The sequence below is a fragment of the Nicotiana sylvestris genome, chromosome 1 (assembly GCF_000393655.2).
Source record: "Nicotiana sylvestris chromosome 1, ASM39365v2, whole genome shotgun sequence".
Taxonomy (NCBI): Eukaryota; Viridiplantae; Streptophyta; class Magnoliopsida; order Solanales; family Solanaceae; genus Nicotiana; species Nicotiana sylvestris.
The window spans coordinates 92,303,875-92,375,963 of record NC_091057.1 but is presented as its reverse complement, the minus strand read 5'-3'; the positions used below and the strand labels follow the sequence as shown (position 1 = coordinate 92,375,963).

Here is a 72,089-nt window from a genome sequence, read left to right as displayed (position 1 = left end):
AATGTGACGATGGGTCATTAAGAACAATCAGAGGCCTCAATCTCACTTATGTCACTAATGCCTTCGAGAAGATTAGTATGACAAAAAATATCAGCATCGTGATAAATTGGTGATACTACACCAACACCCGGTAGCAATTGCCATTGTTTTAGTATAAGAGAATTCTATGGGTTCATATCCTTTTTTTTTCTTTTTAAGGGTGTGTTTGGTATAATGGAAAATGGTTTCCGTGGAAAATATTTTCTTGGAAAAAATGTAGTAATTTTATTCATTTTTCGGTGTTTGGTACGCAAATTAAGGAAAATGACTTCTCAAGAGTATTCATAAATAATTTAGATATAATAAACATAAAGTTATAAACTTTCAAACCAACAACCTTCCGGACCCACAAATTTCATAAACTTTCGAACCGCTAAAAAAAAATTTTGGTGGGGGAGGAGGGAGGGGGAGGGGCAGGAAAAAAACAGAAAAAAATTTGTGCGGGTGGGGGGTTGGGGTGGGGGGTCGGTGGTGCAGAAAAACGAAAAAACAGAAATTTGAAATTGCAAAAAAAAAGGTAAAAAAAAATATTTTTTTTTGCGAGAGGGGTGTGTGGGGTGGAGGGGTAGTAGGGTGAATGGTAACGGAAAAACTGAAAAACTGAAATTAAAAAAAAAACATTTTTTTGAGAGAGGGGAGGTTGAGAAGGAGTTTTGGAAAATGTTTTCCCTTCTCTTGATAAGGAAAATATTTTTCTCCAATTGGAGGAAAATGAGCTGATAAAGAAAATATTTTCCAAAACATTTAAGCCAACCAAACATGAAAAAATTGGAAAATATTTTCCGGAAAATATTTTTCTTCATACCAAACACACCCTAAATCTTTATATGTCACGGCCCTAAACCCGAACCCGGTCGTGATGGCGCCTCTCGTGAAGACAAGGTCAGTCGACACATTCCCAATTCATTTTTAAGCAGTTAAGATAATGCAAGTACGTCTTAAACATAATAAATATCCCAAATAGATAATGTGAAACAGTACAATTGCGGAAAAAAAAACCAATACAGCCCGACATCGGGGTGTCACTAGTCATGAGCATCTATCAATATACTACAAGTCTGAAGCGTCTACAAAGCTATTACAGAATCACTAACAAGAGAAAGGAAATGGGATAAAGGGGGAGAAGCACGGGGCTGTGGACGCCGAGCAGCTACCTCGTGAACTCCGAAATCTGCCGGGAGCTCTCAACCCTTGCAAGCAGGATCAGCAGCGTCTGAATCTGCACACAGGGTGCAGGGAGTAAAGTGAGTACTCCAACTCAGTGAGTAATAATCATAAATAAAGACTGAGAAATATAAAATCACGTAAGGTACATTACAGGCTATAATGAAGCAGTAAAAGCCAGTAAAAATAATGAATTAGTAAAGATATGTAAAGTCATTTTAGTTCAGTTTAAACTTCATGAAATGCCTTTTTAACAGTTAAGTAAGTAAATGACAGGCAACTAGGAAAGATAAACACATAAAGGATCGCCCCTCGAGCAATATCATAGAACAACACCAGCCCCTCGGGCTATATCTCACATCACAATGGGTACCCGCACTCACTGGGGGGTGCTGACTCCTGGAGGGGCCCCTTAAAGCCCAAGCGCAATATCCAGCCATCTCGTGGCATCATCACTAGGCTCTCGGCCTCATATCAACAAGCCACCTCGTGGCAAACAAATCTCAGGCCCTCGACCCCATAATCATAATCAAGTGTTTCCTCACAATATAGGCCCTCGGCCTTACTCAGTCAAAAACCTCACAAGCCACTCCGGCAATAGTAAAACATGATGCTCAGCCCAAAATATCATTTAAAACATCATTTAAGTGTTAAAGCAGAGTAAACATGGCTGAGTTATGAAAACAGTAGAATATAGCATGACTGAGTTCAAGTATAAAGTCAAAACAGTGAGGAAATATCAATAAAAATCCTCTAAAGGTTGAAATAGTTGGCACGAGGCCCAAATATGGCATTCAGCCCAAAACATGATAATAACAAACAGTTTTCAATCAAATACGCGGTAAAACAATCATTCGGGATGGACTAAGTCACAATTCCCAATAGTGCCCGGCCCCACGCTCGTCATCTAGCATGTGCATCACCTCAATATAGCACAACGATGTGCGATCCGAGATTTTATACCCTGAAGATAACATTTACAATCATTACTCACCTCAATCCGATCCAAACTCTAGCCCGCAACGCCTTTGCCCCTCGAATCGGCCTCCACTCGCTTCGAATCTATCCAAAAAACAGAATCACGACGTCAAAATATGCTAACGGAACGAAGTCCAAGTGAAAATAATCAGTGTATAGCATAAATTCCGAAATTACAAAAACCCGACCCCCGAGCCCACGTCTTAGAATTTGATAAAATTCATATCAATAGATTCCTTATCTCTCCACGAGTTCATACATATCAAAAGTATCAAAATCCGACCACAAATGGTCCCTCAAATCCTCAAGTTTAGGTCTCCAATACAAAACCCTAGTTTTCCCAATTTTTAACCCTTAAATTCCATTAATTACAACTCTAATCCGTAAAATAATACCATAGGGACGAGTTTTAGGTCCAAAATCCTTACCTCAATGAAGTTCCCTTGAAATCATTCTTCAAATCGCCCAAAAAGCTCCAAAAACCAACTTAAAAATGGTGGAATAGCTCAAAAGAATGAATTTATATGTTCTGGCCCAGACATTTCGCATCTACGACCCCCACTACCGCTTCTGTGATACCGCTTTTGCGATCTAAGACACCACTTCTGCGGTTTTCACTTATTCCCCAGCTTCCGCATCTGCGATACACCTTCCGCACCTACGCCATCGCAGGTGCAGCTCCAGCCTTCCTAGCCCCTTTCTGCTTCTGCGACTCCTAAATCGCTTCTGCGAGACCGCACCTGCAGTCCCCTAGCCGCAGGTGCGGTTGTGACAGCAAATTCCACACTTCAGCTGCCAAACCAAATTTCCAAACTCTCCGTCAACCATCTGAAATCACCTCGAGGCCCTCGGGACCTCAACTAAAAACACAAACATATCCCATAACCTTATTCAAACTCGTACTAAACTTCAAAACACCCCAAACAACATTGAATCAACCAAAACACATCGGATTCAAGCCTAAGTTTTCAAAATCTTCCGAATTATGCTTTTGATCAAAAGGTATACCAAACCACGTCCGAATGACCTGAACATTTGCATACATCCCAAATAACCCAATGGAACTACTTCAACTCCTGGAATTTCATTCCGACCCCTATATCAAAATCTCACCTACCAACCGAAAAACGCCCAAAAATCCAATTTCGCCAATTCAAGCCTAAATCTACTCTGGACCTCCAAAACACATTCCGATCGCGCTCCTAAGTCTCAAATCACCTCCTGAAGCTATCTGAACCATCGGAACTCACATCTGAGCCCTCTAACGCATAAGTCAACATCCGATTGGCTTTTCTAACTTAAGCTTCCTCAAAAGAGACTAAGTGTCTCAAACCTTACCAAATCTTTTTCCGAACCCGAGCCAACCAACCCGATCACACATAGAACCGATAAACAAAGCAATAAGAAGCAAAAATGGGGTAACTAGAGCGGTAACTCATGAGACGACTGGCCGGATCGTCACATTATAATAGTCTCGGAGTTCACATAAAATCTTAAAAAGTATGTCTTTGTTTAAGACTTAAACTCTAAGCAACAAAATTCTTGATTTTATTTCTAAAGCTACATAGAGCCACACCAACATTGTTCGTTTAAGCCAAAACTATTCAACAAACAACGACAGTCATTGATGGACTCGATCAAATTTACACACGGATTAAAGCAAACAACAACACCTTAATAAATTAATAAGATTCTCACAAACATCATAAACAACGGACACAAGAGTCCGATCACGATTCAATTATTAACAGTGAATACGCTTAATATTGTCAAGTAAATTTGATCAACTATTACTGTAACATTTATTCTACGCAGATTTTCTATCCAATTTTTTCAGTCACAGTCTAAGAATCAAATAAATCTTATGATCTGATACCAATAAAAAATAAATCGTGGAGCGAGAATAACGAATTGTGTACGTATTTGACGCAGTGGAGATCATTGAACTCACCACCAAAAAATTACTCCAAGTCGGACTTCGATTCACTAGGAAACGAAGTTTATTCTTCACGAGCTAAATGTCTCATCATCTTTTGTGTGTATTTAGAGATAATCCGAAGAGGGAGGAGTGATTTTTCTTTTCTGAACCTCTTTTTATTAACCGTAATTATGGTAACCTCCTTAAAATCTATATCTTATAAATAGGTATTGGACATGGTCAGCCCACATAAAGCGACCTACGATCCAATATTCAATAATTACACTTTTTGACATATAATTACATGCATTTAGTGATAATCCACATTCAAATATTAGTATTTGCATAAAAAATTACGGATTTCAAACTTGTGGCACTGCTTAACTCTTCTGTCTTGACTGCGCTGTACGAAGCCTCTCCTGAATTACCTTCACCTTCTCTAAATTATCATGCACTAAGTCTGTCCCCAGTAGCCTAGCCTCACCCGGCTCTAACCAACCAACTAGAGATCTACATCGCCTCCCATACAAAGCCTCATATGGAGCCATCTGAATACTCTACTGGTAGCTGTTGTTATAAGCAAACTCTGCAAGCGGTAGAAACTGATCCCATGACCCTCTGAAATCAATAACACAAGCACGTAACATGTCCTCCAATATCTGAATAGTGCGCTCGGACTGCCCGTCCGTCTGAGGGTGAAAAGTCGTGCTCAACTCAACCTGAGTACCCAACTTTTGCTGCACCGACCTCCAAAACTGCAAAGTGAACTGAGTGCCTCTATCTGAAATGGTGGAAACTGGGACATCATGCAAACAAACAATCTCCCGGATATAGATCTCTGCCAACCGCTCTGAAGAATAGGTAGTACACACAGGAATGAAGTGCGCGGACTTGGTCAGCCGATCCACAATCACCCAAATAGCATCGAACTTCCTCAAAGTCCATGGTGATCCGCTCCCACTTTCACTCTGGAATATCCATCCGCTGAAACAAGCCACCCAGTCTCTGATGCTCATATTTTACCTGCTGACAATTGAGACACCGAGCTACAAATTCCACAATATCCTTCTTCATTCTTTTCCACCAATAATGTTGTCTCAGATCTTGATACATCTTTGCGGCACCCGGATAAATGGAATACTGCGAGCTATGGGCCTCCTCCAGAATCAACTCCCGAAGCACATCTATATTAGGCACAAAAATCCGGCCATGCATCCTCAACACTCCATCATCACCAATAGTCACATCTCTGGTATCATCGTGCTGAACTCTGTCCTTAAGGAAAAGCAAATGAGGATCATCATATTGGCGCTCTCCAATGCGATCATATAAGGAAAACCGAGAAACCACACAAACCAATACCCGACTGGGCTCCGAAATACCTAATCTCACGAACCGATTGGCTAAGGCCTGAACATCCACTGCAAGAGGCCTCTCACTAACTGGAATATATGCCAAACTCCCCATACTCACCGTCTTTCGGCTCAAAGCATCGGCCACCACATTTGCCTTTTCCCAGATGGTAAAATATAGTAATATCATAATCCTTTAGCAACTCCAACCACCTCCGCTGCCTTAAATTAAGATCCTTCTGCTTGAACAAGTGCTGGAGGCCACGCTGATCAGTAAACACCTCACAAGACACACCATACAAGTAATGCCTCCAAATCTTCAACACGTGAACAATGACAGCCAACTCCAAATCATGAACGGGGTAGTTCTTCTCATGGGGCTTCAACTGACGAGAAGCATAAGCAATAACTCTACCCTCTTGCATCAATACACAACCAATACCAACTCTCGAAACATCATAATACACAGTATATGAACTTGAAGTTGATGGCAAAACTAACACTGGAGTTGTGGTCAAGGCTGTCTTAAGATTCTGAAAGCTCTCCTCACACTCATCCGACCATACAAATGAAGCACCCTTCTGAGTCAACTTGGTCAAGGGCGATGTGATAGATGAGAAACCCTGAACAAACCGGCGATAATAGCCTGCCAAACCAAGAAAGTTGCGAATCTCTGTGGTTGAGGACGGTCTGGGCCAACTCTAAACTGCTCTATCTTCTTCGGATAAACCTGAATACCCTTGCTGGACACCACGTGCCCCAATAAAGCCACTGAACTAAGCTTAAGACAGCTTTCAGGACCTGATATAGTCATTATGAGTTCTTGGTGATGTCTTTTGGGCTGACCAATGCCCCAGCAGCGTTCATGCATTTGATGAACATCGTGTTTTGGCCTGATCTCGGCTCATTCGTCATAGTCTTCATTGATGATATTCTGGTGTATTCGTGTAGTCAGGAGGAGCACGCGGAGCATTTGAGAGTTGTGTTGTAGAGATTGAGGGAGGAGAAACTTTATGAAAAATTCTCCAAGTGTGAGTTTTTACTTGTTCATAACTGCTATCGGCAAACTTGGACTCGTGCTCATTCTGCACATTTATTAGGGTGATTAAGCAAAAATTAAGACTCATTTGACTCGAAGGCAAAATTCACACACTTTTTCTTTTCCCTTTTTTTTTCAAAAAATAAAATCCGGTTTTGCAAACACAGCCTTTCAGCACCTCGAAGACGAAGATTTTAAGGCTGTGTTGGCTAATCGGTGAAAACCTTGAAAAATGACCACAGGCAGCTGTTTTTGCAAAAACAGCCTTCTGGCGCCCTTTTAGGGCCATTCGGCTATTTCTGACAAGAATGGAATCACCCTAACTATTTTCAAATAAAAAGTAAATTCTTTTGTTCTTTCGGATTATTTTTGCAAAAAGGAAGTTGGACCTGATGGGGGTTGCCTACGTATCTTACACCCTGTGAGAATCAAACTGGCGTAGTTCGGGCAAATAAAACGAACTATTTTCGAAAACAAAACTCCTTTCTCATTCATTTTTTTTTCAAAAATTCGGCAGAGTTTCAGCGCTATTTGGACACTGGTTTTTCTTTAAACAGGTGATTCACTCTCTTAACCCTCTACACTGCTATTTCTTTCCCAAATTCTCTCCTTTCATTCCAAAGTCGGTCAACATGCAAATCCGAAGCAAATAAATACGCAAGTAGCAAGTAAGATGCATCAGGATGGTCTTCTTATTTCGAGTGCACCTGTCCTAGACAGACCCAACCCCTGTGTTGAGTCTCCAAAGTCAAAATGCACATGATGCAAACAAATGTTCCTACTAGGGATCCGGCATGAGGTACTGTTATACTAGGTTTAAAAACCTAGGTTTATTTGTTCTAGACCTGGCTTACCCGAGCGGACAACTCGAGCCGAGGGGGGGGCGTACAAGTAACCAAAAGATCATCCGGCTTTGCAACTTGTCCGAACCTCGTTTTTTTTGGTATTTGACACTAACAGAAATAAGTCACGACCAACGTGCACTCCTTAAGAGAGAGAAGAGAGGGATTTCATAGCAGTTTATATATACAGTTCAGATAATATTAAAGCGGTAAAAGCAATATTTAGCACATTAGGCCTGAACATGTAATAAAATCAGATAATAAACAAAGCCAGATATAACAATTATTATAAGCTCGAATTCTGAACCCTGAACCAAAAGTTCTGGGTTCTTCTCTCCAGCAGAGTCGCCAGAGCTGTCACACCTCCTTTTTACCTACACCCTCAAGGGCATAAGGGAGTTTTTCCAATTAAAGGACAATCGAAACGGGATTTATTATTAAAAGATTCAGAGTCGCCACCTGGGATAATTATAGTGTCCCAAGTCACCGGTTCAAATCCCAAGTCGAGGAAAAGGGTTGACTCTATATTACAGTCTGCGAACCAGAAATTTGGGTAAGGAATTCTGTTAACCCGGGAGAAGGTGTTAGGCATTCCCGAGTTCCGTGGTTCTAGCACGGTCGCTCAATTGTTATTATTGGCCTAATTATCTGATTTTAAACATGTTTAATCCTATGTGCAATTTTAACTTTTTAACCGCTTCTATTCATTTTTAAAGGAAGATTGCAATGTCATTTAAAATATGTTTCGAACCACGTCACATAAATGCACCCGCGGTCCATGATATATTTTATCTAATTTTGTTGAGACTTGGATTTGGGTCACATAAATGCGCACCCGAGTTTAGGAAGATAAATTATTAAGTAGCGCACCTAAAGCAACTACGTGTTTGCAACTTTGCAAGGGCCATGAAATTTACTAGACGACGCTCTTCAAGTTCTAGGGTAAATAAGATTAACTAAAGCGATGACCATGTAATTTGAGATTATTATCCGGCACGGTGCACCTCGTTTCTAATTTTAAAAGGGAGCTTAAACTAAAATTTGAAGGCCATGACTGTATTTTGCTTAATACGGCATCCCTCAAATAATTGAAGGGTTCTTCTTACTTGAACATTAAAAGGACTGAATTCCATTTTATATGGCACCCAAACTAATTAATAGGGAAATGTTCTAAAGCGAGACAAGGCCGATTATTTAGGAAAGAAGAACACGTTTTGGGTCATCAACCCCATTTTCCTGAAGCCTTTCATGCGGGGTCCAAGATGAGCCCCATTCTGGACTCAGAACGTACCATGGATTCGAGGAAGGATATTCCTTTGCTGGGCCCATTTTAAGCCCAGATTTCAGAGCCCAATCGTTGGTACAAGCTCATTCAAAAATGCAAAATTCAATCACAACTAATGAAACATGCCATTGAGCTAACATGATACTTCTGCATTTTTGTACAAATTGAATCCTAAATAAACTATCTGAGCATTCTGAAATTCGGATACCAGTTTTAACTAAAAACATGCTCGTATGCCAATCAAAGTAAATCAATGCAGGCTCTTAAAAAAAATCTCAACCATTTTTTTTCCTCACATGCGTTTTATACTAACTACTACTTGAGAAAAACCTTAACTTCGATAAAACTCTCCTCAATGCCATCAGAACCCCAAAAAAATCAACATATAAAGTACTTGGACTTCAAGATCACACTCAGATTCTCAACCACGCAGACTTGTTCTTTAGTAAGTGAGTACAGAAAGACGAAACAGAATCAGCAAATACCAGACAAGGGTCCAATTACAAATTTTCAAGGCAAGCCTCAAAGTTCACAGCATGGCCTTGTTTTAAACATGATATAACAGGAAGATTAGACCAACAAATCAGGTGGAATAAGGCAAATGAAGAAAGAAACAGCTAATAAGAAGGGAGGCCTTCATTTCAAGATCACATCCACCACCTTTACATGCCTAGAGTTAAAGATATGTACCTGGAATTCGAAAACAACACGGAGGATGAGGAGACAGCAGCAGAACAATAGCAAGAATAGTGGCCAACAACAGTTTTCAATCAGTTTCCAACCCAGAAAAGTGAAATACCAGCCCAGAAAACAGTTTCAATCCAAACACATGAGCAAACAGACCTTAACCTGACTTGATTTCAACTTATTTCAACTATCAGCTAACCAGAAATTGTTTCAGCCTTAAGGAAACTTTAGAAATCACCAATCACTCAATGGAACAGTGTTACTCCTTAGATTTCTTAGAATGTTCTCCTTTTTTTTTTCTAAGCTCTTAGGCTTGTCCCTTTTTAAAGACTAGGATCAACTCCCTTTCATTCACCTCTTTTTTTCTTTCCAGCCTGTCTATCCCTTACTATGTGTACCCCTTTTCTTTTTATCATCCCCCTATGTTATCTACTTTTCACCTCCTAAAAGCATTTAACTATTAAGAAAGTATTTCCTCCCATCACCCCCTCTGATTTTTCCACTCAAAGAAAAACCAAGACAGAAGTGTCAGTTACCCCATTACATCCCAATTTCATTATTTTATTCCCCTAGTTATGGGCAACATGGTTTTCTAAATTAAAAAGTGCCCTGACAGCCCATGCTGTCATGTTACCCTCAGTCCAACCTTTCAAATTAAAGCCCCCTTGAATCTCTACCTTAAGTTTCGATTGATTGTAACTCAATTCAAAACGAATATGAATTAAAAAACCTACTGATTCAGGTAGCAAAACTCAAAACTAACAATGAACCCCTGAAGCTGAGAATATACGGATCGGAAAATAAAACAACCAACGTCAAATAACTTGAAGAGAACAACTAACTACAAACATGAATTAGCTACAAGAAAACGGACTAATGGACGAAACTATTTAATCGATTCAACAGTTTATAACATATGCTATTCAACCAAGCAAACTGGACCAAGAAAAGGGTCCGAAAGAGGAGGAAGAAAATAATTGACAAAAGACGAATTACAACAAAAATTAATCAGAAGACAACAAACGAAAAAGAATAAATGGAAAGAAATACCTTGGAATTTCAGAACATTCGAATCCGTCCTACTCGAAGCTTCAACTTGATTTTGAAGCCGAAATGGACCTTAATCGAGTGTTCTCGACTGAGAACACACGACTAAGGTCGATTACGACCTTAGTTTTTTTACTGTGTATCGATCCCCTGGCTTGGTTCTTTTAGGGTTTGTCCAATCGATTTCAAATTCGAAGGAATCCAACTTGATTCGAAGGAAAATGGTGTTGGATTAGGGACGAAGGAGGTCTAGTGGTGGTATGGTCTTAATTTGGGACTGATTGGGTAGGTTTTGAGGTCTTGTCTTCGATCTAAGATTTGAAGCAGTCGACCATGATTCGAGGGTGATGGTTAGAGGGGTTAGGTTGGGGAGGTCGAGGGGAAGCTGGGGTGTGAATTTGGTGGTCATTGGAGTACCGGCCGTCGGGTTTTGGGCGGTGGGGCAGGCCGGCGGCGGCTAGGGTTTTTCGGTCTCTGAAGAGACGATTGGAACGGGGGGGGGGATTTGGGAATGGAGATGGGTTTAAGGGTATGAGGGTGTGACATATTAAATCAAATACTTAATCTGGACCGTTGGATGGATGGAAAACAACGGTCCCGATTGAGTCGCTTAACAAAACGGGGCCGTTTGGTTTAGGGCTGGGGACTGGGTCGGGTTGCACCGGGTACAGGGGTGTTTGAATTGGGCTGTAAGGATTTAGACCTTGGAGATTTAATTTAATTTCGACCCAATTCCTATTTCCTTTTCTTTTATTAATTATTTTCTTCCTAAATTGTCTAAAAAAAAATTAAAACCAAAATCCCAACTCAAATTATAAAACCAAAATTGACTTAAAATACTAATCCACTTCAAATAATATTTATCACAAGTAATTATATACTAAAATAAAACAATCACACAATTTGACATTAAACACTTTAAAAATGTAAAGTATGTTATTTTTTGTGCATTTTTCATTTTTTTGTAAAAATAACATTTTACTAAATTAACCAAAAATGTAAAATCAAATCCTAAGTGCAGATGCTATATTTGGGTATTTTTAATTTAAAATTAAATATGCAAACAATCAAGAAAATTGCACAGTAATTCTTAGAATAACACATAATTAAAGAAAAGGCCTAATTTGAGAATTCTTTTGGAGTAATTCATGTGAGGCAAAAATCACGTGCTCACAATATCAAACAAACATCCCGGCAAGGGAACAATAATATCAAACAAACATCCCGGCAAGGGAACAATGGTGATAGTAACATATGAAGCGCAATAAACCACAACGGAGTCATAACAATTATAATACAAGATTCACAGGCATGCTTGATACCAACGTATAGATACCCGTCACCATGCCTATACGTCGTACTCCACAATTAACATGTAGCAATTAAGACACAACTCCTAATCCCTCAAGCTAAGGTTAGACCAAACACTTACCTCACTTTGCAGCCAATTCAAAATTTCAACAAGCCTTTGCCTCGTGAATTCGTGCCTAAAATTCTCAAATCTAGTCATAAACAATTTGATTCAATCAATAAAAATTATAGGAATCAATTCTATATGAAATTCTACATTTTTCTTTAAAAATCCGAAATTGCACTAAAAATTTACCCATGGGGCCCATGTCTCGGAACCTGACAAAAATTATGGAATATGAAACCTCATCCAACCACGAGTCCAACCATACCAATTTTACCAAAATCCGACATCAACTCGACCCTCAAATCTTCAAATTAAACCAAGAGGGTTTTCAAAATTTTCTCAACTAAAATCACCAATTAAATGCCAAAACTAGTAATAGATTTGGGTAATCTAACCAAAATTAAGTTAAGAACACTTACCCCGTTGTTTTCTCTGAAAATCTCCCGAAAATCGCCTCTCCCCGAGCTCCAATTTGGTAAAAATGGAAAATGGACGAAGTCCCATTTTCAGAAGTTACATTCTGTCCAGAAATTTTTCGGGTTACTGTTCACGCGTGATACTGTTCACAGATAATGTTCACAGATACTATACACTTCTACTATATACGGATACTGTTTACGGATACTGTATGCTGATACTGTATACGGATACTGTTCACGCATGTGCGGTCATTGTTCACACGTGCGAAAAATGTAGAAGCTGCCCAGAAAATTTCAGTAGCTAAATTCAAGTCCGAATTGATCCGTTAACCTTCTGAAATCCACCCCAGGTCCTTGGGACCTCAACAAAATATACCAACAAGTTCTAAAAACATCATACGAACTTAGTCGAAACCTCAAATCACATCAAATAATGCTAAAACCGTGAATCACACCCCAATTCAAGCCTAATGAAACTAAGAACGTCCAACTTCTATATTCGATGCAAAAACCTATCAAATCAAGTCTGATTGACTTCAAATTTTGCACACAAGTCATAAATGACATAACAAAGTTATGAAAATTTTCAGAACTGGATTCCGAGCCCGATATCAAAAAGTCAAATCTCTTGTCAAACTTAAGAAATCTTTAACCTTAGATTTTTAAGTTTCGTTAAATGGCGATAATTTGATCTAAGGACCTCCAAATTCGAGTTCGGGCATATGACCAAGTCCCAAATCATGATACGGAACTACCAGAATGGTCAAAACTTTTATCCGGGTTCGTTTGCCCAAAATATTGACCGAAGTCAACTCAGTTGAGTTTTAAAGCTCTAGTTCACGATTTAATCCATTTTTCACATAAGAACCTTCCGGAAAATTATACGGACTGCGCACGCAAGTTGAGGATTTATTGATAGCGCTTTTCAAGGTCTTAAAATACTGAGATAATTATTTAAATTAAAGATGACATTTTGGGTCATCACACTTATGAGAACAAGTGTAAAGCAGTGTGTGTTATGAGAATTAATACCAGGCAAACACTATTATCCTTAGCCCCACAGTGGGCGCCAAACTGTTTACCTTAAAAATTGGATAACAACTAAACTTATAATGTGGTTTTAAGGATACGTGTTTTCACCTAATACCAATTGATGAATATGAAGATTAATAATGAAAATTGATAATAAGATAAAGTAAATCAGTGCTTGAATGGAATTCAACCCTCGAGCTTGAATACCCTCGAACTGATTGGTGCAAGAACATTTAAAAATATAACAAGCTGATGAACAAGAATATGAGCTAAAGAGAAAGTGTTATATTGCTTTGATATGTGTGAATCCAAGTACCTTACAAATGATTGGAACTCCTCTTTATATAGTAGATGAATTCTGATTATGGTATAACTCTAATTACAGAAGGAAATCCCATGATTAGCTAATTAACTGTCCTTGATTTGATCCGTTCCGAGATCTCTGCCATGATCTTTGACCGGTAACAGATATCTCGCCTTTCTGTTATTATGCTACGATGTTTGTCTTATTCGGTCTCAATCACTACCGGTCTCGATCTTGACAGGTACCTCGAATCTTTGAACTCAGTACCTTGTCCTCGTGCCTCGATTAGATCTATTACGGATCGATCTTCGATCCTTCACACCGGTCTCGATAAATCAGTAAAATCGGGCTCACCCGATTTTAACCGTATACAATCATAAATTTTAAAAGTTTTTTTTTTTTTTAAAATTAACTCATCTAAATTGAAAGAGAGGGAGTAGTACTATAATATTTACACGTCTATCACATGTTTTATTTCTCATTAAAAACCTTAAATTGCTTTGCTTCAAATATGTTTTACACAGACAAAGGAAAAATCTGGCGGCATCAATCACTTTTGATTTTGAACTTTCATGTAGAGTACTATTTTGGCAACTGAAGTTGCAACCCAAAGTTTGAAATAATACTGCAGCTTTGTTTCTCCGGCTGATTTTATGAGTGCTATATTGCTCTATCATATTAGAACCAGACACACTTGCCTTCACAACAAGCTCTGCGCTTTCAACATTTACTTCAGCACAATCTCAGTCCAATGCAGACAACAGCAGCCCACAAACCGCCCCTTTCAATGCCTACAGCACCACCAAGAACCAGAAATCTCTGGGTTTCATCAAAAGGGCTTCTCCAAAATCACCCAACAAATTGTTGGAAGGGCAGTTCATGCAGTTTGTCTAAAGGAAGAACCCCATTTGAGCATTTTCCATTACAACACTTTGATCGGTATGTATTCGAAATTTGGGAACATTGAAGGTGCTCGTCACGTGTTCGATTTAATGCCCGAGAGAAATGGGGCGTCTTGGAATAATATGATATCTGGGTATGTTAGGATGGGTCTTTACTTGGATGCTGTAATTCTTTTTGTTGAAATGTGGGGTTTTGGAATTCAACCAAATGGGTATTTTATAGCTAGCTTGTTGACTGCATTCAGTAGATTGGAAAATATGGTTTTGGAAGGATTTCAAATTCATGGATTGGTTATGAAATATGGTTTGTTGAATGATGTTTTTGTGGGAACTTCTTTTCTCCATTTTTATGGTGTATATGGACTACCTTGTAGTGCTAAAACACTGTTTGAGGAAATGCCTGAAAGGAATGTTGTTACTTGGACTTCCTTGATGGTTGCATATTCAGATAATGGTTACCCAGAGGTGGTGATAGATCTGTACCGAAGAATGAGACATGAAGAGGTGTCTGGTAATGAAAACACATGTACTGCTGTTATTAGTTCTTGCATAGCTCTTGATGATGATTTTTTGGGTCATCAAATGCTAGGTCAGGTTGTAAAGTCTGGATTCCAAGACAATGTTTCTGTATCAAATTCTCTTATTTCGATGTTTGGTAGTTCTGGTTGCATTGAAGATACCTCTTATATCTTTGAGGCCATGATTGACCGTGACACTATATCATGGAATTCGATTATTTCAGCACTAGCGTATAACCAATTGTACGAGAAAGTGTTCAGCTCCTTTTCTGAAATGCGTCATGTTCATGATGATGTCAATTCAACTACACTTTCTGCATTGTTGTCTGTTTGTGGAACTATTGATTGTCTAAACTTAGGCAGAGGTGTTCATGGTTTGTCGTTGAAATCGGGATGGGATTCTAATATTTGTGTGTGTAATACTCTTCTCTCCATGTATTTGGAGGCTTCGAGGCCCAAAGATGCTGAAAGTTTGTTCTTTGCCATGCCAGCAAAGGATGTGATTTCGTGGAACTCCATGATGGCTGGTTATGTTTTAACAGGTAAGTACTTCAAAGCTTTGGAAGTGTTCGCTGAACTGCTTCACTTGCAAAGAACAGTTAACTATGTGACTTTCGCTAGTGCTTTGGCTGCGTGTTCAGATGGTCAATTGCTTGATGAAGGAAAAACTGTTCATGCTCTTGTAATTGTTCATGGGCTCCATAACAATTTAATAGTTGGCAATGCATTAGTCACCATGTATGGGAAGTGTAGTATGATGTGGGAGGCTAAAAAGGTATTTCAAAAAATGCCTGACAAGGAATTAGTCACTTGGAATGCATTAATTGGTGGCTATGCAGATAATAAGGACACACTTGAGGCAGTGAGAAATTTTAAGTCAATGAGAGAGGAAGAGAATTCTCCAAATTACATTACTTTGATTAATGTTCTTGGTTCTTGCTCAACTGAAACTGATCTGCTGAACTATGGCAAGCCGTTGCATGGACATATAATTCTGACTGGTTTTGAGACAAATGAATACGTCAGGAACTCTCTCATCACTATGTATGCGGACTGTGGCGATCTCGATTCAAGTAATCTTATCTTTGATGCACTACTAAATAAGACATCAGTGACCTGGAATGCTATGCTTGCTGCCAATGCTCGTCTTGGTCTCTGGGAGGAAGCGTTGAAACTTCTTCTGCAGATGCAAAGGGAAAAACTGGAGTTTGACCAATTCAGCCTCTCTGCTGCACTTTCAGCCGCAGCAAACTTGGCATCCTTGGAAGAGGGTCAACAGATTCACTGTTTAGCTACTAAACTTGGGTTTGACTCAAATTCGTTTGTTGGAAATGCTACAATGGATATGTATGGGAAATGTGGTGAAATGAATGATGTTCTGAAAATATTCCCCGAACCAAATATGCGTGCAAGATTATCTTGGAATGTATTAATATCTGTTTTTGCCAGACATGGATTGTTCCAGAAAGCTAGAGATACTTTTCACGATATGGTAAAGCAAGGTTCAAAGCCAGACCATGTGACTTTTGTCTCTCTTCTATCAGCCTGTAGTCATGGTGGTCTAGTAGATGACGGTCTGAGATATTTTGCTTCTATGACTTCTGAATTTGGAGTCCTGGCTGGCATAGAGCACTGTGTTTGCGTAGTAGACCTTCTTGGAAGATCTGGAAGGTTCCCTGAAGCCATTGCTTTTATTAAAGAAATGCCAGTGCCACCAAACGACTTTGTTTGGAGAAGCTTGTTGGCAGCATGCAGGATGCATGGAAATACAGAACTAGGAAAGGTAGCAGCCGAAAATCTTCTAAAATCTAACCCATCGGATGACTCAGCTTATGTTCTTTATTCAAATATGTGTGCAACTTCGGGGAGATGGCAGGACGTTCAGAATGTGAGAGCTGAAATGGAATTGCATAAAGTGAAAAAGCAGCTTGCTTGCAGTTGGGTCAAGTTAAAGAACCAAATATGCACCTTTGGGATCGGAGACTTGTCTCACCCGAAGTCAGAGAAAATATACAGGAAGTTGACAGAACTGAGAAAAAAGATTCAGGAGGCCGGTTATATTGCTGATATAAGCTTTGCATTGCATGACACGGATGAAGAACAGAAAGAGCACAATTTATGGATGCATAGTGAAAGACTTGCACTAGCATACGGTTTGATTAGTACTCCTGAAGGTTCAACTCTTCGAATATTTAAGAACCTTAGAGTCTGTGGCGATTGCCATTCAGTTTTCAAGTTCGTAAGCAGCATTATTAGGAGGGAAATCATATTGAGGGATCCTTATCGGTTTCACCATTTTAGTGGTGGCCAATGTTCTTGTGGCGATTACTGGTGATAATGGTGTTGGTAATCTGTGATAAATTTTAAGGATTTGACTGGTATTGTTGACTGGGCACTCTACTTAGCTCTTGGAAGGGAGCACCAGCCCGATTGTGTCGAGCAGGAAATGAACTTTCATGGCAATTTCTGTATATTCCTTTTTATTCTTGCTAGAGACTGTCCCTGAAACTGTGAAAGAAATTTCCTCCTATATCTATAAGAACCTGTGAAGATGGTTTCTATGAGGAGAAATGATGGGATTTTGGAGAACCGCACAGAGAATCATTCTGCTATATGACAACTTTTAATACTTCAATCTATACAAAAGATTATGTCCGCCCAATGTTGACACCAAATGAATGAATATAAAATGTATACGTCTCTTTACAAACATTTTTGTTTAACCATGGTTAAGTAATATGTATTTTATTTTAATTTGTAACTTTTGAGGTTAAAATGTTTGATTTGGCGCAAATACAAGGTGCAAATTACTTTCTGGTGCTATAGTGTAAGTCAGCATCACATATCAAAATTCCACTTTTCTTTATCGTACCAAATTGTATGTTTGAATTAGGGTAGGGCTAGAAATCCAACACATTCCTAAATGACAAGTTGTGCCTTGTTAGTTGTTAGCAATGGCCTCTTAAAAAGAAGGGAAAAAGCTCCAATTAAGCTATAGAAATAGACCAGTATGATCTTCTGATTTTGGATTTCTCCTCTGCACACACAACATTGAATTCTAAATAGGAGTAGATTTTATCATCCACGATATGAGTCAAGTTTTTGTACCTAACTTTTTTTTGAATAATTTGAAGGGTAGCATATTTCATTATAAAATTTCGTGGGGTTTATTCAAAGTAAAATAAAAATTTGACATTTTAGCCATTGCATGAGCAAAATCTGTCCTAAACAGTCCCTGTTCAAAAGTTGAAGATTGTAAGACCACAGTATCACATAGGCTTTTGCTCAAAGCAAATTCGCTTCAAAGCTTTCGTGGCTGGACTCTATTCTCTTTAACTGCGGTTTTATGATTGCTCCATCTCTTTAAAAATATGGTCACGTGTATTTATCCTCCAAAAGTTATGTATTTTTGGAGGATCCGATACAGGTGCGGCAACTTTTTTTAGGGTCCGAGCAAGAGAGTTGTTGCTTGAACAGGGAACACAAAACGTCTCTCATTGAAGTCTTATAGTAGTGAATATCTAATGAAGATCCAAGCAATGAAATTTCCGCATAGACATGAACATCAGCTATTCAGCATAATGCTAAAGCTAGTGGATGAGAATATACACTGTCTTGAGAGGAAAAAAAAGCTCAAAAAATCAAGATCACAACGTTTTTACCATCCATAAAGATTACACCTCCAAGACATACAGAAAGTCTAGCTTATTCCACAAAAGCATAAAGCCAATAGATATCTACATAAGGATTGCTTCTGTTATTATAACAAAAGGATTGTTTCTTCTGTTATTATAACCAAAACTGATATATCAAGCATTCAAGCTTATTCCGGTAATTCGGTTACTGAATCTCACTCTGTCATCCTTACTTGCTTAGAATTGCTATTTAATTACAACAACAACAACAACAACAACAACAACAACAACCCAGTATAATCCCACGTATGGGGTCTGGAGAGGGTAGTGTGTACGCATACCTTACCCCTGCCCCGGAGGATAGAGAGGTTGTTTCCGAAAGACCCTCAGCACAAGGAGATGAAAAAGAGGCAATAGAACAATAACAACCATATATGTCAAGAAGACAATGCCAGCAACCTAAGAATCAGAAAAATAAATGGAAAAAGCAATATCAATAATCAAAATAATGGGAAGGTACTAGGCAATCGGAGCAGAAAACAATACAAACACAACAAGTACCACTAATAATCTAAAGCAATACACTACAAACTAGCCTAACACCCTCAACAGGGAAGAAAAATGCTCAACTACCTACTAATCTACGACCCTAATGCTCGCGCTCCAAGCCTGCCTATCTAAGATTATGTCCTCGGTGAGCTAGAGTTGCGCCATGTCTTGCCTGATCACCTCTCCCCAATATTTCTTAGGTCGCCCTCTATCTCTTCTCACACTTGACAAAGCCAACCGCTCGCACCTCCTAACCGGAGCGTCAAGGCTTCTCCTCTGCACGTGCCCGAACCATCTAAGCCTCGTCTCCCGCATTTTTTCATCTATGTGCGCCACCCTCACCTTAGCCAGAATATCTTCATTCCTAATCTTATCCAATCTAGTATGCCCGCACATTCACCTCAAACATCCTCATTTATGTTACATTCATCTTTTGGATATGAGAGTTCTTGACTGGCTAACATTTTGCCCCATACAACATAGCCGGTCTAACCACCGCTCTATACAACTTGCCTTTAAGTTCTAGTGGCACCTTTTTGCCATACAAGACGCCAGATGCTAACCTCCATTTCATCCATCCCGCCCCTATGTGGTGTGTGACATCCTTGTCAATCTCCCTGTTCCCCTGGATAATAGACCCAAGATACTTAAAACTCCCTTTCTTGGGGATGACTTGTGAATTAAGCTTCACGTCACTGTCCGTTTCCTCCGTTACGTCACTGAACTTGCACTCCAAGTATTCTGTCTTAGTCCCCCTCATCTTGAACTTGCCGACACTGCCTCGCGTCTCATCAATCAGGACTATATCATTAGCAAATAACATACAGCATGACACCTCTCCCTGAATATGGTGTGTTAGCGCATCCATCGCCAGGGCAAATAGTGGAAAGGACTCAGCACTGATCCTTGGTGCAACCCCATAACTACCGGAAAATACTCCGAGTCACCTCCCATTGTCCTAACCCGAGTCTTAGCTCCATCATACATGTCCTTAATCACTCTAATGTATGCTACCAGAACACCTTTAGCCTCCAAACACCTCCAAAGAACCTCTCTTGGGATCTTGTCGTACGTTTTCTCTATGTCAATAAACACCATGTGTAAATCCTTCTTCCTATCCCTGTACTGTTCCACTAACCTCCTGATGTGATGGATAGCTTCCATAGTTGAACGGCCAAGCATGAACCTGAATTGGTTCTCTGATGTAGACACTGACCTCCTCACCCCCGCTTCCACCACCCTCTCCCACATTTTCATAGCATGACTAAGCAACTTAATACCCCTATATTTGTTGCAACTCTAGATATCACCTTTGTTCTTGTACAACGGAATCATCGTACTCCATCTCCATTCCTCTGGCATCTTCTTCGTCCTAAAAATAACGTTAAACAATCCCGACAACCACTCTACGCCCTCTCTACCCACATACCTCCAAAACTCAACCGGAATTTCATCTGGCCCAGTCGCTCTGCCCCTGCTCTTCTTACACATAGCCCCCCACGACCCATCGACCTTAAATACAATACCCAAAATCACGGCGACTCTCGGAGTGCTCCAAATCGCCCAACACAATATCTCTGTCCCCTCCTCGTTAAGAAGTTTGTGAAAGTGAGTCTGCCATCTCTGCTTAATCTGAGCCTCATCCATTAAAATTTTGCCATCCTCGTCCTTGATGCACCTCACTTGATCCAAATCACGTGCCTTTCTCTCTCTCACCTTGGCCAGCCGAAATAACTTCTTGTCCCCGCCTTTATCCCCTAATTCTTCATACAAGCCACCAAACATTGCATTTTTGTCCTTTGTGACCGCTAGTTTCGCCTCTTTCCTAGCCTTCTTGTACCCTTCTCTGTTCGCTCTTCTCTCCTCCTCATCTGAGCTCTCCACTAACTTCAAGCATGCCGCTTTCTTGGCCTCCACTTTTCTTTGAACCTATTCATTATACCACCAGTCCCCTCTGTGCCCCCTAGAGTAGCCCTTTGAGACCCCTAACACCTTCTTCGTGGCCTCCCTAATACAGTTCGCCGTCATTGTCCACATGCTTCTCGCGTCCTCACTACTCTTTCAGGCCCCATATCCATCAACTTCCTCTCCAACACCTGCGCTTTATCTTTCGACAAAGCTCCCCACCTGATCCTCGGACGACTCCAAATAACCCACTTTTTCTTCTTTATTATGATGCCGGCGTCCATCATCAAGAGCCTATGTTGTGTCGCGAGGGACTCACTCGGGATAACTCTACAATCCTTGCATAGAGAATTGCAATTTAATTAGATTATAATAATTTCGTTGAATAAAAAATAATTCTCCATTTCTAAGTATTATATCTACTGTTCTTCATTCACGTTACATAACATCTCCTTACTATGGATTAATATAATTTACTCTAACAACTAACAAGGAGCCGATTCACCATAGTAGCTACGACATGGACATTGAACAATTAATTCTGTTAAGATTAATTAAATGTTAGAGTGTTATAAGTCAATTTTTTTTGGGTCCAAAAATTGTTTCATTTTTAAATACTCTATCACTTGGACAAATATCTCACAGACTAAAATATTTTTATTCTCCACCTAAAAAAAAAGGAGGAAGAAGAAGAAGAGGAGAAGCCTTTTATTATCCCCCGCCCCCTCGCTTGCTTACTACGTTAATGTGAAATACTGGCGCTAGCTAATATACTCTGTATATATGTAGAGGTACAATTAGAAGGCAAGTCAGGTGTAAGTCTTCACCACCGCTTGCCCCAAACTCTCGCTACTTTCTCTCTAAAGTCTTAGAGTTTTCCACTCAAAATTCAAAATGTTGAGCAAGAACAGGGTTTCCATGGCGGTTCTGCCATTCTTGGTTGCGTTCCTTTTGATGGCCCAGGGCACAATGCCAGAAAGTGGCGCTTTTACTGCCATGCCATTCAGATATAATTATTATGAGGAACAATGCGAAAGGGATGTGGAGGAAATGGTATGGTCTACGATGCACAGAATAGTGGCGATGCAACACAATGCACCAGCACAACTCTTGCGCCTGCTCTTCCATGATTGTTTCATTGGGGTACCGTACCCTACTCTCTCATTTTCTCCAAATTTGTTTTTGTTTTTCTTAATCTGTAATTTCTTTGTGCTCCACATTTTGTTACTTTGTTGCGATTTCCTGATTCTTGATGTATGTTTTTCTTTTTGTGCATTGTACATTAGAGTCAATTAATCAGGTGTTTTGTGGGTTCTAGCACTAGTTTACTTTTCCATCTTTTTGGGGGTTGGAAATTGAGATGGGGATGGGGAGGAATGCTGGTTTTTGCACTTCTTACTGTTATTCTTGGTTCTACCCTGTAAGTGATTGTGATCCCAGTACATCATACTCCTATTCTGTTTCGTGCCTTATCTCACTCTAATATTTTCTTTGCATGTAATGGTTGTGACTTCATTTTCATTTCCCCCGACATTTCTTTAATTAGCCTTGAAATTCATCATTTGTTGCATTATGGCCTTTTAATTCTTCATATGAACTTATGTGTTCTCGTGCCTTGGTGTTAAGTCTTTTCTAAGTCAAGGATCTTAACTGTTCCAACTGACTCAGTTACTATTGTCATTCCTATTTTCAGAAAGTGCTCTTAATGAGTTCTAGCATGTAGATGCTTAACATGTAGTTTTATCAGTACTTGTGCCCGCGTCCACAATTCATTGGATGTTAATGCTTGTATTTCTGCAATATATTTGTGGATGTTTTCTTTCGTTTCAATTTGCTTTTTGATCTTAATTTGTGTGCCATGCGCCTGTCATTCTTCGTATGTTCTCATGTATATTTGTGCCTCGTTTTGGTTGTTTGATTTGGATGGAGGTTTCAACCGTTAGATGCTCTTTGAGTTTCAAATGTGCACTCTTATTCTAACTATATATTTTGTCAGCATTAGCACTTTTCTCGCCTTGCTTACGGAGTTCAGTATTCCCTTTACTTTATAGGAGAAGTTAAAAATATTTAATGTCAATGAAGTTTTTATGCTTAAATCTCAATAGCCACTCTAAGACTCTGACAACTGCCAACATCACTTGTGAAAACATTCAAAATTCGATAATAATATCTTTATCTTTTCTTTGTAAGTTCTTACGTTTATGACAATTCTTGTTCTGTTCATTCTAGGGTTGTGATGCATCTGTTCTGCTTGCTAACAGTAATAAAAATGGGACTGTTGAACGCGAGGCGATCCCTAATAGGACACTTAAAGGGTTCAGTTTCATCGATATGATAAAGGATGAAATTGAGGAGGCATGCCCTGGGGTTGTCTCTTGTTCTGATATCCTTGTCCTTGCAACGAGAGATGGCATCGTTCTGGTATGAGTCTGGCCTTGTTCTTTGTTTCTTATGGAGTAGTAACTACCTGAAGTTTCTTTTAAAAAAGATTCTTGTTCTTATACTGATTTGTAAGTGTAATTTATTCACTGGCATGTATGCCAGTTTCCTCATATTAATTTCGTTAAATGATCTTGTTGTGCTTGTGCATATTCAGATGTTCCTAGTACATAACAGATACTTCTGATACCTTCATCATTTGTTAATAGTGCAATTTTAATAATATGTAATTATTTGAAAGTATTCATCACGGGAAGTTTCTTCTAGCTTTTGGAGCAAAATTGGCTATTATCAATGTCTTCATAAGCTCCATTGGACCTACCATTTATTGCCTGTCACCTTCCATACTCCCACCATCACTAAGAGAGAAAAATGTAGAAAATGCTCTTCTCGCTCAAACGAATCTCTTTCCTTTAAAACTGCCATGAAAACTACATCAATCATCTTATCTTAATTAGAATGTCTATATATTTTTTGTTTTCTTATGCATACCTACACTAGCCATTGGCTGGTTAATTCAATCCTTACCTTCATTCAGGAACTCGTTATGAACAAAAATTCCCAGAAGCTTATAGCAGTTTCGTAAAGCTATATAATTTTAATAAAATATTATAAGTGCAGCTACTTCTTCCTAAATGACCATTGAGAAATGTATGTTGCATGTAGTAAAAATTGAAGCTGCAGTTACAACCCCCATAAAGTAACTAAGATTGGAGATACAGCCAAAGCAACCCTCATATTTCATCCCAAGAAACTATTTCTTCTCCTTTGTGCCTTTGTTCTTTTTAATATAAGTCTTCTCAAGTTACAACTATACAAAAATATTTTTGTTTTGAACAAAATTTGCTTTAAAAGTACTTCTTTAATTTTTATTTTACTTTTTGTTATTCCAGAATATTGTCCAAATGACACTATTGACAATTATGTTGGCTTGTCTCCTCGTTAGTGATATTGTTTTTTTAGTAATTGTTCTCTCATTATTGATTTTTTTTCCTTCACCTTTTAGTCTATGGCTCTTTTTATTTTTCTGGGAAATATTGGTGCTGTGACTTTGAGGCTATGCTACTCTTAACTGTAGTTTTTACTGAATTTTCCACAAAATCTATTGATATGACTGAACAAAATAACTATAACCCATTCCACCACCTCTCAGGAAAGATAAAACGATCTCATACAAAATAGTGTATAGAAGTGACCACTTAGCTAGAGACGTACTTCCCATTTTTATTTCCACTTCAATGATTGCATAGTTTTGCCAGTTGCAATCTTGACAAGGCAAAGGCGCTGCTCAAGCTGATAAGGATGTAGGCCACTCGTCGAAGATGGTTATGGCGATTCAGATGATGCAGTGATAGTGTGGTGGGAAGGAGAGAAAGAAATTCTTAGAGGAGCCATTTCTGTTGGAAGAAAGTCTGCTAGAAATTCAGAAAGTTATTTTCACAAGTGTGTGAGCTGGTTGCAAAGAATTGATCAATTAGGAGCTTTTATAACTCTTAAGCTAGTTCATTTAGTACAACCTAAGCTTACAAGGTTTTGATACACCGAAACTGCATTGGCTCGAGGTGAGAGCTTGAGCATAATATGAGTTACATAAGTTCCCATACAGCAGTAGATACTCTTGGATATTTCAAGAATGATACGGTTGAACTATTAGTTTGATGTAAACATAATGAGAAGACAATGTCAACATCAAATGCTTAAGCACTTTAGATGAGAACTACTTTCATGCACCGAAAAACAGCTGACTTTTGGAGTCATCGGCCATAAATTTAGACATAGTGTATAAGTTTAAAATCTACACCAGGAAACCCAACACAGTTCGCCTCAAAACTGACAGTTATTTTGTACAAGTTGAACACCAGAAAGATGCATTCAAGCATAAAGTGCAGAAACCAAAGATTGCAAAATATAAACAAGGTCATCAAATATTTAAGACAAAAAGGCTCATCAAATTATCTTTCAAGATAGCAATTTGATTTTTGATGCTTTCAAGCTTGAGTTTGATAGAGACCTGAAATTAGGATCACTGATCTTCCATTTTTTTTTAAATTCGAACATTCTGCAATCTTTCCTTATTACGTGTTATTTTCCTACATCTTAGGCTGGTGGACCATATTATCCTGTGTTAACGGGCAGAAAGGATAGTAAGGAGTCATTCTTTGATGAGGCCATGGCTGAAATTCCACGACCAAATGGGAATATCAGCGAAACTCTTAGGCTATTTTCCCTTCGAGGATTTGATGAGAGGGAAACAGTGGCACTCCTTGGTAATCTTTCTGATCCCATTACATTAGTCTGCATACACTGCACCTTATTTTTTGGGATATACATTTATTGAAATTTTCTGTTCTTTTTTCCTTACACCTGAAGGGGGACATAACATTGGGAAGATTGGATGTGAATTCATTCGGCCAAGGCTCAGCAATTTCATGGGGACAGGTTTGCCTGATCCAACAATTCCTTCTGACTTCCTTGAAGAGTTAAAGCGGGATTGTCCAGAAAATAATAGCACCATCAACAATATGCTCAATGAACGTACAGCTAGGAGTCTGAGTGAGTCAGCTGTTGGAGCTTCATTTGATAATCACTACTACAAGACTTTAATGAGAGGAAGAGGGCTATTGTTTGCTGATCAACAGTTGATGGCTCATGAAAAGACTGCAGCAGCGGTGATTGATTATGCTTTGGATGACGGGACTATGTTCCGTACAGAGTTTGCTCATGCCATGGCCAAATTATCAGATTTTGGTGTTCTTACTGGATCCCAAGGAGAGGTCCGGCATAGCTGCTCCCTTCCGAACTCTAATCAATGAGAGCTCTTCAAAGTTATTCACTTTTCATTGTGCCAGTTATTGAAGAAAAAGTATGAAACTTAGATTCTTTAACTCGTAATGATGGCCCTTATTTCTACGGTAATTAGACCAAGAATTGATGTCGGTATTTGTTATGAACATCATAAACAAATTATTTTGCGAAATCTTAAACTTATGAACATCATGATCAAGGTTTGCGCTGTTTTAGCCAAGATTTGCACCATCCTAATATTTTTGAAAACAATTATTGAAGAAAGAACATAAAAACATACCTGTAATGGATCAATAGGCAATAATCATAGATTGAAATCAGATCTGAGTAGGATGGCAGATTCAAATATAGATGATCATCTGTCAAGAATCTGCCATGCCACTCAGATATAGCTTCAATGTATGAAAGTTTCTTCATCTCCCTCCCAGGACTTAATTATTCGAAGGCTAGGCCTAGCTTATATGGCTATATATAACAAAGGCACCGCCTACTTTTGTTGAGTTATGCGTAGCTCTTACGTTGAAATTTTTAAATATATTTTTCTTTCTCTAGGATTAGTTTTCCTTTCAAAAATACCTATTTAGTAGCAGCACAGCGTAACCCTAATGTGAATTTCGGAAACTTTTGATGTAGCCCTTCTAAATATCTGATATCGCACTCAAAACTTACCATATGTGAATCCTTAGGCGGTGCTGCTCCAACCATACTAATATATTTATATACTATATTAAAAGCACGAAGGCCCTTAGCGAAATATCGCCTTGTATACCCCTTAAAACTAGATTTTACATCGGACAACATTGTCATTTAAACTAGATTTTACATCGGACAACATTGTCATTTAATAATTTTCCTAATATTTAAGACTTTGAAATCAAATAAAATTTAGTTTATTAAATCTTTCCTTATTTGCATTATTTAGACCTTTAAAATCAATTAAAAAAATTTAAAACTAAAAAATACATAGAACGTGAAATTAAAAAAACTTACCTTATGTTAATTATTATGTGTGTTTAAACATGGAAACTTGAATTATTCTAATTTATTGCTTTCGACATAAGGTCCCAAATAGTTGTTTTGCAATTAATGTGTCAAATTGTAAAATATTCCGCCGACGTAAACAGAGATTCCGCCTGAGTTTACGATTTAATGAGATTTGAACTTATTTGCTATAATCATCTAGAGAAAAGGGAAGCCAAACACTTCTATAAAGTTATTATTCTACATTCTCCATCAACATTTTTTTAAAGAGTATTAATCAAAATCTATGTGGACGGCTGCAGAATAAAAGAGCGAAATTTAACAAATATCTAAAAAAAAAAAGTATTATTAGTTCTCTATTGATTTTCTAGCCATAAGCATAGAGTATACATTGATTATATACAATTATACACATATAATATATAAGTTATGCATATATTATACATTTATTGGCTATTTTTAGTTTAAGCAGTTGGGCGGTCGGCTATTTTGGTTAATTCTTCTACATTTTTAAAAAAAAAAATAGATCGAATGTTTTTTTTATTAATTTCAACTGATTCTATTCTATTTTGTCCGTTTTTAGTTCATTGGTGAAGATAGTAACTTTAAAATATGGCCTTGTATCTCTGTATATTGTAGTTCACTTATAAATAAAACACATCTTTTAAAGAGTTCGCTACAGGATTCATTATGATTCCAACTTTAACAAGATACACATAAATAGTTTATAGTTTAAAGTTTTATTCTTCTCTTGATGTTATGGATTTTGCAGTTATTACAATTTTGTTTTTCAGTATAATTAGTTTGGATCTTTTATGTGCTCTTCAGGAAACGCTTATATTTTGAGGTTTTTTTTATGAGCCAATGAGGTCAGATTTTACTATAAATCGTGAATTCTATAAAAACAAAAATTGTATGTTAAGATTAGATATTATTTTGTAGCTTTTTCTTATTTATTACAGATTCTTTGATCATGACAATGCAATCAAATTTGAAGGAATAATGTGTCCCAATAACTAAAACTTTTGATTTTTTTTATTTTTTTTTATACTTAAACAAATTTGTATTTTTAAAAAAAATTGACAGTAAAGAATTTATAATTTGTAAAGATAAAAATTTGTAATAATTGAAATGGGATAACATATAAAATTATTTAAGTTGCATTCCTAATATTTAGAATTTTAAAATTAACTAAAATTTTAGTTGGTACGTCTTTCCTTGTTGAAATTATGTAGGAATTCATAAATAAATCAACTAAGATTCTACCTAATATAAAATTCTTTTCTTATTACAAAAAACTTAAAAAAAATATATTTCATATTGAAGAAAGGATGTTACAAACCAAAAAAAAAAAAAATACGACTAATAATATTAATTAGTCCGTTGAAAGATTAGTCCATGCCGACACCAACTTATAGCCTGTTTGGCCAAGGTTTTTTTGGCCAAAAGTGTTTTTTTTTTTTTTGACTAAAAGCAATTTTGCTAAAAAATTGAGGTGTTTGCCCAAGCTTTTGGAAGGAAAAAAAAGTGTTTTTGAGGAGAAGCAGAAGCAGAAAAAAATAGCTTCTCTCCAAAAGCACTTTTCTGAGAAGCACTTTTAAGAAAAATATACTTGAAAACAGTTTTCAAAAGCTTGGCCAAACACTAATTACTGCTCAAAAGTGTTTTTCAAATTAATTAGCCAAACACAAACTACTTCTCACCAAAAACACTTTTTTAAAAAGTACTTTTGAAAAAGCACTTCTCAAAATAAGCTGATTTTAGAAGCTTGACTATTAGTCTCATAAAAAATACTCGGTGATTACGGAATACTATAACATCCATTGTTGGAGATTAGTCCATGAAAATATAAATGTTTATACGAAATGATTTAAAGTAGAGTTATTCATAATTAAAAATTACAACTTAAATAGAACATAACATTTTATCGGATAAGAATATAAGATTCAAAACTTACAGTTTTATCTCCCTTTTCTAATCTATTCTAGAAAGTATTTTTTTGGAGTTTGTTTTCAGGTAATGGCTCCAAGAAAATATTTTTGTCATACCAATACATTTTACTGCGTATTTTTTTTTGTGTGTGTTGTTGAATTTGCACCGAACAAATACCTTGAATTTTGTAATATTTTGAGGAGGATTTACGGAACGAATGAGATGAAAGAATGCATGCACAAGGTGATGTACCAACGATAAATTATGATATAAACATGATGGATCGGCTTTGTTGCTTCTAATTCGAGGACTTTTGTCGTTTTAATATTCATCAATTTTAGAAATTTTTTTTTTTTTAAACTTTACTTTATAACTTAAATCCATTTTAACATAGTACTATCTAACAATGTAATTTTAAGAAATTTATATTCATTAATATAGGGCAATGCGCGTACCCTAAAACTAGTATACTTATACTTATAGGGATAGATATTGAATGAATGGTAATGGACAACCCTTGAAAGTCAGAAATTTTGGAAAGGAGAGATGAAGAGGATTTTCATTTTCATTTCAGCCTTTGAATCAAACTCAACAATAAATATCGATCTCCTAAATACGCAGGCCTGTTTTGTTTAACGTTATTGTATTTGTTTGTTATATATATACTAGTCTCTCGACACGTGCGTTGCACGTGTATGCCGAGTTATGTAGTACACAAATTTTCAAAATAATATCAATATTATTAGAGCAAAATTTTGAATAAGTAATTGTATATGAATGAATAAAATATAAGCCGGTCGAACGATCAATGTGGATTATCGTATAGTTACTTGTTTGCCAAGGTCAAGATGATTGGATATTATGGGTGACTTATTTTTTTTATCAATTTTATTTTCATGAGATATAAATATATTTTCCTAGTATATGTTACTTTCATCCATTTTGGTTGCGCTATTATGATGATGATTCTTGTTGTCGACATTGATATCTCTTAAGAGTAATTAAAGTTTGCTATGTGAAAACACGATGTGGTAGAAACTGTCAGATATTGGAATTTGTTTGACGTATGTTTTTTTTATCGTCCTTGCAAAACATAAAAGTAGATGGAGATATATTCTGAGAAAATTGAGAGGATATCCTTCATTTTCACGGAGAAAATTAATAAATTCTTAGAATAAGCACATGCTTGGTAGCATATTGACCAGTTATAATTTCTGCACGTATACATTGTTGTTATATCCACTACAAATCATCTATGTACTATTGTATAGCTTTTTGGAAGGTCCAAAATTTAAGTCATTTGCTCGGAAATTCAGTTTATGAACTTAAAATATAGTAATTGTTCAAGTGCTAAAATAGTTATTAAAGAACGACCAATATTTGATATTTTTTTAACAAATAATTAAGTTTCACTAATTTAAAATTATTGTTTTCAAATCACAAATTTTGTAGGAGTTTTAATATGTGTTTTTTATAAATTGAGTTTGAATATGCATGTCTCTTGCAATAAATATGACTCGATAGTGCTTATTGACTATTCCAATTCTATCTTAGCTTTTCACCCACTTTTTCAGCGTAATTTGACAAAATAAACGTTTTGAATCTCATTCTTCCTTTAAGGTTTAATTTCTTTAACATTCAGTACATTTGGTGGACAAAAAATAAATTATTCTTTCATAAAACAAACTAACTTATTAGTTCATAATACCAATCATAATTACCACATTGAGTAAATTATATAAAATAGTGCTTATTATATTCAATGATATTATCATAAAATAAACGTAGATTTATCGTTTCTCTCCTAAAGAGTTGTGTCTTTCAATAAAATAACTAACCTTTCATGTTATTCTCTCGTGTTCCATGAACCAGAAATATTCCCAAAATTTGGACAAATTTTGATATTGTTATAGTCCCTTTCACTGAATGGTCTTGTGAGTGCACACTGTTATATATATATATATATATATATATATATATATATATATAGAATTATGTCAAAATAATAAGCCATCTGAATGAATATATATAATCTTATAATATTGATAATTCATGCGCTAATTTTGAAAAAGCCAAAATAAGAAATAAATGGAGAAACAAAAAATTTATGAACTTCAAATTGTGATCCATCAACGGCGGATCTACAATATTCTGGACTTGCTTTCTTTCATGAATCTCCCTTTCGCCAATGTGATGTCAGTGTTGAACACTTATTTTTCATCATTTTTTTTCTTTTTCCTTCTCAATTGGTCGATTACTCCTACAATTACTCTATCAGGGACATGTTGGTATAACTTGCAAAACAAACAACACACTTTTTAAACAAAATAATTACTATTATTGTTCTATAAATATTGAAAAAGAACCTAAAAGAGCCAAATTGTGCAACCATTTTTTTTAATAATGAAATAATTGTAAGAGATTTGATGGAATTACGAAATCGATGTTAGGCAATGGGGTTTTAGGAAGTTGTCAGTAGTATTTTATGCGCCAGAATATAATGGCTACTAAAGAGGTCGAAGTTGCATTTTTTGATATTTTTTTACTACAAGAATTTAACCCAATGGAAACAAATATGACTATTCCTACGAATATAATGAATATTTTTCATCATTTTTTTATTTTACTATTGGAGTACAAGACCTAGGAAAAATGAATGTCAATATTCCTGAACGTTGGTTAATGAGAAGAATTGGCCGATTATTAGGAAAAATGACTCATTTGTGTGCATTTGCTGCAACAGAACAGTAAGTCTTTAAATAGGTGCAACATTTAGAATTTAAAACAGCCAATAGTTTAAACTGAGTTTCAAAAGGTTATTTATCAACTGGAGCATCACAATTTTTGGAAATAGACATGTCTAATTGGTTGCCTTCTTTCACGTTAATTATTATTTTTAGTATAATATTTTAGTAATTAAATGACATTTCTACATATATTTATTAGAAGGATATTTTGGTATTCAACTTTTTAATTTTGGGGTTTTCACTTTTATAATAATATTCATAATGTCACACAAACAACTCCAATATACATAATTTTTCGTAACACATTCATTAAAAATTGGACTCACAATAAATACAAAGTTATATACACATGTATATATAAACTTGTGACAACAATAAAGTTACTAAACAACTTTGTAACTTTAATATGCTAGGTTAATTGTCAGTATCTTTTTAAAACAAAGTAAATTAGCCAACGTGAATAGTTATTGGCTTTGACTAATTTTCATGAATTAATAGTAATCGACATACACATTATATTATGGTAAGTATTACTTTAGTTGCATAAAATCATGAATCAAAATATAGTATTGATATGAAGCAAGCCAATAATAATCATACAAATCATAAACCAATATTCAAGGAACATAAAAGGATGGAAAAAGTCCATAGAAACTTATCTGCTAAGAAGGACCCGTATCACAGATAGATGTGAACCCAAACCATGAATTCTTTTCTTTTTTAATCTCAAATGCATTTCTAGAATTTTTTCTTTAAGGTAATTTTCTTATTTATAATTTCAATTGATATGCCTACCAAATACGTCTGCCTTTAGATTTAAAGATTGTGAAGAGTCATCATTTTTACTAATGTAATGATGACTCTAAAACAAATGTTCGTCCTCGAACGTACTAAGAATTGTTCTCAAGTTATTAAATTGATAATTTTACTTTTACATAATTATTCGTGGTTGATCCCACATTATCGCATTCGACATAAGTCCGACAATACCATTTCAATTGAGATTATTCCCTTTATTCATATTTGTAAACTTTGAAACAAATTTCTTACACTCCAATCATTTCCAGAAAGGTCCGATTTTTACGTCAACACACGATATTAGTCCCGACTGGCTATAGCAATTCGTGCCCATGCACCCATCAAATACGGGGTATTACATTCTCCCCGACTTCGGGTCATTCGTCCTCAAATGAGAAGTAGAGCCTCTCCTCCAACACATAATGTAACTTATCTCTTTCTTTGCACATTTCAATATCCCAAATTTTTCTAACTCCCAAATTTTGCAGAAATTTCGACAAAGTCTCCCTGTAATTGGGTCTATCCACCTGTCAGAGTAACACCAAAATAACTCCTAACAACATGTCCACAACCCAACAACGCACCACAGAGTATATATCAATAACACTAATCTCCGCATCACAAGCACGTCATTATCACAATGATATCTTGACATAAACGCATAATATGTATGACCATAACCACATCTCTGGTCTTAATGGTTGTTCATAATAGATTACAACATCGCCAATTAACCTCATGTTAACAAAATTTCGTTTCAAACCTCCAGTTTACTAACAACAAGGCATGAAGATCTTATAATTACTTACCCAAATTAACGAGTCATTTAACGTCACCGGGGCTCTCACCTTGTAGGCTAAAACTCAATAGTTACAATACAATTTTGGCAAATTATGCATAGAGATATTCATACAAGAATTTTCAAATAAGCCTAATAGGGATGACTCCCTACAAGTGCTATAGCACAAATTTTAATTTCACAAAAGGAGAATTTAAACACATAAATTTTTCACCACCAAGACCTCGTCCTTATATAATATCCACCTCAGGTTGTAGCTCGGTTTAAATATTTCATATCATATAAAAATGTGAGGATCTCATCCTCAACTCTGAATCACAAGTATTTTGCTCATTGTGCCAACTAAAATTTTCCATTTCCTTTCTTCCTTCTTTCAATTAATTTTGGTTAAACAAAATCACAACATACAATGATCCCTCATACCGGTAGGGCATATAATTTACAACTTAAATCAATTATTTAGAAATTACATCAAACTCATTGAATTGATTAACAAAAGTCACTTTTAGCCTCACAACTATTTTTAGTGACCAACACATAATGATAGACATAACTATCTCCATATAATGTCCCAACAGAAGTATTCACATATGTAAATATAAGAATTACGAAGCTCACTCGTAAGTGGAGCACAATAGAGAACTTTCCTCGATCCTAAAAACTAAACTTATAATCCCAAAGAGAAGATTCCAAGGGTAAACCAAAAGGATTTGAAGGATAGGGCTTATGAGCAGTCTTAGTTGATTGGTTGGGGTTATTTCATAAGAATTACGGAATCTACTGTATATCAATCATTTGAGCTGACTATGTAAAAAAGTTTATTTCAATTTACTCAAAGAAATGTTATAAATCTGAGATTTTACAGTCGGATCAGGGTTCTATTTCTTCCATTCGCCGACAACTAAACTCAAAATAACAGTGGATCGGAGGAGCATGTGTACAGGCTAAAGCTAAACAAAAATGCCAAAGGAAATCACAAAGAACTAGAGGATACTCTGGGAGGTTACAGCCTTACAGGTATTCACATATGTTGATTGTATAAAAATTACTTCAACTGCTTATGATGTTTAGAGTTTTAGTCTCTTGTATATGAATTGTTTCTTTTTCCCTATGTTGCTTGATTTTTTCTATAATTGTTATGCTAATGTGATTCTGGAGAAATAACTAGGCCGCACCCTAAACAAGACAGGTAACATTTTGCCGACGGACTGAAACAAATCACTGAGAAACAATCCACTGATTTGGTATATTTTTCTTAAGCCAGAAGATATAGTAGTCATAATTTGTTACTAATATAACATAATTCTTAATTTTGTCAAAAAAGGGCAACAACTATAGCACAACAAGAATAAAAAAATAAGTATAAACTATGGATGCCCTGTATAGCCCTACTGTGTTATCATCATTCTCAAATATAGTAACTTTAAATGATGTAGCCTTATTGTATACAATAGCATGGCAAGATCATATCCTCCTATTTTCGGGCTATCCCCACAGACATACTGTTTTTCCCCCCACTTTTTAGTAGGAATTGGAAAAAGGCATTGGGGCAGCTAGCTAGTTTATGAATATTTTGAGTTTGTTTGAATAATAATTTTAAATCATTCATCAAACGATAATGATAGTTTTATTCCTTTTTGTTATTTTTATTACTCCCTCCGTTCCACTTTATGCGAACCTATTTCTTTTTTGGTCCGTTCCAAAAAGAATGACCCCTTTCTAAATTTAAAAATAATTTAGCTTAAACTTTCTATTCTACCCTTAATGAGAAGCTTTTATAACCACACAAATACTATGAACCCTTTTTTGACTTGTTTAGGACCACACATTTTAAAAGTTTTCATTTTTTCTGAAACTTCGTGCCCAGTCAAACATGTTTACATAAATTGGAACGGAGGGAGTATTTATTTATTGCATGAAAGTTCTATTCTATATTCAATATTAAGTTAACGCCATTTGAATTTGAGTTCTACTTTAAATTTTATAATGTATATAATTCAATTATATTTGAACAAAATTACCAATTTAAACTAGTATTAATGTTTATAGTTTTCTTTATCAACTATAGGGGTGGCAAATGGGCGGGTTGGGCTGAATTTGGGCGGGTCAAGATGGGTTAGGTCAATAAATGGGTCATTGCCCAACCCAATCCAAAGTGTACTTGGGCTAAGATGGGCTAAACAAGAGATTTTTTCCTTCCTAGACCATATATGAAACTTTATTACCAATTATGTGCATAGTTTCTAATTTACCCGCCATGTTCACACTTTTTCTACAATTATTATATCATTCATTAAATACTAATTATTAGTAGCTGAATCTTCCTAATTAGGTGCGCTACAAATCAGGAACAGAATATTCTAATTGATATAGCGACCTTCAGATCAAATTTGAAACGGAAATCCTTTATCTTCAATTTAAAATCAAATTACATAGACTCTTTTATGCAAAAACTCTGTTCTTCGATATTTTTTCTTAAACCACAAATCAATAAAAGACAAAATCGTCAACAAATTCGAATCAAATTGTAGAAATCTGTTCTGCAAAAGCTCATTTCGTTGACTTTTTTCCTCAATCCACTAATCAAAAAAGCGACAAAATATTCAACCAATTCAAGTCAAATTGTAGAAATCAATTCTGCCGATACTCTGTTCTTCGTCTTTTTTTCTTAATCCAAAAAATCAAAAAAGCGACAAAATATTGAGCAATACCTCAGCAACGACACACAATCATGTCCAAAATCCCAATCATGCTACAATTAAATGGGAATTGAGATAGCTATGACAGATTTAGAGATTTTCAAGTTGATGGCATTGTGCTCGATGAGGATGCAAGTTACAGTATGTTGGTTTCTATAATTGCAGAGCAATTAATGATTGGTACTTCAGAAATAATTGTAGAAATCAAATACACTGTGAATGAGAATCGTCCTCCAATGGAGATTAGGAACGATATGGGGGTTCGTGTGTATATGGAGACAAAAAAAAAGAATAAAAACTTAGGATCGTATCCGTTATTTATAAGTGTACGAGATTTCAATATGGAATTGACTATTACCAATGAGAACACAAGTGTAGGTTTGTTATGTTTCAAATTTTATGGAAGTCTGATTTTATGGTAATATCTATAAAATTCCTACATTTATCTACAAATAAACTACACATCAGTTTTAGAATGTATAAAGCAATATTATTTTCATGATTATCTACAAAATTACTACATTTATACTACAATTAAACTACAATCTATGTTGAAAAAATGTTGACTACAAAATTTTTCTCTCCATCTACAAATTTTCTACAAAAATTCTACTAATATACTACAAATCAGTTTAAGTATGTATAAAGCAGTATTATTTGTAAGGGTATCTACATAATTACTACATTTATACTACAATTAAACTACAATCTATGTGGAAAAAAATATTGACTAAAATTTTTCTCTTCATCTATAATTTATCTACAAAGATTCTATAAAATTGTAATGACACTGTTTATCTTTATTTTCATGCAGGTTCGTCTGGGACAATAAAGTTACTTGATATGCCAGTCTCTCCCATCATAGAGGAATATCAAAGTGAAATAATAACTGAAGGTACACAAAGTGTTATCGAAGAAGGACGAGTGTATCAAGACAAGCAAACAATTGCAACTGCAATGAAGCACTATTCTGTCATGCACAAGTACCAATTCAGGGTTAAAAGATCTAGCCACAGAAGGTATGAAGATATTAATGGTGAAAAGATCATTATAAACAGTATTTTCCTTGTGATATGTGTTTTTCAAACATTGTAGATGAAAAGTAGTTATATTGTATAGTGTGTTACTTTATGTTTAAACAGTCCTTTTGTTACATCTACATTGATAACCTGTATTATAAATGTATTTTTTGTAGCTACTGGCTTATATGCGCTGGAGAAAATTGTAATTGGCACTTCAAGGCAACATTAATTAATGATTCTGCAATGTTCAAGATCAGGAGTTTCAACCGACAACACACATGCACCTTAATGGACGATACATTCATACTATGCAAACGTACTGCAGTTGTAGTTGGTGGCATGGTCATTCCAAAGTATTGTAATCCTAAGACAGTTTACACACCAAAGGACATACAAACTGACATGTTGTCCCAACACGGAGTGAACCTAAGCTACATTCAAGCACGGAGAGCAAAGGAAAAGGCTTTACAGTTTTTGAGAGGTCATCCGGCTGACTACTACAATAAATTACCAAAATATTTTTATATTCTTGAGAAGACATATCCTGGTTCAGTTGTTAAATTGAAGAAGACAACAGATGAATGCTTCTTATATGCATTTGTTGCTCTTTGTACATCAATAAGTAGTTGGGAATATTGTAGACCAGTAGTAGTGGTTGATGGGACATTCTTAAAGTTAGCCTACAGGGGGATTATGCTGATAGCAAGCACAATGGATACAACAGGTAAAATTATAGTTATTTTGTAGGCAATTTATAAATTGTAGATACATTGTAGATACTTTGTAGATATATTGTAGTTTATATGTATTTGTGTTTTTATATGCATTTTTAAAGCTGCCAGTTAATTATTTTTTGACTAATAATATAGGTACAATATTGCCTTTGGCATATGTTGTGGTTGATTCAGAAAACGACGCATTGTAGAAGTGGTTTTTTGAGCAATTCAAGCAAGCATATGGTGAAAGAACTTCAATGTGTGTTGTTTCATATAGGAATGAGAGTATCCTGAAGGCAACATCAATTGTCTATCCGGGCGTGCCACACTACTCTTGCATGTGGCATATTTGGACAAATATAAGGGCAAAGTTCAAGAAGGGTCATCTACAATTAAATGAATTGTACTTTGCTACAGCACAGTCATACACTCTGGATGAATTTAATGAAAGGACGTCGAAGATTGAAGAGATAGACCCGCGTGTTAAATCATACCTCTATGATATTGGCTATCATAGATGGTCAAGAGTACATGCAACGGTGAATAGAACTTGGACTATGACATCAAACATTGCAGAGTCGTTGAATGCTGTAACAAAAGATGCAAGAAAGCTGTCAATATTTGACCTATTAGAGTATATGCGGACACTTCTTGAACATTGGACGAACGAGAAGTTATTGAAGGCAAATGATACTTTCACATTCCTTGGGTCCAAATTCAACAAAGAATTGGAGAACAACAGAACATTATCTCAGAACTTAGGGTAAGATCTGTTTATTTGGTGCAGAAAAATAATATTTTAATATACAATGTTTTCAGATTGTAGATAAATTATAGACAAATTGTAGTTAATTTGTAGATTATAGATAATTTGTAGATAAATTGTAGATAAGTTGTAGATAAATTGTAGATAATCTATTTTTATGATTGTAAATATATTTCTTTCTGTTTGTTATGTAATTGTAAGTGAGGGCTTCTACAGATCATATCCATACTGTGATAGATGGTGTGAAACGGTACATTGTGTGTCTTGAAAGCAAGAAATGTAGCTGTGGCCGGTTCCAACTTGATGAACTTCCATGTGTGCATGCTTTGGCAGCTTTAAGGCACAAGAATGAAACTTATGAAAACTATTGCTCTCCGTATTACACAAAGGAGAGCGTACTGCGTACGTATGAAATACCAGTAAATCCCCTTCCTGATGAAAGCAAATGGAATGTGCCACAACATATATCAGATGAAGCAGTAAATCCACCTACGGGAGAGAAAAGGCAGCCAGGAAGACCTCAAAAGAAAAGATACAAAACATATGATGAACTAAAGTCAAAGAAGTACAAGGTGCCATGTGGCAATTGTGGAGGTGAAGGGCATAACAAAAGATCTTGAAAGAATGCGCCCAAAAGGAAATAAATATCATGTAGTTAGAATAGCATTTCAAAATAATTGTTAGTGTGTTCAAGTTAACAGAATTTTGTGTGTAATCGTTTAAGTTTTTAAAGATCATAATGTAGTTAATTTCAATTTGTTTCTGTGTTTGTTAATATGTTTTTCTATATTGTGTCAAGCATCTACCTCCATTTTTGACATTCTGTACATAGCAGTTAATATTTATTATCTACAATATGACTACAAGTTAAAAAAATTAATTTAACTTGAACTGACAGTTATATACAGAAATTAAATACAACTGGAGGTATTCCCTACAAATTATATATATATTCAACTATAAAATTATATACAATCTCAACATTCGGTGTTTCCATATTGTAGATAATTTGAAGTTTTTTGTAAATAATTTGTATTCTAACAACATAATAACTACGTTTAAGATAATGAAGAACAAATGCTGTAAATATTAAACAACCGGAGATAAAACCACCAAGTTATTTTCAAGTGTACTACTAAACTGGATAGAAATTAATAAAACAAAAGGTCTACTACAATAAAAACACAAATGAATTGTTCATAAAGTTGTGTACTATACTTCTCCTACAAACTAGCATCAACTAAATTACATATACATAACACTACTTCTTCTTTCTCTGGACTCTTGTTTTCTCATTCAATGCAGGTGCACCCTTCCTCCTTGCTAGTCTACCTGTAACCTCACTTTCACTGATTGACCTATCTTCCTGCTTCTTTGTAGCATAGTCCCATAGGAGCGCTCCATAGCGTCTAGATGTTGGTCAATATCAGAAGGGTCTTCTGCAGGAATTGACAAATCTCCAAGGCTAACATACTCCGCAAAGGCAGCAACAAATACACCACAATCGCTGCAGAACACATTTTTTTTAAATATCTACCAAATGATTAGAAATAAAAAAAGAATTAAATGCATAGAAAGAAAGAATAGATTTTTTACAGTGACCCTTCTTTTTGCTGTGGAATCTCTCCAATGATCCACTTAATGTTAAGAGGGTCGGTAATAGGTTTCTCGATGTATGCCTTTGTATTCTTGAAGTTAATGTCTTTACGCTTCCCATAGAAACCAGTGCATGACAAATACAAAGGGATAATAACAGAAAACTTTTCGACACAGGATTCAACAACTTGATGGTTGCGTGAAGAGACCATGGAATCATATGCATAAAGTTGCCTATCTGCAATGTCGAAAACGACCAACACCCAATAAAATTTTTCTACAATATTGACGGGCATGATGACATAGTCAACTTTATCCCATGCAACATTGGTAAGTAGTCTATACCCCAAAATATATTCTGCAACAACATCTTGGGTTTAACAACTGAATACTTCTTTTGTGGAGGTGAATTTATGAACTTTTCATAAATTTGTTCTATCCTGGTCTTGAACAAATAATCCATTGTGGTAAACCTGGTCTTATTATTAGGGCCATACTTGCCTCTTTTCCCCAAGTAATACATTAAAACATCAATGTGCTGCAACCAAAAATAGTTGACATATAAACATCAAGTCAACTTCAAATAATCTACATAAAACTACATTATAACTACAATTTACTACAAAATAGAAACAAAAAATCTACAATGATGTCTAAAAATAGCTCTACAATTTAAACTACAAAGTCAACTTCAAATAATCTAAAAATAACTACAATTTATCTACAGTTACTGGGCAAATATGTAACACAACACCTACAATCATGTCTACATTATATCTACATTTTATACTACAATTAATCTTGTAATGTTCTACATAAACTACAAAATAACTACAATTACACTACAAACAGGAAATACAACAACAAACTTTTCTGTCCACAAAATATATATCGAATTTATACTATAAATAATCTTCAAATATGATACATAATCTGAAACCTAAATACAATTACATTAGATACAAGAAAGACAACATTTACAATCATATCTATATCATATCTACAATTTATACTACAAGTCATCTTCATATATTATAGATATCTATAATATAAATACAACTAAACTACAAACAGAAGATAAAATATCTACAAATCATATCTTGGGAATAGACTCCTTGATACTTACCGAGTCATTGAGGACTTGTCCGGGGTGAGCCAGAGAAAAGAACCATTCCTTCTTATCAACCTTTTCCACTACAAGGTCTAACCAAGGCTTAATTTGGTTATCCTTTATGGAAAACAGAGCCTTCCTTCTATAACAACAAATAAGTGTCAAAAACAAATTGGAGATTGAATTAGATATGTAAAAGATAAATGCTGAAATGCAAGTGTCAAATTATGCATTCATACCTCTTTGAACCTTTGTCGCTACAGTGGTATAACCACTTGTTGAAGTTATCTAAAACCTCCGGATCTACATCTTCACCAATAACAGTAGTAAAAGGGTGCTTGAGGTAGAAAATTTTAGGTCCAACCGAGCTGCTGCCCCCAGAACTGTATAGAGGGATAAATGGTGATCAGGCATGCTTTCTCGGATGCCTTGTTCTCCCCAGATGCATAACTGTTGCATCATCTTGTATGAGCTCGCCAAACTTAACCAACTGGGATAAGTTGTCAGGAAACTCAAAATCATCTAGTGTGACCCACTTCTTCTCAACTCCTGATCCTTCTGAATCACCTAGATCCACATACTGTGTATCTGCACCTTCATTGTCATGTTCCTCAATGACTTGTTCTGTCTGAGCTGCTACTGTCACTCCGTAAATTGGGGACTGTACATTGATATCTTCCATCACTGTATCACAATTCATATCTTACTTAACAAGAATGTTAAAATTTATAAACAACAAGAAAATATCTCTAAATGACAGTATGATACCTGCTTTGTCTTCTTCAGCTGCAACTTGAAAATATGTATATAAATCACCATGTGCTGGAAGATTTTCTTGACCAACTGCACCTTCTACATGTTCTGTTTTATAATTAAAAATGGTAAATAATACTGGATAATGGTGGCTTGAAAGTTGTAGCATATGTATATCAAAATTATAGATAATTTGTGGATAAGTGTAGATATGTTGTATATACACTGACACAAATTATAGATACATTGTAGGTATTTTGTAGATACCTGTTTTACTGGTGCTGGCCTACACTTGTTCCCCAATATTGAACTAAAAATGCTGATTGTTCAAGTCTTTTTGTTGGTCATTATTTTTTGTTGAACTACCAATAAACTGAATGTTTTATGTTAGTTTGTATATATTTTTTTATATGTTTAAATTGTTTTGCTATAAAAATAAAAGTCAGATCTTACCTTTGCATCATCTTGCATATTTCTACTGTTTATCATTTGCAAAACAGTCTGCACAGACTCATATGTGAAAGAATGTGAATAACAGAAATTTAGTTTTCGGAACCAACAAATTTGCATGATAATACAAGAATGTGAAGTTTTCCTAAGGGTTCGGCGGCCTCTTGGAGATAAGTACAGACGTCTCTGTAACGATCCGCAAGACTCTACTAAACCTGATCATGACTCGTGAGACCAATGTAACCTAAGCTCTAATACCAATTTATCACGACCCAAAATCACAAGTGCCGTGATGGAGCCTATTGCGATACTAGGCAAGCCGACAACTCACAAATACAGACATCTTTAATTCAAAATACACTGAAATAGGTTTTAAGAAAATAAAATCTCATAAAGATTTGATGAAAACACCGCAACTCAATAAAAGGTTTTCCAAAATTCGGGTGTCACGAAGTACATGAGCATCTATACAATAACACGATCTGACAACCGAAACACTATCTAGGAAGATAGAATAGTATAAACAAAACTAAAAGACAAAGGAGGAGAGTGAAGGTTTGCGGACGTCAAGGCAACTACCTCAATAATCTCTAAACTGATGAAGCATCAGAAATCAGCAACCACCATGCCCGAAAATACTTGGATCTGCACACATAGTGCAGAGTATAGCGTGAGTACAACTAACTCAACAAGTAACAAGTCTAATCTTTGGGCTGAAAGAAGCGACGAGCTCAAATAGTACAACCCAAATACGGATTAAACAATATGGAACTGACACAAAATATGACAATAATATCTCAAAGAAACTCATAATCCGTAGGTACCAGTACGAAAATGTAGACATGCTTCCAGGTTTAATAGTTAAACTCAGCATAGATAAAATATGCCAAGTCTGAATGATATGTGGAATATGACATCTTTATCTCTACATCTCAATACGTATATCATATGTGATGCAACACAACGAAATCCTCGCGTACTCACACTCTCGGAGTACTCAACTTGACTATCTCAATTCTCACTCATCACACTCAATCACTCAACACTGCATGGTACCCGCTGCGGCGTGCAGCCCGATCCTATCATGAATCAATAGAACCTGCACTTACTACTGGTATGTTAGACTTTGGAGAGGTGGATCCTGCCCAAGCGCTAATAAATCCTGTTGCGGCACGCAGCCCTATCCCATCATAAATCAATAGAACCTGCACTTACTGCTGGTATGTTAGACTCCGAAGAGGTGGATCCTGCCCAAGCGCTAATAAATCCTGTTGCGGCATGCAACCCGATTCGATTGTGAATCAATAATACCTGCTGCAGCGTGCAACCCGATCCCATCATAAGTCAATAGTATCCAGTGCGGCATGCGGCTCGATCCCATCAATATCACCCACAAGCAGGCCCTCGGTCTCACTCAGTCATCAATCTCTCAAGTCTCTCGAACTCATAACACTCATGCAAAGCAGCCCAAATCAATGATACATGATATGACAATATATAGTAACAGAGACTGAGATATGGTATCAATGATAAATGCGATTGAGTACATAACCGCAATTAAGCAAATAACTCAACAGCAAAGAACGACTGTTGTGGGTTCCAATAGTACCAGCACATAGCCTAAATATGATTTCTAACATAAATCATAGCTTAAGTGCTCTAACACATATAGTAGTGTAAAAATATTCAGATAAGATGATTACACAGTTCCACAGAATCGACTGAATCACAATTATTACGGTGCACGCCCACACGTCCGTCACCTAGCATGCGTGTCACCTCATCACCAATCACATAACACGTAATTTCAGGGATTCATACCCTCAGAACCAAGTTTAGAAGTGTTACTTAGCTCAAATCGTGCGAATCTCTACTCCACTAAGCCCTTGACTCGCAAATCGGCCTCTGAGTGCTTCAAATCTAGCCACAGACAATTCGATACAATCAACTCAAGCTATAGGAATCAATTCTATACGAAAATACTAAGTTTTTAATCAAAAGTCAAAAAGTCAACCTCGAGCCCACATCTCGGAATCTAATAAAAGTTACAAAATCTGAACACCCATTCAACCACTAGTCTAACCATACCAAATTTACCAAATTCTGACATCAAATCATCACTCAAATCCCCAAATTTCATTCTCCAATCCCTAGCCCAAAACTCCCAAAATTCCACCTTAAAAATACATAAACTAGGTGAAAATTTTAATGGGTAATCAATATTATTGCATAAAAATGATCAAAAGTGGCTTACCTCAAGAAATTACTCGAAACCCCTCTCAAAAAGCGCCTTAATCCGAACTTGCAAAGTCCAAAATAACCAAAATCCCAGAAACCCTTCGAATATAATTCTATCTAGGGCCTTTCGCACTTGCTCTCCACTTAACTGGATTTGTGGTTCCGCTTTTGCGATCCCTCTTTTGTGGTCAAAGCTCCACATCTTTAGACTTACATTAGACCCCCGCCCTCTCACTTCTGCGGTCCCTAGCCCGCACCTTTGAGTGTGCTTATAAGCAAAACCGACCGTTTCTGCGGACCTGCCTCTCCAGTCCCCATTTCGCTTCTCCGGCCATCCTTCCACATCTGCGAGCTCGTAGATGCGACATTTCCCTCGCACTTGTGGCCCATCAGCAGCCCAACATACCTCGCTTGTGTGATGCCCCCTTCGCTTCTGCAGCATCGCACCTGTGACCAAGACCTTCGCAGGTGCGATCACACTAGTCCAGAACTCATCAGCCATTTCTTAAGTTCAAAATTTGATCCGCTAACCCTTTGAAATCCACCCGAGGCCCTCGGGACCTCAACTAAATATACCAACAAGTCCTAAAATATGATATAAACTTAGTCGAGGCCTCAAATAACATCAAACAACATAAAAAACATGAATCGCACCCCAATTCAATAATAATAAAAACTAACGAATTCCAACTTCTACAATCGATGTTGAAACTTATCAAATCAATTCCGATTGACCTCAAATTTTGCACAAAAGTCATAAATGACACAAAGGACCTACTCCAACTTTCAAAATTAAAATCCGAGCTTGGTAACTAAAAAATCAACTCTTGGCCAAACTTCTCAACTTTCCAAACTTCAAAATTTCCAACTTTCGCTATTTCAAGCCAAAATCACCTACGGACTTCCAAATCAATATTCGAACACACTCCTAAGTTCAAAATTACCATACAGAGCTACCAAAACCATCAAAAATTTATTCTCGACCCATTTATACATAAATTAACATCTGGTCAACTCTTTTACCTTAGGCTTCCAACCTTGGGACTAAGTGCCCCAACTCATTTATAAATATTCTCGGACCCAATCAACTATTCCGGCAAGTCACATAACAATAATTGAGTGTAAAATAAGCAGTAAATGAGGGACTGGGGCTACAATACTCAAAGCAACCGGTCAGGTCGTTTCAAAAAAATTGTTGCCTATCAGCATTGTTGTTTCAACAAAATTGATCAAATTTGGTATTTTTGGAATGCTTATAACCCCACTAAGATCATTACATACAGTGACCAATACATTACTATCAAAATATACAAAGCTATTGGAAAGCAAGACATTTACATTACTGTTGTATATGCTAAATGCAGGTCTTATGATAGAAAAGACCTTTGATGTGCTCTAGAATAGGACAATATGGTTGTGGATGTCCCTTGGTGCATTGGGGGGATTTTAATATTATCCTGGATCCTAATAAAAAAACTAGGGGGTAAGCCACACATAATGTATAGAAGTTTGGATTTTCAAACATCAATGTACAACTGTGGGGTTACTGATATTGGGTATAATGGTTCTAACTATACTTGGTGTAACAACATAAGGCCTGGTAAAAGAATATGGAAAATGCTGGACAGTGTTTTTGTTAATGATTTGTAGGATCAACTTTTTCAAAGGTGCTCCATTAGTCACCTAGCTAAGATTGGTTCTGATCATAGGCCTCTTCTTATGAAAATCTAAATGGCGACTAACATCAAATTAAGTACTTTAGATTTCTAAATTGTTGGGTGAACCAAGAAGGTTTCTTTGACATTTTCAAGGAATTTTGGGGAATGAATGTGGAAGGCATTCTTATGCAGATCCTTCAATCCAAGCTCAAGGAACTCATTAAGAGATTGAGTCACTGGTCTAGGAATGATATTGGCGATATTAATGAAGCAGTCATAAGATGAGAAGAAAGACTCCAAGACTTGAAAGACATTGACATTGAGAATATTACTGAAAGAGTATAAATGATGTGAACAAGGCTCATGCTCAATATATCAGATGGCTTAGTCTTCAAGACACTCTTCTCAGGAAAAAATCTCAAGAAAAATAGTTTGAAGAGGGGGATAACAATACTAATTACTTCCACTCCATTGTGAGAGAAAGAAGAAGAAGGCAGCCGATTAATAACATCAAAAACAATAATGGCAATTGGATCAAAGGGAATGAGAAGATAGCTAGGAAAGCTGTAAAACATTTTCAATCATTATTCAATCTTACTCTTCCGACTATCAATTCTTCTACTCTGGATTGCATCCCATCTTATAAATCGGAGGAAGACAATGGTATGTTGTGCAGGATGCCAGATGATAAAGAAATAAAGGATGCTATTTTTAGCCTGAGTCCTCATAGTACTACAGGTCCAGATGGCTTCAATGGTACCTTTTCTCAGAGTTGCCGGGACATCATCCATATGGAGGTAACTGCCTATGTGATGGAATTCTTCAGGGGAAAAGGTTTGACTAAATTCTATTCTCATACATGTCTGGTTTTAATTCCTAAAATTGATAATCCTGCTACTTTTGCCGACTTTAGACCAATTAGTCTTTCAAACTTTACTAACAAGATTATTTCTAAAATCATTTCTATTAGAGTTAATACTCTTTTGCACAAATTAGTTTCATCTAATTAAAGTATTTTGTAAAATATAGGCTGATATTTGAGAATGTCTTTCTTACTCAGGAGATTATTCATAATATTGCACATATCGACAAAGGTTATAATGTGGTAATTAAACTTGATATGGCTAAAGCATACGATAGAATGTCCTGTAATTTTATTTATGATGTTGTAAGGAGGTTTGTTTTTTCTGATAATTGGATTGTTATGATCCAAAATCTAATCTCTAATATGTGGTACTCTGTCATTGTGAATGGTGCTAGACATGATTTCTTCTCATCCTCTCAAAGAATTAAACAAGGAGATCCCATGTCTCCCTCTTTATTCATAATAGCTGTTGAGGTCTTGTCTAGATTTCTTAACTATTTGTATATGAATCCTACTTATATCCCTTTCTCTATGCCTGCTAATGTTCCAAAGATTAACCATTTATACTATGTCGATGATATAGTTATTTTTTGTAGTGGTGATTCTATCTCTGTTAAATTGGTCATGAAAATTATCTCTAATTATGAAAGGAGTTCTGATCAACGAGTAAATAGAGATAAAAGTTTTTTTCTTAAATGCTCCTAACATTGCTGCTATCAGAATCAACAATATTAGAAATTTCTCAGGTTTTATGGATAAGACATTTCCTTTTACCTATCTGAGTTGCCCTATTTATGTGGGGAGGAAAAAGATTGAATATTTTAACAATATACTTAGTGAAATTGTTAAAAGACTTAATGGTTTGGCAAGATAAGTTTCTTTCTCATGGTGGTAAAGTTGTGTTGATTAAAAGTGTGCTCCAATCCATCCCTCTTTCTACTTTGCCTTTTATGCCCCCCCCCCCCCCAAGGTGTGTTTAGATTAATTGAAAAGTATTTTGCCAAATTTTTTTTGGTAGCTCTGTTGATCATAAAAGATACAATTGGAGTTCCTGGAACAACCTTACTCTACATACAGAGGAAGGGGCATTGGTATCAAGAGAATGGAAGACATTAGTGACATGTTAGTCATGAAAAGGTAGTGGAGGATTAGGTCCACATCATCTCTTTGGTCTACCTTCATAAAAAATAAATACTATGTAAGGGCCCACTTAGCCTCAAAGAAACTGGCTCCAGGTAATCGCATGCTCGGAGTCATGTTCTCAAGGTGAGGGATATTGCAGAGAAGCATATAGTTTGGAAGGTAAACTCTGGGACTAGTAGTTTTTGGTAGGATAATTGGTCATTAAAGGGCCCTTTGGCAGCCTTGGTTCCTAACGCTAGTAAGAGTGCTAAGACCTTGGTTGGGGAGTTCATTACAAATGGTCACTGGAACATTTGTAAACTGAAGGACATCTTACCAGATCAATTGGTCCATCACATCAACTCCATTATCATTTACAACCAATACATTGATGATCAAGTTTTCTGGGAGCTTTCTGATATGGCAAATACTCTAACAAGAGTGCTTGGAATCTGGTGAGGATGTCTTGACCTAAAGTGCAATTTATCAACAAGGTATGGAACTCTGATATCCCTTTTAAAATGTCTTTTTTGGTTTGGAGATTATGGAAAGGTAAACTACCTTTTGATGAGGTGATAACTAAGTTTGGCAAACAAATTATTTATAAATGTAATTGTTGTGTAAATACTAAAGAAACTCAATTTGTATGATGGTACTGGTAAATTGCAAAGCCCGCAAACGAACTTAGAGACTCTACTAAAAGAACTCATGATGCAGGCATCAAGAATCAGGAATTACAAGGCTGACTACAAAAGAATAAAATGTCCACAAAGAATTGTGTATCCAAGGGCATAAGTGCAGATAAATTTACATGTTAAGTATTTTGGGTTCATTAAAAGCACTTTCTGAATATATGGAGTTGGATAGCAGTAACTGGATCACTTGGCGCAGTTAAGACTTCCTTGGCTTGAAAGACTGACACAAGGCACTGGAACACATAAGTTTATATCTGAAAGAATTAGGCCATAATGCAGTACATCAGGACGACAAGGGTTATGATTTACATTTATTGCATGCAAGGAAAATATGACAGAGGAATTAGAGTGATGAGAAACAATAGAGCTATTACGTATTCTGATAACAACCACATACAACATAGAACCAAGAAAATAATAGAAGTGCAATACCAGTATCACATATGCCATAGTAAGATTGACTTCCCAAGCAGTAAAAGAATACACCATAAAACAATCTCCCAATCAAACCTCATCAATATCCTTTCTTTCCCTCCGCGAAGATTCCTAAATCCTTTTCTTGACTTCCCTAGGACACTAAGCTCCTCCCAATCCCCAAAAGAAGAAAAAGAATACCTAAAGGGATGTCAACAAAGTTGTTCTCTTTCTCTGTTTCATTAGAAGTCCCAAAACCTTCTCTTGACCTTCATGACTCTTTAGTTCATTAGAAGAAGGTGTGCACAGCGAATTGGCAAATATGGGTCAAATATTGATGAGAAAAATGAGATGAATAATACTAAAAAGAAGAACCCAATTTGTATGATGGTGTATTGGTAAAATGTAAAGCCCGTCAAACCCAAAGAACTCATGATGCAGGTATCAAAATCAGGAAATGTAATTGTAAATAGTTAACGAGTAGAATGTAGGGTATAACGACCAATGGCGGCTCAACAAAATAAGTAGCCTAAAGCCAGATTTAACTAAGAGAGCTTTTATTTTTCTTGTTAAGTAGTTTTGTTTATAGCATAGTACTTTTACAAGATATAAAGTGTTCAAATGCACAACATACTGATATTACTATTAAATTTTTTTGAAGGGTTAATTCATGTTAATAAGGTATAAGCCATGCGTTTGTAATATGTTATCTTGAATTTTTTTGTAAAAAATAGTATTATTTAGTACTACGAAGATTTGAATAGTTTAATTCAAAGCTCTAAAAATGTTACTGTTAAAAAGTATCAGTATTTCTATATTTATAAAGATTTTGTACTTTTTCTATCAATTTAATATTGTCTAAGCTAAAATAACATAAAAAAATATATAAAATTTTTTTAGGGGCCCCAAAAGTTTGGGGGCCTAAAGAAAACTGCCTTCCCTTCCCTTGAGCCACCCTTGAAAACAACAGACAATAGCATATTATGCAACGAACCAAGAAAATCGGGAAAGAAAAAAGGAGAGTAGGGTACGATACCCCAATGAAACAATCATGGAAAAGCATGCGCAAGAGTTGGGGCTGGTACGTTGTGTTGCGTCGCTACTATTCTCTGCATCGTAGACCACACCATTGAGTGGTGCAATAACAGCAGATTCAGGAGCAGTCCCCTGGGCAGTCTCTGTTTGGGCAATGATAGAGAAGAAGAAGATAAAGATCGCCATGACAGCCCCTTAATTTCTTGCTCCACATTTTGAATGAATTGGAAAATGACTTGAGAGACTCTAGTTCTGGAAAGTGGTGGACTGAGACCCTTGCACCACTCTCTCTGTATATATACTGATAAAATTTGACATAATATTAGTCTTATAAAATTAATTTATGATCTAATATATTATATTATTTTAATAGATATTAGTTGTCATTTTATTATTTAATGTAGCATACAGAAATATAACAAAATTTATACAAAATCAAAGGTACACATCATATAATAATAAAATAAATTATTTGTTCCTTATATATTCTTCGTTAAATTAGCAAGTACTTAGTACTACAATTTACTAATTTGATTTTTTAGTAAGTTGTCAATTGGCTTTATATTTCGATACTACTTCTCTTTTAATATCAGATAGATATATATATATATATATTTTCTTATTCTGGATATATTTTTATTTTTTTAAAATTTAAAACTTATGTTATACTGTTCAAAATTCTTCAATTATCTAAATTTATCAATAATTTTCTTACTTGTTATTTATTTATCTTTTATTTATTAATTAATATAAAATATAAATATCATAAAATTATCTTTATCCCCCTTCTTTTGGTACATTCTTTTCTACTTTAATTAGTTTTCTTTGTATTCTACTAAAAATTTAAATAATTAATTTTTTTAATTAATTATAATTTCGAATTCATCAAAAAGAGATAAGCCTTTTTATTATTTTACAAAAATCTACCAATATATTTAATAATTATTAGTTTGTGTTATATATATATATATATATATATATATATATATTCTTTTTCATATAATATTTTTCTTATAAAATATATAATATTTAATTATTTTTAATTCAAATCCAAAAAGAGTAACTAATTATTAACTAACCTAACTAATTTCCTAAAATTTGATACTTGTTAAATTTTTGTTATGGCACTTGGTATCATCATATAGATTTCATTCTCCAATTCTATACAGATAAATTTTTCATTCCAGTGGAGAATAAATATTGTTTCTAGGGATATAATTTACATGTAAAAAAAAAAAAAAATACAAGTGCAAAGAAGTTAACCTCCTAAAAAGATCTAAAACAAAATTAGAAAAAGACTAATAACTGTCTTTTAATTGCCATAGAGAACATTGATTTCCTTGTCTAATAAACCGATCGGCGCCGCTAAGAGCATCCATTAACTGTCTCTTAATTCCGATAACTTCATCTCACCGTCCATGGAATTGACGGCGTTACAAATACAATTGATTAAAGCTCTAGTTCATATAATACATACATTCCTCGTGGTAAATGAAAAAAAATTCCTCTCGGTAATGGTCATGACCCAAAATTCCTTCGAAGGAATCGTGATGACACCTAGTCTCTAAACTAGATAAACCTAACATATAACGAAATGATAACAGGTTCTATCAGTCACTAAACATAAACGGGAAATTTCTAAATAGGCTAATAGTCTTAACATGATACAATATCCCAAAACCGGAAGTACAAGTCATAAGCTTTTCTAAGAGTAATTACATATAATAAATACATCATTGTTTCGAAGATAATGGAAATAAATACAACAAAAGGTGACTTCGGAGCCTACAAACGTCCAACAAGTGTACCTTGAAGTCTCCAACTGCACAAGCATAAGTCTCAAAATCAACTAGATCCGAAGTACCTGGTTCTGCACAAAAATATGCAGAAGCGTAGGATGAGTACACCATAGTGGTACGCAGTAAATATCAAGACTAACATCGGTAGAGTAGTGACGAGGCCAGGTCAAGACACCTATCAGACATGTAAACTGTAACGACCCGACCGATTGTTTTGAGAAATTGCACTTCGCTCTGTTGTTTGAGGGCATAAGTAGCTCCGTATGAAGTATTATGACTAATGTGAATCGTCGATTTTGGTTTTCAGGTTATTCGGAATTGATTTGGAAAAATAATTCTCAGCTAGAAGCTTTAAATTTGAAAGGTTTGACCAAGTTTTGACTTTTTAGAATTTGACCTAGGATTGGATTTCGGATGGTTCATTTAGCTCCATTGGGTAATTTTGGACTTAGGAGCGCGTCCGGATTGTAATTTGGAGGTCCGTAGTAGATTTTGGCTTGAAATAGCAAAAGTTGGAATTTTGGAAAGTTTGACCGAGAGTGGACTTTTTAATACCGGGGACGGATTTCGATTCCGATTCCGGAAGTTGGAGCACGTTCATAATATCAAATGTGACTTGTGTGCAAAATTTGAGGTCAATCGGATGTAATTTGATAGGTTTCGGTATCGATTGTGGAAGTTTGAAGTTTCAAGTTCATTGATTTCGAATTGAGGCGTGATTCGTCATTTCGATATTGTTACGTGTGTTTTAAGGCCTCAAGTAGGTCCGTATTATGATATGGGACTTGTTGGTATGTTCAAACAGGGTCCCAAGGGGCTCGGGTGAGTTTCGGATAGGTTTAGGTTGTGTTGCGCTCGTTTTTGATGTTTCGACGTCATTTTTCAAGCATAAATGGTACTACACTAATCAAATAAGCTCCAATTTCTATTTTTATTAAAGCATTAGATCCGTATCGTAATTACGGAGCCATAGCAAAAAGATTTGTTGAATTTGGACATCGTATGAGAATTTTATGGTCATTTTGCTAAGAATTGGGTTGCTAGATTTTTCAGATTAATTAAGAAATTACCACTGAATTCGTATTTAAAAATCTGCACTATTTTCAAATATTAAAACCAACATATCTCCTTCAATATAAGGTCAAATGGAGTGATTCGAGAGCCTAACTTGACTAAAATTTCACAAAAAATCCTTTAGAGGTATCAAAAGCGAGTTTTAGGATCATTTGGCATGAGAAACGAGGCAAAATAGCTGGCAGAAAAAAATATAAAATAAGGGTTTGTTCATTTCGTCATATTTTGAGTTGGGGGGCTCGGATTTGGGCGATTTTGGAGGTGATTTTTACCATATGTATTGAGGTAAGTGTTCTCTACTCGGTTTTGATTATATTTCATGAATCCATCTTCGTTTTTTGGTATATGATTAATGATTTCAAAGTGAAATTTGGGGATTTTTGCCTAAAGTTTCATAAAGCGAATTTTTAAGTTTTGAACATCGATTCGTAGTCGAAATTGGATAAAACTAGTACGGTTGGACTCATAATTGAATGAGCTGTCGAATTTTGTGTCGAGTTCTAAGATACGGGCCCGGGTTGGGCTTTTTGGCCGATTTTGGGCTTTTGATTAAAGATTCGACCTTTTTCGATTGGGATTGGTTGCTTTAGTATTGTTTGATGTATTTGAGTTGTTTTTGGTTAGTTTCGAGCCGTTCAGAGGTCGGAACGTGCTTCTCACTGTTTTTGATTGAAAATCTATACTCAGTCATGTTATACTTACTGATTTCATAACTCAGTTTTTATTACTCTGTTTTGATGCATAAAAATGTTATTTTGGGCTGAGCACCATGTTTTACTGATAGCCCGAGTGGCTTAAGTGGTTTATGACTGAGTGAGGCCGAGGGCCTGTTTTGTGAGGATATTTATGTCACGACCCCAAACACCCTGGTCGTGATGACACCTATCACAGTAGTAGGCCAACCAAAACAACACGAACAATATGAAGATCTTTTGAAAAATTTATTCTTCTAAACCGATTAAGTCTCAAATATTTCATTTTAAAGATATCAAAAAAAATACGCGGAAACAAGTACGTAAATGCATCAACACAGCCCGAATCTGGTGTCACTAGTCATGAGCCACTAAGTACAACTCAACATTATCTGCTTAATACAAAATAAGTTTGAAATATAAAGTACTAGGATAGGAAGGAGAAAGGCAGGGTTGCGAACGCCGTGCAACTACCTTGCTAACTCCGAAAATATGCAGAAGCTGCTGAAAGCTCTCACTCTGATGCTCGGGCACGTGGATCTGCAAACAAGGTGCAGGGAGTAACGTGAGTACGCCAACTCCGTAAGTAACCAAAGTAAATAAAGTCTGAGTGCAGTGACGAGCATTTAAAAATCATATGCATACTTTATCAAGAATCTCATCAGAAATATCAAAGTCAAAATCTATAATTCAATAACCAACTATATCGTAAAAACTTCAGTTTCAATGAAAATCCTTTAAAATATTTATTTAACATTTTTCAGTAGAGGCTCAGTATAAAAGAAGAGTGAAAAGAGAAAATCTCATAAACAAGCCTCTCGGGAAAGGTATCACTCATAGGTATAGCCCCTCGGGCAAGCCTCTCAGTCACTCGTGACTCAACTCTCGTCAATCAGTACTCACACTCAGCACTCCCGCTCAATAAATATATCATAATAAATACCACTGCGGTGTGCAGCCCGATCCGTAATATATATAGTCGACTACACTCGCTGGGGGTGTACAGACTCCGGAGAGGCTCCTACAACCCAAGCGCTATATCGCTGCGGCGCACATCCCTATCAAATATATTGTTGTGGCGTGCAGCCCGATCTATATATATATATAATCCTTACCATCATGTCCTCGACCTCTCTTTGAGTCATTAACCTCACAACCACTCGGGCATTTCAGTAAAAATCAAGGAACTCAGCCCAAACGGTTTTTATACATTTGAAAGTAGAGTAATGAAACTGAATCAATAATAACCAAGTAATATCATGACTGAGGATAAGCTTTCAAATCAAAACAGTGTGAGAAAAGTAGTAAAATACCCCTAAGGGTCCAAACAGTTCGGCACAAGGCCCCAAACATGACATTCAACCCAAATTAATAGATTTATTTCTAAAACACATGGATATCATATAAAGTTTATCAAAATATGCAACTCTAAAGTCGCCACAGGACGGACCAAGTAACAATCCCTACGGGTGCACAGCCACACGCCCGTCACCTAGCATGTGCGTCATCTCATTTATAAAACAGTACGAAATTCCGGGGTTTCATACCCTCAGGTCTAAATTTACCATCGTTACCTACCTCAAACCGGATGAAATCCAACTCCGTGATGCTCTTGCCTCTCAACTCGCCTCGAATATATCAAAAAATAGAATCATAACATCAATATACGCTAAGGGAACAAAGCCCATGCGAAAATAATCAAATTACATCAAAAATCCCAAAATTGGTCAAACCCGACCCCCAGGCCCACGTCTCGGAATCCGATAAAAATCACATCAATGGAATCTTTATCCTCCCATGAGTTCATACATACCAAGAACATCAAAATCGGACCTCAAATGGTTCCTCAAATCCCCAATTTATACTCTCTAATTTCAAGCCCTAATTCTCCAATTTTAGGCTTTAAATCCCACTAATTTCATGTCTAATTAGTTAGAAATCACCATAGAATCAAGTATTGAGTTCAAAAACCTTACCTCCAAATGTTTCCCTTCGAATCCCTCTTCAATCCCTCTCAAAAAGCTTCAAAACTGTTCAAAAATGGTGAGAAATGGGCTAAAAATCGCGAAGATGAGTTTTTATACATTCTGCCCAGGTACTCCCTTCTTCGCGAACGCGGTCAAAGCCTCGCGTTCGCGAAGCACAAAAATTTCACTGCTCAATTTTCCTCTTTCGCGAACGCGAAGATTTAGTTGTCAAGGCCTTCGCGAACGCAACCCTCCCACTCGAACGTGATGAACAGCTCCTGGGGTCCTAGCTGCTCCAACTTTCCTCTTCGTGAACGCGATTCCACTCACGCGTTCGCGATGCACACTCTACCTCACCTTTCGCAAATGTGGGACCTACATCGCGAATGTGAAGAGCAACTCATCTGCCTTACTCAACATCCCTTCACGAATGCGATACCCTCTCGCGAACGCGAAGAAGGATTTTTCTGCAACAAAATACCAGAAAATCTGCTATCTCTTCAAGTCCGAAACTGATCCGTTAACCACCCGAAACTCACCCGAGGCCCTCGGGACCTCGACCAAACATGCCAACACATCCCATAACATCATTCAAACTTGTTCCAACCTTCGAAACGCTCCAAACAACATCAAAACATCAAATTACCATCTGATTTAAGCATAAGGATTCTAAATCTACCGAATTCCGCAAACGATCAAAAAGTCTATCAAATCTCACCCGAATGACCTGAAATTTTGCACACACGTCACAAATGATACAACGGACCTACTCCAATATTCGGAATTCCATTCCAACCCCGATATAAAAATTTCCACTGCCGACCAGAAAATGCCAAATTTCCAATTTCGCCAATTCAAGCCTAAATCTACCACAGACCTCCAAAATACATTCCAATCACGCTCTTAAGTCCCAAATCACCTAACGAAGCTATCCGAACCATCAGAATTCACATCCAACTTAACCTTACTCAAAAGAGACTAAGTGTCTCATACCTCCCCATTCTGAACCCGAACTAACCAATCCGATATCACATAATACAGCTGAACAAGACATAAAGAAGCAAAAATAGGGGAAACAGAGTGGTGACTCATGAAACGACCTGCCGAGTTGTTATATCCTCTCCCTCTTGAACAAACGTACATCCTCGAACGAGTCAAGAAACATAGCTGAAGCCTCAAATAGGTAAGGATATCTGCTCCACATCTCCTGCTCGGTCTCCCAGGTAGCCTCCTCCACGAGCCGACCTCTCCACTGCACTTTCACCAAAACTATATCCTTTGATCTCAACTTTCGGACCTGCCGCTCCAAAATAGCCACTGGCTCCACATAATAAGTCAAATCACCTTATAACTGAACCTTGCTGAAATCCAAAACATGAGACGGATTGCCAATATACTTCCAGAGCATAGAAACATTAAATACCGGATGCACACTTGACAAGCTGGGTGACAAAACAAGCTCATAAGCCACCTCCCCAATCTTTCAAACCAGCTCAAAAGGCCCAATGAACCGAGGACTCAAATTACCCTTCTTCCCAAATCTCATAACACCATTCATGGGTGAAACCTTCAATAGAACCTTCTCCCAAATCATGTAGGACACATCACGAACCTTCCTGTCAGCATAACTTTTTTATCTCGACTGCGCTGTATGAAGCCGCTCCTGAATCACCTTCACCTTATCTAAAGCATCCTACACCAAGTTTGTACCAAAAAGCCTAGCCTCACCGGGCTCAAACCAACCAACTGGAGATCTACATTGTCTCCCATATAAAGCCTCATATGGAGCCATCCGAATGCTCGACTGATAACTGTTGTTATATGCAAACTCCGCGAGCGGTAGAAACTTATCCCATGAACCACCAAAATCAATGACACAAGCGCGCAACATGTCCTCCAATATCTGAATAATGCGCTCGGACTATCCGTCCGTCTAAGGTTGAAAAGTTATGCTCAACTCAACTTGAGTACCCAACTCTCTCTGCACAGCCCTTCAAAACTGCAAAGTAAACATAGTACCTCTATCTGAAATGATGGAAACTGGGACACCATGCAAGAGAACAATCTCTCGGATATAAATCTCTGCCAACCGCTCTGAAGAATAAGTAGTACACATAGGAATTAAGTGCACAGACTTGGTCAGCCGATCCACAATCACCCAAATAACATCGAACTTCTTCAAATTCCATGGGAGTTTAACTACAAAATCCATGGTGATCCGCTTCCACTTCCACTCTGGAATATCTTACCGCTGAAGTAAGCCACCCGGTCTCTGATGCTCATATTTCACCTGCTGACAATTAAGACACCGAGCTACAAATCCCACAATGTCCTTCTTCATTCTCCTCTATCAATAATGTTATCTCAAATCCTGATACATCTTCACGACACCTGGATGGATGGAATACTGTGAGCTATGGGCCTCTCCTAGAATCAACTCCCGAAGCCCATCTACATTAGGTAGACATATTCGACCCTTCATCCTCAATACCCCATCATTATCAATAGTCACATATCTTGCATCGTCGTGCTGAACTCTATCCTTGAGGACAAGCAAATGAGGATCATCATACTGGCGCTCTCTGATGCGATCAAACAAGGAAGTCCGAGAAACCACACAAGCTAATACCCGACTAGGCTCCAAAATATCCAACCTCACAAACCGATTGGCTAAGGCCTGAACATCAACTGCACGAGGTCTCTCCCCAATAGGAATATATGCCAAACTACCCATACTCACTGCCTTCCTACTCAAGGCATCGACCACTACATTAGCCTTTCCCATATGATACAAGATGGTGATATCATAATCCTTTAGCAACTCCAGCCATCTCCATTGCCTCAAGTTGAGATCCTTCTGCTTGAACAAGTGCTAGAGGCTACGATGATCAGTAAACACCTAACAAGACACACCATAGATATAATGCCTCAAAATCTTCAATGCATAAATGGTGGCAGCTAACTCCAAATCATGAACATGGTAGTTCTTCTCATGGGGCTTCAACTGACGAGAAGCATAAGCAATCACTCTACCCTCCTGCATCAACACACACCCAATACCAACTCTCGAAGCATCACAATACACAGTATATGAACCTGAAGTTGATGGCAAAACTAACACTGGAGTTGTGGTCAAGACAGTCTTGAGCTTCTGAAAGCTCGCCTCACACTCATCCGTCCACCTGAATGGAGCACCCTTTTGAGTCAATTTGGTCAAGGGTGATGCAATAGATGAAAATCCCTAAATGAACCGACGGTAATAACCCGCCAAACCAAGAAAGCTGCAAATCTCTATGGCTGAGGACGGTCTGGGCCAACTATGAACCGCCTCTATCCTCTTTGGATCAACCTGAATACCCTCACTGGACACCACGTGCCCCAAGAAAGCCACTAAACTGAGCCAAAACTCACTTTTGGAGAACTTTGCATTAAGCTTCTCCTCCCTCAATAACTGCAACACAACTCTCAAATGCTCCGCGTGCTCCTCCCGACTATACGAGTACACCAGAATATCATCAATGAATACAATAATGAACGAGTCGAGATAAGGCCAAAACACGTTGTTCATCAAATGCATGAACATTGCTGGGGCATTGGTCAGCCCAAAAGACATCACAAGGAACTCATAATGACCATATAGGGTCCTGAAGGCTGTCTTAAGAATATCCGAGTCCCTGATCTTCAACTGGTGATACCTTAACCGAAGATCAATCTTGGAAAACACTCTCGCATCTCTGAAGCTGGTCAAATAAATCATCAATACGAAGCAAAAGATACTTGTTCTTGATTGTAACTTTGTTCAACTGCTTGCAATCAATGCGCATCCTCATCATGCCATCCTTCTTCCTCATCGTTCATCCCAAGGTGACACACTAGGCCGAATAAACCCCTTATCAAGGAGTTCCTGAAGCTGCTCTTTCAACTCCGTCGGTGCCATACGATATGATGGAATAGAAATAGGCAGAGTGCCCAGCACCAAATCAATACCAAAGTCAATATCCCTATTCGGTGGCATGCCCGATAGGTCTGCAGAGAACACATCAGAAAAATCCCTCACTACCGGAACATAATCAATACTAGGAGTCTCTGCACTAACATCTCTCACAAAAGCTAAGTATGAGAGACAACCTTTCCCAACAATCCGTTGGGCCTTCAGAAATGAAATCACCCTACTGGGATAAAATCAATCGAACCTCGCCACTCAATCCGTGGCACACCCGGCATAGCCAACGTCACTATTTTTGCATGGCAGTCCACAATAACACGACACAGCAATAACCAATCCATGCCCAATATCACATCAAAGTCCAACATACAAAGCAACAAAAGGTCCACTCGGGTCTCTAAATCCCCAGTAGTCACCACACACGACCGATATACGCGATCCACAATAATAGTATTGCCTACCAGAGTAGAAACACGAACAGATAAAACATGAGACTCACGGGTCGTATCCAAATAACGAGCAAAATATAATGGCACATATGAAAATGTGGAATCAGGATCAAATAACACAGAGGCATCTCTGTGGCAAACTGAAACAATACCTGTAATCACGACATCTGAAGCAATAGAATCTTGTCTAGCTGGGAGTGCATAGAAATGGGCCTGACCACCACCGCATCGACCTCCCCCTCTAGGGTGACCCTTAACTGACTGACCCCCACCCTTAGTTGCCTGGGCGGGTGGTGAAGTAACTGGAGCTGAAGTTGAGGGCTGACTCCTCTGCTGAGTGATCGCTGCCAACTCCACACTACTAAAAAGTAGGAAGAGAGGGTCGCAATAGCTTTTATCCGATATGAGGGTTGGGATCGATTTCCACAGGGAGCTAGGAATGGAGTCGAGTATTTATCTAGACTAGAGTTGTGTAATTGTTCCAAATGTCACTTCCAAACATCTTTTGAATTTTCTTTGACAAACTAATATTATCAATTACTAATTAGAACTAAATTATGCTAATGAGAAAATTGCTAGAGTTGTATCTAATGGGTAGAAAGGCACTAGGGTAGTGACTTTCACCTAGGTGGCTAATTGACGGGTAAATGCTTCTAAGGTTCGATTGACATGATTGGGGAAATATGCTATAACCGTTGCACAATTTTACCCACTCTCACACCTCTCGGTAGAGAGAGTGATTTTGCCCAATTGACTCTCTCGAGACCAAATGGGTAGGCAAATTAGCTCAAGCAACTAGGGTTCAAGTTGGGTAATTACTCTCTCGAGGTTTAACCCTTTAATTGGGACTATCAATTCTCTTGAGTCCATCCCAATTCCTTGTTGGGTCAATTTTGGAGACTTAGGCTCTCTTTCTCAAGAAGAGCCAAGTCAACTTAGCACAAACCAGTGTTTGCAACCACCAATTCATAGATTAAACCATAAAATTGACCCAAATAACAAACACTCATAGTCAATCTAACAATAGATGGCAACACCCATCAATTACCCACACTAGGGTTGAGTCACAACCCTAGCTAATGGGTTTAGCTACTCATGCTTGAAGGAGAAAATAGAGAAATAGATGAAGAACAAGGCATATTAATTAAATGCTAAATTAAAATACAAGAATCTATCGTTAATTTGAAGCTAAGATGCCAAAAATGGCTACAGATGAGGTTCCCACGAGCGTAGCTCAGTTCTAGATATATTTGATCACCTAAAAAATGGTAAAATATTCTATTTATACTAGGCTGGAAAAACTGGACAAAAATACCCCTGCGGGGTCATTGCGGGCCGCATAAAATGGACTGCAGCCGCACTAGGCTCTTGGACTTCAATTCTGGGCTCTCTGAACTTGGGTTCCGCGGACCACGTAGAATGCACCGCGGCCGTGGAGGCAGTTGGCGCGGTCCGCACAATCATGACCGCGGACCGCATGGCTTGAACTTTGGCATTTTCCATCTCTCTGAATCTCTCTTCCGCAGACCGCACAAAAAGGTAGTGTGGCTGTAGAATCTTCACCGCAGACCGTGCAACATGTACTGCGACCGCGTTGCCTGAAGCCTGGTTTTTCCATCTCTCTGAATCACCTAGTGCGGCCGCATTCAACTTTGTGCGGTCCGCACTAGGCTTGTTTGCCCTCAGGTTACTTTGTCTTTGATACTTGAGCAAGTTTCACTCCTTTTGAGTCGATCTTTGACATTTCGTCACTTTGTCGATCAAACCTGCAATCAAGCACAACTTATAAGCCTTTTGGGACTATTTTGTAACAATTTATAATCAAAGCATAGGCAAGAAGGAGCATGAAACTCGTTAAAATCCCTACTTATCATCTCCCACAAACTTAAGCCTTTGCTTGTCCTCAAGCAAACAAAATAAGACCCACCCCTTACGGAAAAATCCAAGTATTTCCAACTATCCTAAAGTAACCTCAACAAGCATCAATTGGGACTAACAATTGCCCTCAATACGAATGAATCATTAACAATATTTAAACTTTGAAAAACTATGGATCAAGTGTGACACAAGAGCATCAAGAGTTGACTCATTACATCAAAGAACTCTCTCAATTACTTTGGTCATTGTGGAACCCAAACTCACACATCCTCAACTCTCCCTAAGCAAACCTCACCTTTTAGAGTATTAGCACACAAACCGAGGTTAATGGGAATTCACTCATCTCTCTCAAGTAAAGGCCACAAGTCCAGCTCTAAGTACCATATGCTTGCCCCTCATGTAAGTATCCACTAATGTAAACATCATTCAACTCAAGATCATATAGGGCTTTTGAGGAGTCAATGTGAAGGCTTTTGTTTCAGGGTAGGAAACGTTTTTGGTCTAAATGGGTTCCATCTTCCCTTAAGCACTTCTTTTGATTCATTTGGCACAATTATCTTGACTCTTTGAGTATCTCACTTCTTTTTAAGGGGTTAGAGAGACATAATGTCACTCTTTCTTATGCACTTCAAAGCGTTTATCCTTTTTCAACTTTTTCCACACCTTTTTCTCTTTTGCTTTTCTTGAATCCCTTTTTATTCTTTTTCACATTGGGCTTTCTTTTTGTCTTCTTTTCTTTTCTTTTCTTTTTCATTGCCTTCCTTTTTTTTGTACCTTTTACCACTTTGTTCCCTTTCTCGTCTCTCCCTCAAACTTAGACTTTTGCCATTGCTCAAGGAAAGACCGGGTGCCAAGAGAGGGTATATTTTAGAACGGGTATATGCTTATAATATTGGTTCTTGATAGAAAAAGGCTTTAGGCTTAAAAGGGGTTAACTAGGGATTATATCATTGGTGGGATATGGAATTGTTCAACTATCATTTGGATCAAGGAGAGCCTATAATCACTTTTCAAGCCAAATTTCACTCAAGATTTCGCCTCAACAGACATTCAGGGCAATTTCTAGACCATTGGCTCGGGACTTGGACTCACAATTCGATTTCTCACCACACAAACTCAAGGATTGCTAAAGACATAGAGTCGGGGGCCCACAACAACCTTAGATATGATTGAGCACACAATAGTCCCGAAAGACCACATGATGATTGTTGGGTCAACACAAGAGTCTCAAGGTCACGACTTTCACCATCCTAAACACAACAACTTATCTTTGATCATGGGATCAAAGGCAAATGTGTTAGGCCCAAGTGAAGCTTTGCTTGAGGTACCCTTAACTACAAGCTACCAAAAATAAAAACAAAAACGGACTCAAACCCTTAAGAAGGTTGTCACGCCATCCATCATCGGGAAGAGCCACCCGATTCACACAATACTCCACCTTTGGAAAGAATCGTGGCATTAAGAAAACCAAAGGCTTATTGAAAGCGCCAAAAATGAAACAAAAAGCTACGAGCTAATCTAAGAAGCTAAAAACGAATTTTTTTTTACAAAAATAGAAAATAGAATGAATATATACAATAGGGGATTTGAATATACAATGGGGGATGAATATGTACAATAATGTAACTTTATATACAGACCAAAGGGAAGATAAAAAATGCAATAAAAGTAGCTAAATGTAAAGTTATATACAGACCAATAGAAAAATTAAAAAGACATAAAATGTAACAATATATACAGTCATCCAAAAATATAGGGCGCACCCCCTCAAATAAAAGTTGGCATTGTCCCAAATGCCAACTAAACAAATAAGCATAAAAACGTATAAGGAAAGGATATGGGAACTTCCTAAGCCATGTCCGTCTGCATGGGATCATCAATGGTCCCCGGGTCCTCTGTATGAGCGGGAACCTCAGATTGGTTCCTGGTCTCCTGCTGCTCAGCTGCTGGGACTAGGGCCTGGACCTAGATGGGTTGAATATCAGGAACATCCTGTGGCTGACTAGAGGAAGCCTCCGGTGGGTCCGCCAACTGGATGATCGCCTCATCTGCACTCGGGAGCTTCCTCTTCTTATTTGGAAGCCTCTGTGTCTACTCCTACTGTGGCTCTGCTGCTGGAGCTGGATCCTCAAATAGAAAATCTAAAGGCAGCTGGTCGGCCTTCAGTTTGTCTACATCCGCTCTAAGCTTCTTCACAGACTTCTTGGAAGCCCGTGTTTTGTGCAGCTTCTTGTGCTCCCTAGCAAGCTCCTTCAGGGCCTTGCCATGTGAATCCACTGCCTAAGCCAAGGCAGCCTGAGAATCAAGGATCTTCTGCTAGTTGGCAAGAATCTCCTTAAGTGAATCCAAGATAGTTTGGAGCACCTGCACTGGCTGTGGTGCCGACTGAGCCGCAATGGTGGAGGTCAATGTAGACAACTTGGACGAAGCAGTTGCCATCTAGTTGTTCAAGCTATGAAGTGTTTGGCTCAGCTGGTGGGCAGTGATAGGATAGGCACGGAAAGATGGAATCCCCGGGCTAGCTGAAGTAGAAGGACCAGCAGTAGTGGAAGGTTTAGGAGGCATGTCAGCAACTGTGGAGGCAGGCTCAGTGGAGGGCTCTACCGCAACCGGCTCTTCAAACTGGCCAGTTGGGGCAGAAGCAAGCAGCTTGTAATTCTTGTCCTTAGGGTAGTCTGACCCCTTCAAACTATACCACGAAAACGGAGCCACATGTTTGACCTTGATGTCAAAAGGTCTCTTCTCCACCTTCAGGTCCCGGAAATACATAGTGAGGGTGTTGGGAAAAAGGTAGTTTCGGTCATGCTCAACCCTCACTGTAGAAATGACGCGGGACATCACATTGCCTACGTTGATAGGGTATACCGCCATAATAAATGCAACAAGAACAGCCCGGGCAAGTGGAATAGTCTGATCATGGGTAGTGGGGTCTAGCCTACTGCACACAAAAGTCAACCACCCCCGAGCCTCAAAGTTAAGGGTCCTCCGAAGGATTTTGGCCCCTGCTGTCAACCACTCTGGAATAGCACCCAGGATTGCCAGGTATGAAGCTAACCACAGACGAACCTCCTCGCCCATTGCCAACTTTTCATTATAAAAGGACTCATCTTCTTCATTGAAGCCTAGGTATTCATTCAGCGCCTTCCCAGTAAATACCATATTTTTGTTTCGCACCTTGGTCACTTTGGTGCCCTTCAATATGTGGACCACATTGCGATAAAAATCCTTGACCATGTGCTCATTCGCCTTCACACAATCATCTTTAAAGTTCTCCCAACCCACTCGAGCTCGAAACTGTCTATGCACATTGGGGTGTAATGGGTGGAAGGTCTCTCTCAATGAATCTCCTCTCCAGAATCAACTTCCGTGACGGCCACCATTCCCTAAACTTGTGGAACGCCACCTGGCTGACGAATCTATCTTCCCAAACAGTGGGATTTCTAGTCCAGTCAACACCCCAACCTGAGGCATACCACCCTCAGGTACCTCCTCATCTCCCTCATCACCTCTAGTACCCTCTCCAGATATTGAATCTGTGGGAGAGGTAGAGTATTCTTCCCCACTACCTGCTGTTGAGCCCTCAAATGACCCAGAAGAAATGTTGACTGACGGTTGGACATCGGGGGAAGAGGGAGGAGATATTGAATCTGTGGGAGAGGTAGAGTATTCTCCCGGGAGGGCTCGTACTCACTCCCCAAGTTGTCAATGGCTCTGTCAGCTTCTTTGATTGCTTTCCTTATGTTCTTTATGTTTTTTCTAGCCTGTGGAGTGAGTTTTACCAACCTTTGCTTCCCTTCCCGGGAGGAATCACCTCGGTCGGGTTGTTTCGAGCATTTGCCTCTTTGTTTGACCATTGTCTGCAAGCACAAACATCTATTTTTGTTAGTATCAGCACAGACAGTGAAACATATGTGGAAAATGAATTACAACACATAAGCCACAAGTTGAAACAAATGTTGCAGAAATAGTGCAACGCGGGCCGCACAAAAAGGAGTGTGGCCACACTGGGGGAACCGTGGACCGCATAAAAGCAATTGCGGTCCGCGTTGGGGCAGGGTCTAGAAAACCACTTCTCTGAATCTCTCCACCGCGGCCCGCACAAAGTGGTATCGCGGCCGCGATGGGCCAGCGCGGACCACGCAAAGTGGTATCACGACCGTGCTAGGCAAGAGGTCAATTTCCTGAAAAATCCTTATCGCGGTCCGCACAAAGTGTTACTGCGGACCGCATCACAGCACCGTGGACCGCACAAAGATGACCGCGGTCCGCGAAGGGTGCCAAGTTAAGGCACTGAGTTAGGGTTCTCAAATCTTGCAATTAGTTCAAGTTTTTGCCTAATTAATGTCCCTACTCAATTACCCATTTCATTACACTCACAAAGCACACAAATATTAACAATTAAACTAAACTAACCTAGAAATTTAAGAATTACAGGAAGAAGAAGAAGAAGGTACAGGTGAATGAACATGAAAATAACATGAAATTATAAAATTAAACAAAGAAAAAGGAATGAAATGTTACCAAATGTGACGATGGAATGTAAGTAATCAATCTAATCAAGGATTTATGTGCAAAGAGATGATGAACACTAGATTTTAGGTCTCCGAGAGTCAATTTTTCGAAAAGGGTAACCGGTGACCCCTGTGGTCTATTTATATAAAAAGAAGTGAGACCCAGTCTTACATACTAGTGTGGCCACACAAAACAGACCGCGGACTGCGCTGGGTTTGTTCAGAAGAAGTCTGAGAAGGCAATCCTCCACGGTCCGCACAAAACAGACCGCGGCCGCGGAGGTCCACCGCGGTCCGCACTAAATGGAATGCGGCCGCGGTGGCAAACTTCAGAGAGTACCTCACTTGGCCTTCACCAGTGTAGACCGTACAAAGTGCAATGCGGCCGCACTGGCAACTTCAGAAACTGTTCAATTTTTCCAAAATGTTTTGCACTATATCAACACAATCCCTACAACATCTCATAACCAATTAGCTCAAAAATCAATCCTACACTACAAAGAAAATCAAAGAAAACAAGAAGAAAAAGACATGGGTTGCCTCCCAAGAAGCGCTTGGTTTAATGTCGTGGCATGATGCATGTTACCATCACATCACTTTAGATGAAGAAGTGCCACCACGTGGCTGTCATTAAATTTTCCAAGATAATGCTTGACTCGGTGCCCATTAACTCTGAAAACTTCACCATTTTTGTTCTTTAGATCAAGAGCACCAAATGGGGTCACGAACACAACTTCAAATGGCCCACTCCACTTTGACTTGAGCTTACCAGGAAATAGAGGTAATCGGGAATTGAACAAAAGAACCATATCTACAACCTTGGACTCCTTACCCCAAGCATATTTATCGTGAATGTACTTTATTTTGTCCTTATACAAGGATGAACTTGAGTAGGTCATGGAATCTGAACTCATCAAGCTCATTGAGTTGTTCAACACGAAGATTTGTAGCAACATCCCATTCCAAATTCAACTTCCTCAAAGCCCACATGGCCTTGTGCTCTAACTCAACCGGAAGATGACAAGCTTTTCCAAATACCAACCGATACAGAGAAATCTCAACTGGAGTTTTGTAAGCCATCCGATAAGCCCATAGAGCGTCATCCAACTTCTTCGACCAATTAGTCCTATTTGCATTGACCTTCTTTGACAAGATACTTTTAATTTCTCTATTGGAGACTTCCACTTGACCACTAGCTTGAGGATGATAAGGGGTCGAAACCTTATGATTGACACCATACTTGGAAAGTAATGTGTCGAAAGCTTTATGGAAAACGTGAGTCCCCCATCACTAATAATCGCACGAGGAGTGCCAAACCTTGTGAAGATGCTCTTTTTAAGAAATGCCGCAACACTCTGAGCTTCATTGTTAGGCAAAGCCATGACTTCAACCCATTTCGAGACATAATCAACCGCCACGAGAATGTAAGTGTTCCCATAAGAGCTAACAAATGGATCCATGAAATCGATGCCCCAAACATCAAAGATATCCACTTCTAGAATCTTATTGAGAGGCATCTCATCCCTTTTTGAAATTCCGCCCGCTCTTTGGCATTCGTCACATCTCTTGACAAAATCGCCCGCATCTTTGAACAAGGTCGGCCAATAGAATGCACAACTAAAAACTTTCGAGGCGGTCCTCACCCCACCATGATGGCCACCATAGAGTGAAGAATGGCAAGCCTCTAAGATACTCAATTGTTCTTCCTCTGGGACACATCTACGAATCACACCATCCGTGCAGATCTTGAACATGTATGGATCATCCCAATAGAAATCCAAACTATCCCGCTTGAGTTTCTTCCTTTGGTTAGAAGAGAGCTCATATGGGATTATTTCGGTCACAAGGTAATTGGCAACATCGGCAAACCATGGCATATCCTTCATTGACACCGCAAGGAGTTGTTCGTCGGGAAATGAATTATTGATCTCAAGGCCATCACAAGGCCTCCCCTCCTCCTCCAAACGGGACAAGTGGTCCGCCACTTGATTCTCACTACCTTTTCGGTCCACAATTTTTAGATCAAACTCTTGGAGTAGTAGCACCCATCTCATCAATCTTGCCTTAGAGTCTTTCTTTGTCATCAAGTACCTAAGGGCGGCATGATCGGTGTGCACTATAACTTTGGCCCCCATAAGACAAGGTTGAAACTTTTCCATAGCAAACACAATAGCCAACAACTCTTTCTCGGTGACTGCATAGTTCCTTTGAGCCTCATTCATGGTCTTGCTTACATAGTACACCGGATGAAACATCTTGTTGATCCTTTGGCCCAAAACAGCCCCAACCGCAACGTCACTAGCATCGCACATAAGCTCGAAAGGCAAGCTCCAATTTGGTGCGGTAATGATGGGGGTAGAAGTCAACTTGAGCTTGAGAAGCTCGAATGCTTGCATACAACTCTCATCGAACAAAAACTTTGCATCTTTCTCTAGCAACTTTCACAAAGGGTGTACCACTTTAGAAAAATCCTTTATGAACCTCCGATAAAAACCTGCGTGCCCAAGGAAACTCCTCACCCCTTTGACAGAAGTAGGGGAGGAAGCCTCGAAATCACTTCTATCTTGGCTTTATCCACTTCAATTCCTCGCTTCGAGATTTTGTGACCCAACACTATACCCTCTTCTACCATGAGATGACACTTTTCCCAATTGAGAACAAGGTTGGTGTCTTCACACCGGGCCAATACTCTATCCAAATTTTTCAAACACTCATCAAAAGAATCCCCAACCACGCTGAAATCATCCATGAAAATCTCCAAGATATCTTCCACCATGTCGGTGAAAATAGCCATCATGCAACGTTGGAAGGTCGCCGGGGCATTACACAATCCGAACGACATTCGAGAGAAAGCGAATGTGCTATAAGGACATGTAAAAGTTGTCTTCTCTTGGTCCTCCAGGTCAATTAAAATTTGATTGTACCCGAGTAACCATCCGAAAAGCAATAGAAAGCACGCCCCACAAGACGATCTAGCATTTGGTCATGGAATGACAATGGGAAATAATCTTTTCGGGTCACCTTGTTTAGCTTCTAGTAATCCATACATACTCTCCACTTGGTGACCGTGCGAGTAGGAATGAGTTCATTGTTGTCATTGGTCACCACAGTCATACCACCCTTTTTCGTCATACATTGCACCAGAGAAGTCCAAGAATTGTCAGAAATAAGATAAACCACATCGGCGCCTAACCACTTGATAACCTCTTTCTTCACCACTTCTTGCATCGCCTTATTTAATCTTCTTTGATGCTACAAGGAAGGCTTTGCACCCTCCTCCAAGATTATTTTGTGCATGCAAAATGTGGGGCTTATTCCCCGAATGTCATCCAGAGTCCATCCAATTGCCCTTTTTCGCTTTTGAAGCACCGCCAAAGTGGCCTCAACCTGCATGTTAGTAAGGCAAGTAGAAAGAATAACTGGTAAAGTAGAATTTGAGCCTAAGAATTCATACTTGAGGTGTGGAGGAAGTGATTTCAACTCCAACACCGGCGGCTCCTTAATTGATGGCTTTATTGGTGGAGTTTTCCGATTTTTAAGATACAAAGATAATTTCCTCGGCTCATAAGAACAAGAGCCCATCCCATGTAGGGCATTCACGCACTCCACTCTACTAGCATCATCATTGGCATCCATGTTTAAGAGCACTGCTTCAAGAGATCTTCCACGTTGATCATAGCACTGGTATCATCCACAATCACAGTTGTGACAAGGTCTACATATGAGCACACCTGGGTGCTATTGGGTTGCTTCATAGATTTGCAAACGTGGAAAATGACCTTTTTATCTCCCACTCGGAAAGTGAGCTCACCTGCTTCAACATCAACCAATGTCTTCCCCGTTGCAAGGAAAGGTCTGCCCAAGATAAGATGAACCTCATAGTCCACTTCACAATCCAAAATCACAAAGTCGGCGGACAATATGAATTTGTCCACCCGGAAAAGCACATCATCAATAATGCCCAAAGGTCGCTTCATCGATCGATCCACCATTTGAAGTCTCATTGAAGTTGGCCTAGGTTGCCCGATACCCAAAGTTTTGAAAACTGAGTAGGGCATCAAATTGATACTAGCTCCCAAGTCACAAAGAGCTTTGGCAAAATCCGCACTCCCAATGGTGCAAGGAATAGTGAAAGCACCGGGATCTTCAAGTTTCGGGGCCATTTAATGCACTATAACACTAACTTGGTGAGTCATCTTTATAGTTTCACAGTCCATAGAACGCTTCTTGTAACCAAGTCTTTCATGAATTTTGCATAACCCGGCATTTGTTCAAGTGCCTCCACTAGAGGCACATTAATAGATAAGCTCTTCATCATGTCAATGAACTTTTTAAACTGATTATCATTCTTCTACTTCGCGAGCCTCTAAGGATAAGGTGGAGGTGGCCTTGACAAAAGAGCCTTGGCTTTTGGCACAACCGGCTTGGGCATGTCAATCACGTGTTCCCTAGACGGGTTCACAACATCTTGGGTCTCTACCTCAACCTTATCAATATCAATCCTCACATCATTGTTCACATTATCTTCAACAACATCTTCAACAATCAAAGGTACATCATCATCCCGCAACTCAACATCTTCATCCACAACTTACTTTTGCTTTGAGGCATTCACATCACTGCCTCTCCCACTTCTTGTTGTAACCGCCATCACATGATTGTTATTTCCGCCCTTCGGGTTCACTATCGTATCACTTGGTAGAGCACCCTTCGGTCAAGTATTCAATAACTGAGAGATTTGGCCTAATTGCACCTCCAAGTTTCGGATAGAGGTGTTATGAGAAACTAACTGTGCATCCAAATCCGCATTCCTCTTCATCATCTGCTCGAACATCATTTCAGTTCTACGCATATCATTACCAGAAGAACTAGGACCTTGAGAAGGGAAAAGAGGTGGATTGTTCGGTTGTTGGTACATTGGGGGCCTTTGAAAGCCTTGCCCCCGGATGCCTTGGTTTCCATTGTTGTTCCACCCGCCTTGATTATTGTTGTTGCCCCAGTTGTTGTTATTTCCATTCCAATTGCCTTGGTTGTTATTTTGATTACCCTAATTGTTGTTTTGGTTGTTGTTGTTAAAATTACCACCACCTTGTTGTTGCT

At 37.7% G+C, this 72,089-nt stretch overlaps 5 protein-coding genes across 5 annotated transcripts; 3 read left to right on the top strand and 2 right to left on the bottom strand.

The window, feature by feature from the left end:
- Positions 1 to 14,035: 14,035 nt before the first annotated feature.
- On the top strand, positions 14,036 to 17,750 carry LOC104247056 (pentatricopeptide repeat-containing protein At3g24000, mitochondrial). The gene has a single exon (XM_009802990.2). The coding sequence runs from the start codon at positions 14,177 to 14,179 to the stop codon at positions 17,276 to 17,278; it is 3,102 nt and encodes a 1,033-aa protein (XP_009801292.2). The 5' UTR covers positions 14,036 to 14,176; the 3' UTR covers positions 17,279 to 17,750.
- Positions 17,751 to 17,862: 112 nt separating this feature from the next.
- Positions 17,863 to 20,378, bottom strand: LOC138872211 (uncharacterized). The gene is made up of 4 exons (XM_070150385.1): positions 20,075 to 20,378; positions 19,641 to 19,928; positions 18,920 to 19,037; positions 17,863 to 17,980 (listed from the first exon to the last, which is right to left on the bottom strand). Exons 1-4 carry the CDS (start codon positions 20,376 to 20,378, stop codon positions 17,863 to 17,865), a joined length of 828 nt encoding a protein of 275 aa, XP_070006486.1.
- A 55-nt stretch (positions 20,379 to 20,433) lies between these two features.
- LOC138872209 (uncharacterized) lies at positions 20,434 to 21,155 on the bottom strand. The gene is made up of 3 exons (XM_070150384.1): positions 21,120 to 21,155; positions 20,844 to 21,056; positions 20,434 to 20,499 (listed from the first exon to the last, which is right to left on the bottom strand). Exons 1-3 carry the CDS (start codon positions 21,153 to 21,155, stop codon positions 20,434 to 20,436), a joined length of 315 nt encoding a protein of 104 aa, XP_070006485.1.
- Positions 21,156 to 21,633: 478 nt separating this feature from the next.
- LOC104247057 (putative Peroxidase 48) lies at positions 21,634 to 26,496 on the top strand. Its single transcript, XM_009802992.2, has 4 exons — positions 21,634 to 22,175; positions 23,262 to 23,453; positions 25,573 to 25,738; positions 25,842 to 26,496. The coding sequence occupies exons 1-4, from the start codon at positions 21,927 to 21,929 to the stop codon at positions 26,282 to 26,284; spliced, it is 1,050 nt and encodes a 349-aa protein (XP_009801294.1). The 5' UTR covers positions 21,634 to 21,926; the 3' UTR covers positions 26,285 to 26,496.
- A 9,799-nt stretch (positions 26,497 to 36,295) lies between these two features.
- LOC138872206 (uncharacterized) lies at positions 36,296 to 39,356 on the top strand. The gene is made up of 5 exons (XM_070150381.1): positions 36,296 to 36,377; positions 37,047 to 37,251; positions 37,428 to 37,978; positions 38,388 to 38,733; positions 39,008 to 39,356. The coding sequence occupies exons 1-5, from the start codon at positions 36,296 to 36,298 to the stop codon at positions 39,354 to 39,356; spliced, it is 1,533 nt and encodes a 510-aa protein (XP_070006482.1).
- The last annotated feature ends 32,733 nt before the right edge of the window (positions 39,357 to 72,089 follow it).

Excerpts from the sequence above, each read along its gene's own strand:
- LOC104247056 (XM_009802990.2), top strand. The coding sequence starts at position 14,177 with ATGAGTGCTATATTGCTCTATCATATTAGAACCAGACACACTTGCCTT.
- LOC138872211 (XM_070150385.1), bottom strand. The coding sequence starts at position 20,378 with ATGTGGGAGAGGGTGGTGGAAGCGGGGGTGAGGAGGTCAGTGTCTACA. Across the intron at positions 19,929-20,074 it reads TCGGGTTAGGACAATGGGAG|TCCTGATTGATGAGACGCGA; the intron begins GTGACTCGGAGT and ends CTAATGATATAG. Across the intron at positions 17,981-18,919 it reads TCCTCCGGGGCAGGGGTAAG|AGGAGAAATCCAAAATCAGA; the intron begins GTATGCGTACAC and ends TTGTGTGTGCAG.
- LOC138872209 (XM_070150384.1), bottom strand. The coding sequence starts at position 21,155 with ATGACGGCGAACTGTATTAGGGAGGCCACGAAGAAG. Across the intron at positions 21,057-21,119 it reads TTAGGGAGGCCACGAAGAAG|GTTCAAAGAAAAGTGGAGGC; the intron begins GTGTTAGGGGTC and ends TATAATGAATAG. Across the intron at positions 20,500-20,843 it reads AGTTATTTCGGCTGGCCAAG|GACGAAGAAGATGCCAGAGG; the intron begins GTGAGAGAGAGA and ends CGTTATTTTTAG.
- LOC104247057 (XM_009802992.2), top strand. The coding sequence starts at position 21,927 with ATGTTGAGCAAGAACAGGGTTTCCATGGCGGTTCTGCCATTCTTGGTT. Across the intron at positions 22,176-23,261 it reads TCCATGATTGTTTCATTGGG|GGTTGTGATGCATCTGTTCT; the intron begins GTACCGTACCCT and ends TGTTCATTCTAG. Across the intron at positions 23,454-25,572 it reads CGAGAGATGGCATCGTTCTG|GCTGGTGGACCATATTATCC; the intron begins GTATGAGTCTGG and ends CCTACATCTTAG.
- LOC138872206 (XM_070150381.1), top strand. The coding sequence starts at position 36,296 with ATGGGAATTGAGATAGCTATGACAGATTTAGAGATTTTCAAGTTGATG. Across the intron at positions 37,979-38,387 it reads AAGCACAATGGATACAACAG|CACAGTCATACACTCTGGAT; the intron begins GTAAAATTATAG and ends ACTTTGCTACAG. Across the intron at positions 38,734-39,007 it reads ACATTATCTCAGAACTTAGG|CAAGAAATGTAGCTGTGGCC; the intron begins GTAAGATCTGTT and ends GTGTCTTGAAAG.